This window comes from Hyperolius riggenbachi, chromosome 10, assembly GCF_040937935.1.
Source record: "Hyperolius riggenbachi isolate aHypRig1 chromosome 10, aHypRig1.pri, whole genome shotgun sequence".
NCBI classification, from domain to species: domain Eukaryota; kingdom Metazoa; phylum Chordata; class Amphibia; order Anura; family Hyperoliidae; genus Hyperolius; species Hyperolius riggenbachi.
The window spans coordinates 211,377,913-211,450,001 of NC_090655.1; the positions used below are offsets into that span (position 1 = coordinate 211,377,913).

A 72,089-nucleotide genomic window follows, 5' to 3' on the forward strand; every position below is an offset into this window, starting at 1 on the left:
AGGTATGCCTGCAACTAAACCTCACTCCTCCATTCTTCCCTATGGGAGGTGTAGCCCTGGGAGGATAATATTTAAACAGTTGTGGTCCATTATTAAGGCATAAGGGGTTCTGATCTTTGTTAAGTAATGGAGCAGGGGTAGAGGAATGCAAAATCAAATTCCAGAGTGTAGTACACTGGTTTATAAGATTTATAATACTGGCATAATATTGTGCTGGCCACACTTTTGTTACCAAAACGGCTCTGAGCCATCGAGGCCTGGATCCAGTAATACCTCTGAAGCTTTCCCTGTAGTATCCGGCCCCACATTGTTAGCAGCAGATCCTTTAAGTCCTCTGTCATCAGAGAATTCCATTGCCATGAAGATGTGTACTTGGTCTGCAGCAGTCTTTTGTTAGGTGGTGTGTTAAAGCATAGAAAAGATAGATCACACCATGCACCTACTGCTATTGCTCCATGGCTCAGCTTGGACCTTTAATGTGCCCATCGTAGACACTTTTGGCAGTGGACAGGAGTCAGGGGAACTCTGATCTGTAGCTACTCGGCCCTAAGCACAGGAAGCTATGATGCACTGTGTGGTCGGACCCTTTTCTCTTATTTTGAGAGGGAAGGAGGCTGCCCAACAAAATTATTTTTTACCCCAATGTTTTTTTTTTTTGTTTTGTTTTTTTACCCCAATTATGTCTCATCTTTTGATGTAAGTTCTTCTTAGATTTTAACTTACTAATTGTTGGCACACCAACATTTTGCAAAACAGTTAATAGCCAAGATGAGAATTCAACAATTCAAGACATCCTAGCATCCCCTTTTTCAAGCTCAACAAAGAATGTGCCAATATCAGATTACGGCAAAGTCCAGAACTCAGCACTCACCCATCGCCAAGCACATTGCCTGTTGGTGAGTGCGGAGTTCTGGACCACGTCGTAATATAGGCACATTTTTGTTGTCCTTCAAAAAGGGATGCTACGACTTCCCTACACGTTGGATTCTCCTCTTGAATATTAATAAACCGTTTTGCAAAATGTTGGTGTGCTGACAATTAGTGAATTGATTTGCTTAAGCAAGGTGGAATGGTGAACCATTGTCCGTCTCAACACCCTACCTGATTTATCGGTGCTTACCATACGGTGTGCAGTTTCAACCTGAACATATTTCTTTACCTTTTAAACATTTTTTAAGTGTTTTGATTTTTTTTGCCATGCCTCCTTCCCATCCAATCTACATCACACTATACCGCAAATGCAGTGTATGCATAAATGGCACTGTAAGCGGATGCCCTGGCACTGTTCATACTGGCACATTTGCGTCGCCACTCGTTCACCAGTATTTCCGGCGTTTTTCTTGTCCCCCGCTCACCCAGAAACCAGGAAGCATGTGGCTTTCTGATAGTTTGTAAAAAAAAATGTGAATCCTACTTAGCATCAGGGAGGATTCACATTGGTTTACGTGAACCAATGAGACTTTTCTCTGTTGCAGGAAGATTTCCATTGGTTCTTTTGCAAACCAATGGAAAGCCCTATACTTCCTGGTCAGAGGTGCCAAAATTTCTACGGGAAAGGTAGCATTTTCCATATGGCTGAAAGCCTAGTGAGAATGGACACTGTCCATTCGTTCAATTCATGATTGCGATTGGCGTGGTGCATTTACGCTCTGTTTGACCGTGCAAACACATCCTATTGATAACATGGGATGTATTCACTGCCATTTTTGCGTTTGACTGCGTTCGGTTAAACACATCATTTTTACCTCTAGTGTGAACAGACCCTAAATGGCTGAAAATTTAAATGGAAAGGTAATTTGTAAAACAATTGCAAGTTTATAGAAAATGATTAACATGAATAAAATTTCAACAATAGCTACTGAGGATTTAACATCTGCTGGTATATGTTTGAAGCTAGGTCTGTCTACATTTTGACAAATTTTACACAACTGACCTGTAATATTTCTAAAATATATTAGCACACATGTGATGTAGTAACGCCCCTATATCAACTCAAGCACATGACGTAAGCAGGAGACCAATCATACAGCCAGTTTAACGAAATCGCCGAAGTTTCCCGAAAACTGGCAACATTTCCTTCCCCTTTTCCAACCTACAGTTAAATTCCAGCTGGAATATCGTTGGTGGTTGTGAAGCGCTATAATGCCCCTAATATAATGTGGAATACAGCACTTTGCCCTTTCAGTAATATTAAAACAGCTCTTCCAAAATCGCTGTACATCGGCAAGAAACAACCCCGCCCACCTCTTCTCTATGGTCCCTGCACTTCCTTTCCGTGCGTTCCACAGCTGCCAGGCTACTTCCTGCTTCCTGTAAATGCCAAAATGCGACAAGAACATCTTGCCAAATGACTTGAAACACTAATTTCTTGATTAAAACCAGCGACGGTTTTATTAAAACGTTTCTCAAGCTAATGACCATTTTACGTTTTATATATCCTCTTAATACTAGGTACGAAAGCCATTTTGTTGTAGACAAAGGGAGGCACAAAAGAAGGGGAGGAACCTCAAGGTTGTCGGCTCTAGACTGCAGGTATTAACTATTGCTAATCACTATTTTAGGGTGAGACGGGCTTAATTTATAATGTTGGTTGATATCATGTAAGCGTTGCTGCCATTCTTATGAGAAAACTAACAAAATGGTGCTCCTTGTACAGGGAACAAGTATGAAACTGGGGGTAAGAGACCAATAAACAGGGAGAGGAAGAACACATTTAGCAAGACCAATATAATTGCAACTGCACCAAAAGAGAAGAAATGGTCAGTGTTTTTCAACCGCTGTTCCTAGTGTGCCGCGGAGTGCCGCGAGATGTTGCCTGGTGTGCCGTACGGCAGGGGTTCCCAACCACCCGGCCGTGGCAGGTCTGGCCTCTCGCTCCTCCCCGCGGCCGCCGCTTCTGTTACCTTATCATGAGCGGGCGGCGCATGTCCGATTAGATTCCCCCGTAGCCGCGCTCGGCGGCTGCTGTGATGAGCAGGAAGCGGTACAGCGGTTCCCATGGTAACGGCGATACATATCGCCGCTACAGGAAGCCGCTGTACTGCTTCCTGCTCATCACAGCAGCCGCCGAGAGCGCTGCTGTAATAGGAGATGCCACTGAGGAGAGCGGCTACGGGGGAATCTAATCGGACAAGCGGCCGCCCGCTCATGATAAGGTAACAGGAGCGGCGGAGGGGCACTACCTACCCATACTAGGAAGCTATACTGGGCACTATACTAGCTATACTGGGCACTATACTGGGGCACTACCTACCTAGAGTGACCAGACGTCCCGGATTGCCCGAGACACGTCCCGGATTCGGGGTCCGCTGTCCCAGGCTGCATGAGGTCCCGGGAAACGTCCCGCTTTCAGCAGCGGGACGTCCCGGCCTCGGGACTCTGGCCACTCTATGCTTATGAACAGGCAGCGGCGTCTATAGACGCCGTGCCAGTTCATTGTCCGCAGCCCCGCTCCAGCCTCCTCTTCCGGTGTCTGTTCCGACACCGGCAGGCGAGCAGGGCTACGGCAAGATGGCTGCCGAAGCCCTGTACTGGAGACTATTTGTCTCCAGTACAGGGCTTCGGGCGTCATCTTGCCGTAGCCCTGCTCTGCCAGGCGGTCAGCGCAAGAGACTTCAGGAGGTAGGTGGTCCCGGGAGCAGCGCGCCAGAGGCCGGAGACTTCTGCCAGGTGAGTAAATGCTTTCTTTTTCAGGTGAAATGTTTGCCCGCATTGTTTCTTTTCTGGGGAAATGTTTGCCCGCATTGTTTCTTTTCTGGGGAAATGTTTGCCCGCATTGCGTTTCTTTTCTGGGGAAATGTTTGCCCGCATTGCGTTTCTTTTCTGGTGAAATGTTTGCCCGCATTGTTTCTTTTCTGGTGAAATGTTTGCCCGCATTGTTTCTTTTCTGGGGAAATGTTTGCCCGCATTGCGTTTCTTTTCTGGGGAAATGTTTGCCCGCATTGCGTTTCTTTTCTGGTGAAATGTTTGCCCGCATTGCGTTTCTTTTCTGGGGAAATGTTTGCCCGCATTGTGTTTCTTTTCTGGGGAAATGTTTGCCCGCATTGCGTTTCTTTTCTGGGGAAATGTTTGCCCGCATTGCGTTTCTTTTCTGGGGAAATGTTTGCCCGCATTGCGTTTCTTTTCTGGGGAAATGTTTGCCCGCATTGCGTTTCTTTTCTGGGGAAATGTTTGCCCGCATTGCGTTTCTTTTCTGGGAAAATGTTTGCCCGCATTGGGTTAATTTTCTGGGGAAATGTTTGCCCGCATTGCAGTAATTTTCTGGTGAAATGTTTGCCCGCATTGCAGTAATTTTCTGGTGAAATGTTTGCCCGCATTGCGTTTATTTTGTACTGACATGTTTGCCCGCATTGCGTTTTTATTTTGTACAGACATGTTGCCCGCATTGCGTTTATTTTGTACTGACATGGTTGCCCGCATTGCGTTTATTTTGTACTGACATGTTTGCCCGCATTGCGTTTATTTTGTACTGACATGTTGCCCGCATTGCGTTTATTTTGTACTGACATGTTGCCCGCATTGCGTTTATTTTGTACTGACATGTTGCTCGCATTGCGTTTATTTTGTACTGACATGTTTGCCCGCATTGCGTTTATTTTGTGCTGACATGTTGCCCATTGTATTTAGTTTCTGGTGTCCGGGGTAACTGTTACTGCATTTATTATTTAATGGTCATAGATGGCTATGTTTGCTGCTTTGTGGTTACGGTATACTATTAGCATCACACAGTTTCTGCACACCCATGATGCAAAGTCTCGTTTGTCCACATCATGGCGTAAACACTGCTTTCTTATGCCTCGGTGTTACATCATTACGTTAGCTCCGCCCATACAATGTCATTGCCACGCCCATTTTTGCCGCTGCGCGCGCCGCAGCCCCCCCCGGTCTTCAGCGCTGTGCACTCTTCAGTCCTCCCCACTTTTCGCCGCGGCGCGCTATGTGCGCCGCCCCCCCCCCTTTGCACCCACCCTCCCTGTCCCAGGTTGGACCTACAAAAATCTGGTCACTCTATACCTACCTATACTGGGCACTATACTAGCTATACTGGGCACTATACTGGGGCACTACCTACCTATACTGGGCACTATACTAGCTATACTGGGCACTTTACTGGCTATACTGGGGCACTACCTACCCATACTGGGCACTATACTGGGACACTACCTATCCATACTGGGACTATACTAGCTATACTGGTCATTATACTAGCTATACTGGGGCACTATACTAGCTATACTGGGGTAACTATACCAGCCATACTGGGGCAACTACACTCCCTATACTGGGGCAACTATGCTAGCTATGCAGCCGTACCCCAGCCCCCCTCCCCCCATAACCCGCTGCGCATGACACTGTACACTAGGTCGTGCAAACACCCGCCCCCCCCCCCCCCCCCCGCCGTTCCCCGGAGAAAAATTTGGTCAGAAAGTGGTCCCCGGGCCGGAAAAGTTTGGGGACCACTGGTCTAGATTGCTGCTATCCCCTACACATTTACTCAAGTGCACTGACTGCAGACTGTTAAGTTCTGTGACTTGGCACATATGAAGTCTGCTAGTGAATGTTAGAGTAGATGAGAATTGTAGGGGTCTGGGGGTAAAACAGATGAATAGTGGGGGTCTGGGTGTAGAACACATACGAATTGTAGGAGCTGAGTTGGCAAAGGTAAGTAAAAAAAGGAAAAGCTCAGCTGGGGCATTATGTGTAAGGAGCAGTCTAGGGTTGTGTGTGTGTGTGTGTGTGTGTGTGTGTGTGTGTGTGTGTGTGTGTGTGTGTGTGTGTGTGTGTGTAATAGTAAAGTGGTAGGGCAGCATGGTGAGTAGGATAAGATGGGCAGAACTGGAGGCTCAATAGAGTGGTGGTTGGATAGGATGGGTGGAAGTAAGAGAACTGAACAGGGTGATAGGTTGGATTGTATAAAATAGGATTAATAATAGGACTTTACACATTTGATATAGGTAGGACAGGAGAGGTGGTTGGACAGGATGGGTACAACAGGACAGAAGGTAGGATGTGTAGAAAAAGACAAAACATAATAGCAGGTAAGACTGGAGGGTGTTAGAGGAACCAGAATAGCAGCAAATGATTAGGGCACATGAGCAGGGTATGGTGATCCACACAGGTGTCAAGGGGGACTAGGATAGAAGAGTTGAGTAAAACACAGTGGTTTTTTTTTTTTAGGGACAGGTTGTAGGAACAGAGATAGCTATAACAGATGCAGGCATATCATGAGGGTGGAGAGGGGAGCAGTGTTGTAAGGCAAGAATGGTAACCCAGTGGTAGGGAGGACACACTGTGGATGGTAGCAGAGATGATTGGAGTGAGGAAGAGAACATTGTGGGAATTTTAGTAAACTAGGGTGAGAGGAAACATATGGGATGGAAGGACAAATTAGGGCGCACACAGTAGTAGACAAGATTTATAGTACAAGTGTGGCAAAACATATGATTGGGATGGTAAGACAGGTGAACTGGGTGAAGTGGAAATACAGTAGGGATTGTAATACAGGTGATATGGATGACATAGGAAACAGATGGGATGGTAAGGCAGGTTAGCTGGATGACGTGGAAACACAGTAGTGATAGTAAGATAGGTTAGCAATGTGAAGTGAAAACACAGAGTAAGAATTGTAAGAGAGGTGAGCTGGATGACATGGGAAACCCAGTAGGGATGGTAACACAGGTGAGCTGGATGACGTAGGAAACATAATGGGGATGGTAAGACAGGTGAGCAATGTGAAGTGGAAACACAGTATGGTTGGTAAGGCAGGTGTGTGTGTTGATGTGGAAACACATGGATGTGATGGTAAGACAGGTGGGTTGGGAGAAGTAGAAAGCGCACAGTAGGGATGGTAAGATAGGTGAGGGGGTGAAGTTGAAACACACAGTAGGGATGATAAGATAAGTGAGGGGGGGGGGGGGGAGTGGAAACACCCAGTAGGGATGGTATGGGGGCAAGGGGGTCGTGGGAAGCACAGTAGGGATGGTATGACAGGGGCTGGCTGACGTGAGAAACACAGCAGGGGTGGGGGGGTGGTAAGACAGATTAGCTGGGTGAGTGGAGTAGAGGTTAAAGTGTGAGATCTGTCAGGTGGTGTTTGACAGAAGTCTAGGAGCCAAAAAATAAGTTGTTGTTTTCTATTTGCTGTATCTATTTTTTTTTTCAAAAATGATGCCTTTTAATAAATACTGTTCTTATTATTTTTGTTCCTGTCATGGAAATGGAGATTGGAGGGCGATGTCTCAAATGCTGGGTGGGTTATCATTTTTTATTTATTGTTTCAGCTTCATCCAATCACATTTTCAATGAACAACATATGTTATATTTTATTTATTAATAAGGACTCGTTATAGTGTTTGAGGTGTACCTTATGTCTTCTAGTAGACGTATTGTAATATTGTATTATTTTATTCTGCTCTTTCAGTTTGACCATTACAGTCCCGCCTTTGTTGCATGCACGGACATACAGAGGAGTCAGAGAATTTAAAGGATCCGTACAAAGATATCATGATGGACGATCAGCCGACCCTCTCATCATCAGGTATAGCAAAGCTTTCACTTATAAATGCAAAAAGCGATAACAGACCAGCATGGACCCATCTAGAATTTATTACCATCAATATGTATAGACCATTGTTTTCCAGTAAGTAAAATACAAATATGGCTGCGTAATGCAACTCTGCCTTTATCATCTCTGGATAAAGGGCAGTTGCATATCTGCAGCGGCTCAGCCTCCAAAATCCACATTTGCGAGATGGCCAGTGGCACAGCAATAGGGGGTGCAGAGGTTGTGACTGCACCAGGGCCCTTGATCCAGAGGAGCCCACTGGGGGCGCTCCCTCAACCACAGTATTAGCTCTTCAATAGTGCTATGCTGGCAATGATCACTTCTATATATTCTTTGAATAGTGGTAATCATTAACAAACTGTTCCCCTCCTCTACTTACACCTCTCATACTGTGAATGTTCTTGGCAGGTTTAGTTGTGCCATAAGAATTGTTATGGATAGAATGCTTGGGGTTCCAATGTAAAACCAGGGCTGTGGAGTCGGTACAAAAATCTTCCAACTCCGACTCCTCAGTTTATGAAACCACGACTCCGACTCCGGGTACCCAAAATGGCCCAGACTCCTCGACTCTGACTCCTTACTCTAATACTTAAAGGAAAGGTTCAGGGAGGGTGGGTAAAAAATAAAAATCAATTTCCACTTACCTGGGGCTTCCTCCAGCCCGTGGCAGGCAGGAGGTGCCCTCGCCGCCGCTCCGCAGGCTCCCGGTGGTCTTCGGTGGCCGACCCGACCTGGCCAGGCCGGCTGCCAGGTCGGGCTCTTCTGCGCTCTAAGGCCCGGAACTCCTGCTTCCCACGCCGGCGCGCTGACGTCATCGGACGTCCTCCGGGCTCTACTGCGCATGCGCAGTAGTTCTGCGCCTGCGCAGTAGAGCCCGGAGGACGTCCGATGACGTCAGAGCGCCGGCGTGGGACGCAGAAGTTCCGGGCCTTGGAGCGCAGAAGAGCCCGACCTGGCAGCCGGCCTGGCCAGGTCGGGTCAGCCACCGGAGACCACCGGGAGCCTGCGGGGCGGCGGCGAGGGCACCTCCTGCCTGCCACGGGCTGGAGGAAGCCCCAGGTAAGTGGAAATTGATTTGTATTTTTTACCCACCCTCCCTGAACCTTCCCTTTAACAGGATTGTGGATTTTGTACAAAAATCATTTGACTCCCGACTCCGACTCCTCAGTTTATGAAATAAACGACTTCAACTCTGACTCTGGGTGCCCAAAATTGCCCCGACTCTGACTCCTCGACTCCGACTCCAACTCCGACTCCACAGTCCTGTGTAAAACTTGTGCTGGGTCCCAAAGCATCTTGCTACGCCACTGGAGATGGCTTGTACTGGGCATGCCCCTTGTGAATCTTGAACAAGCCATAAATAAATGTTGTATTTTGGATACGAAAAATTTGAACTAACTGTATGGGATTCAGTCTACTGTATGTCAGTGACCATTGGTAATACAGTAGAATCTTGTTATAGTAAAACTCTGATATAGTAAATCTCTGGATATAGTAAACTCAGTCGCCATGCGTGTGTATAATTGTACAATGTATGACCAGTTCTGATATAGTAAACTACTTTTCCTGGTCACTTGAAGTGTACGATAAAGGGATTCTAATAAAGAAGAAAGTATAAGCAGCACCACTTAGGTGAAAACAGTCAAGTGTGTCCCCTGCATGAATGTTATAAAGAGCACAGTGGCTATTGCAGTTCACACAGATTATAACGGGTGCATTATCCAACTTGCACAGTGTGAATCCGCCCTAATGGTTTGACCTGAAAAAAAAACTGCTTGAGGTTAGATAATCATGTAGAGGGAGGGCTTTGGATACCATAGATCCTACCCGGTCCTCGGTCCGTTTCACTGCTGTACTCCATTGAACAGAGGTTTAGTGAGGCTTTTCAGTGCCCAGGGCCGAAAACAGTTTTTTCGCCCCGCCCCTTGACAAAATGGGCATGGCCATGCAACAGTATATGGTCATGGGTGGAGTCAAGTGTACAAATGCTGTTTAGATAGCCATATGCAAAGCAGGTCAATTCGCACACGCTCTAACCCACGCTGCGCCTAACCTGTGCAATGCCATAGATGTAATGTCATTATGTCTGTGCCCGCGTAGCAGGGTAATTCTAAATTGCCAGACCCTGAATTACTTCTCCCTCCAAGTTGTTACGACACAGAGGGGGAATAGTAATTAACACCTGGAATTGGTGCGGCAGCAGGGTGAGCCATCATTCAACTCTCCCTTCATCAAAATGACGTGCAGCTAATATCTATGTGCGCAGCCATATGTGCCCCCTTCCCCCCTATAGATAACCATATGTTCCCCCCTTCCCACCCCTCCGTTTAGATAGCCAAATATGCCCCTTTCCCCTGTTCACATAACCAAATGTGCCCCAGGTTAGATAGCCACATGTGCCCCCTTCCCTCCCATTTAGATAGCCAGATGTGCCCCCCATAGATAGCCAGATGTGCCCTCCTTTAGATAGCTAGATGTGCCCCAGGGGCACTTCGGGCAGCCAGTGAGCCGCCTCTCATGCACATGGGGGTGCAGCGGCCATGCTGAGCACCCTCACAGTGTTTCTCCTGGGGACGTATGTTCCCCCTTGCCCCCCCATAGCTACACCTCTGCGTTGAAGTTATTAGACCTGCCAAGTCGAATACCTCTTTGAGACTCTTTGTGCAGCGTCTGCAACTACTTGCGTTGCGAAGTACTTTCAAAGATGAATTCATGAGTACTGAACATGCACGAGTCTGGGCTTACACATGCGCAGTACGGATGCACTGGTCTTTGGAACTATTTGGGAATGCAAGCACTTCAGAAGGCTGCCAAGGAGTACTGAAGACGCAACCGGTTGTGTAACATCAACAGGGGACAACGCTGCAATGACGGGACAGATTGAGGACCAGGAAGGCTTTTTGGTATTCAGGGCCTTCACTCTACATAAGTATGTATCTAACCGGAAGTGTCCATTCACGCTGTGTCTTATATGCAGAATAGTTCTGCATATCAACTCGCTGCCCATACAAACATGAACGAAAGTTAATGGCATGCGATTCCTGGACGGAATGGACAGTGTAGAGGTGCTTGAAACAAGCGTGTGCCTGTCCTAGGTTGGATTGACTCTGTGTGCATTTCATAACACACGAGGCTTGATTCACTAAACTTAGCACCGCGTAACAGTGTGAGTTAGCTACTGTTACGCACGCTAGTGAATCAGCATGCTGTAATTTGTCTCTCTGCACGCTACGCACACTAGTGGCAGTGTAGCATGCGTAATCAGGGGAGTGGGCACTCAGCGCACTAAGCTGAATTGCAGCATAGCGAACACTAGTAACTTAATGTCGGCTCCACTCTTCCCACCCTGAGCCCCTTCGGGTCCAGTCACATTAACCACTTCCCGACCGCCCCCAGCCGATGGGCGGCGGCAAAGTCCGGGCCCAAACGACCGCAATACGCCCATCGGCGGGGGCCGCTGCGGGAGTGGCTATGCGACGATCGCGTCATTCGTGACGCGATCAGCCGCCGGGGACTGGCTCCGCCCACCGTTCGCTGTAACCCGCCGGCCGCTCGGAAGCGCCGGCGGGTTACTAGCACCCGGATCGCCGCTGCACGTATGTATAATAGGCTTTGTAATGTATACAAAGCCTATTATACTGGCTGCCTCCTGCCCTGGTGGTCCCAGTGTCCGAGGGACCACCAGGGCAGGCTGCAGCCACCCTAGTCTGCACCCAAACACACTGATCTGCCCCCCCTGCCCCCTGATCGCCCACAGCACCCCTCAGACCCCCCCCTGCCCACCCCCCAGACCACTGTTTGCAACCATTCACCCCCCTAATCACCCATCAATCACTCCCTGTCACTATCTGTCAACGCTATTTTTTTTTTTAGTCCCTAATCTGCCCCCTACTCCCTCCTGATCACCCCCCCACCCCTCAGAATCTCCCCAGACCCCCCCCCTAGGACCCCCCCCCCCCGTGTACTGTATGCATCTATCCCCCCTGATCACCTGTCAATCACCCGTCAATCACCCGTCAATCACCCCCTGTCACTGCTACCCATCAATCAGCCCCTAACCTGCCCCTTGCGGGCAATCTGATCACCCACCCACACCAATAGATCGCCCGCAGATCCGACATCAGATCACCTCCCAAGTGTTTACATCTCTTCTCTCCTCTAAACACCCATTAATTACCCATCAATCACCCCCTATCACCACCTGTCACTGTTACCCATCAGATTAGACCCTAATCTGCCCCTTGCGGGCACCCAATCACCCGCCCACACGCTCAGATTGCCCTCAGACCCCCCCTTATCAATTCGCCAGTGCAATATTTACATCTGTTATTCCCTGTAATAACCCACTGATCACCTGTCAATCACCTATCAATCACCCCCTGTCACTGCCACCCATCAATCACCCCCTGTCACTGCCACCCATCAATCAGCCCCTAACCTGCCCCTTGCGGGCAATCTGATCACCCACCCACACCAATAGATCGCCCGCAGATCCGACATCAGATCACCTCCCAAATGCAGTGTTTACATCTCTTCTCTCCTCTAAACACCCACTAATTACCCATCAATCACCCCCTATCACCACCTGTCACTGTTACCCATCAGATTAGACCCTAATCTGCCCCTTGCGGGCACCCAATCACCCGCCCACACCTCAGAACGCCCTCAGACCCCAGCCCTGATCACCTCGCTAGTGCATTGCTTGCATCTATTTCCCCCCTCTAATCACACCTTGAGACACCCATCAATCACCTCCTGTCACCCCCTAGCACACCTACCCATCAGATCAGGCCCTAATTTGCTCCGTGTGGGCTCCTGATCACTCGGCCAAACCCTCAGATCCCCCTCAGACCCCCTTCCGATCACCTCCCCAGTGCATTGATTGCATCTATTTTCCCCTCTAACCGCCCCCTGAGACACCCATCAATCACCTCCTGTCACCCCCCTAGCACTCCTATCCATCAGATCAGGCCCAAAACATCCTGTCATCTAAGAGGCCACTCTGCTTATGACCGGTTCCACAAAATTTGCCCCCTCATAGACCACCTGTCATCAAAATTTGCAGATGCTTATACCCCTGAACAGTCATTTTGAGAAATTTGGTTTCCAGACTACTCACAGTTTTGGGCCCGTAAAATGCCAGGGCAGTATAGGAACCCCACAAGTGACCCCATTTTAGAAAGAAGACACCCCAAGGTATTCTGTTAGGTGTATGATGAGTTCATAGAAGATTTTATTTTTTGTCAAAAGTTAGCGGAAATTGGATTTTTATTGTTTTTTTCACAAAGTGTCATTTTTCACTAACTTGTGACAAAAAATAAAATCTTCTATGAACTCACCATACCCCTAACGGAATACCTTGGGGTGTCTGCTTTCTAAAATGGGGTCACTTGTGGGGTTCCTATACTGCCCTGGCATTTTAGGGGCCCTAAACCGTGAGGAGTAGTCTAGAAAACAAATGCCTCAAAATGACCTGTGAATAGGACGTTGGGCCCCTTAGCGCACCTAGGCTGCAAAAAAGTGTCACACATGTGGTATCGCCATACTCAGGAGAAGTAGTATAATGTGTTTTGTGGTGTATTTTTACACATACCCATGCTGGGTGGGAGAAATCTCTCTGTAAATGGACAATTGTGTGTAAAAAAAATCAAAAATGTGTCATTTACAGAGATATTTCTCCCACCCAGCATGGTTATATGTAAAAATACACCACAAAACACATTATACTACTTCTTCTGAGTACGGCGATACCACATGTGTGACACTTTTTTGCAGCCTAACTGTGCTAAGGGGCCCAAAGTCCAATGAGTACCTTTAGGATTTCACAGGTCATTTTGAGACATTTGGGTTCAAGACTACTCCTCACGGTTTAGGGCCCCTAAAATGCCAGGGCAGTATAGGAACCCCACAAGTGACCCCATTTTAGAAAGAAGACACCCCAAGGTATTCTGTTAGGAGTATGATGAGTTCATAGAAGATTTTATTTTTTGTCACAAGTTAGCGGAAATTGATATGTATTGGTTTTTTTTTCACAAAGTGTCATTTTCCGCTAACTTGTGACAAAAAAAAATCTTCTATGAACTCACCATACTCCTAACAGAATACCTTGGGGTGTCTTCTTTCTAAAATGGGGTCACTTGTGGGGTTCCTATACTGCCCTGGCATTTTAGGGGCCCTAAACCGTGAGCAGTAGTCTAGAATCCAAATGCCTCAAAATGACCTGTGAATAGGACGTTAGGCCCCTTAGCGCACCTAGGTTGCAAAAAAGTGTCACACATGTGGTATCGCCGTACTCAGAAGAAGTAGTATATTGTGTTTTGGGGTGTATTTTTACACATACCCATGCTGGGTGGGAGAAATCTCTCTGTAAATGGACAATTGTGTGTAAAAAAAAATCAAACAATTGTCATTTACAGAGATATTTCTCCCACCCAGCATGGGTATGTGTAAAAATACACCCCAAAACACATTATACTACTTCTCCTGAGTACGGCGGTACCACATGTGTGGCACTTTTTTGCACCCTAAGTGCGCTAAGGGGCCCAAAGTCCAATGAGTACCTTTTAAGATTTCACAGGTCATTTTGCGACATTTGGTTTCAAGACTACTCCTAACGGTTTAGGGCCCCTAAAATGCCAGGACAGTATAGGAACCCCACAAATGACCCCATTTTAGAAAGAAGACACCCCAAGGTATTCCGTTAGGAGTATGGTGAGTTCATAGAAGATTTTATTTTTTGTCACAAGTTAGCGGAAAATGACACTTTGTGAAAAAAAAAACAATTAAAATCAATTTCCGCTAACTTGTGACAAAAAAAAAAAAATCTTCTATGAACTCACCATCCTCCTAACGGAATACCTTGGGGTGTCTTCTTTCTAAAATGGGGTAATTTGTGGGGTTCCTATACTGTCCTGGCATTTTAGGGGCCCTAAACCGTGAGGAGTAGTCTTGAAACGAAATTTTTCAAAATGACCTGTGAAATCCTAAAGGTACTCATTGAACTTTGGGCCCCTTAGCGCAGTTAGGGTGCAAAAAAGTGCCACACATGTGGTATCGCTGTACTCAGGAGAAGTAGTATAATGTGTTTTGGGGTGTATTTTTCCACATACCCATGCTGAGTGGGAGAAATTTTACAATTGTGTGTAAAAAAAAATAAAACAATTGTCATTTACGGAGATATTTCTCCCACCCAGCATGGGTATGTGTAAAAATACACCCCAAAACACATTATACTACTTCTCCTGAGTACGGCAATACCACATGTTAGGCTGCAAAAAAGTGCCACACTGCGCTAAGGGGCCCAAAGTCCAATGAGCATCTTTAGGCTTTCCCGGGGTGCTTACAATTAGGCACCCCCCAAAATGCCAGGACAGTGAACACACCCCACAAATGACCCCATTTTGGAAAGTAGACACTTCAAGGTATTCAGAGAGGAGCATAGTGAGTCCGTAGCAGATTTAATTTTTTTTTGTCGCAAGTTAGAAGAAATGGAAACTTTTTTTTTTTTGTCACAAAGTGTCATTTTCCGCTAACTTGTGACAAAAAATAAAATCTTCTATGAACTCACCATGCCTCTCACTGAATACTTTGGGATGTCTTCTTTCCAAAATGGGGTCATTTGGGGGGTATTTTTACTATCCTGGAATTTTAGCCCCTCATGAAACCTGACAGGTGCGCAGAAAAGTCAGAGATGCTTGAAAATGGGAAAATTTACTTTTGGCACCATAGTTTGTAAACGCTATAACTTTTACCCAATCCAATAAATATGCACTGAATGTTTTTTTTTTTTATCAAAGACATGTAGCAGAATAACTTTCGCGCTCAAATGTATAGGAAATTTTACTTTATTTGAAAAATGTCAGCACAGCAAGTTAAAAAAGTCATTTTTTTGCCAAAATTCATGTCTTTTTTGATGAATATAATAAAAACTAAAACTTGCAGCAGCAATCAAATAGCAGCAAAAGAAAGCTGTATTAGTGACAAGAAAAGGAGGTAAAATTCCTTTAGGTGGTAGGTTGTATGACCGAGCAATAAACCGTGAAAGCTGCAGTGGTCTGAATGGAGAAAAAGGCTCTGGTCCTTAAGGGGCGAAAAGACTGTGGTCCTCAAGTGGTTAAGGGACCTGATCCCCGCACTCTGATTGGCCCAATAGGCTGTCTGTCAAGTGTTGTTGCTTGTGTTTTGTATATGCAATTTATGCAGCCACATTTTATACTGTATAATTGATATGCGCATTGTATTTTAGTATGCATTCTTGTTGTATGATTGTCTCAGGTGTAAGAGTGGGCAGATGTAACATCTTTATAACCTGTGCAGTACCATTTGTCAGCTATGACTAAGGAGCCACCTCTTTGTCCAATACGCGTCAGCTGTTTCACTGTATTGATGCAAGAGCTCTTCTCTTAGTGAATCAAGACCATGATTCTGTATAAGAGGCCCAATCCAGTTCACTTTTTCTCCTAAGTTTCTCCTAGGAGATAATTTTTCATCATTGTTTAAGGCTGGTTTCACACTAGAAACCAGCGTCAGAGATGTGGTACGTCGCGCCCGACGCACCGCTTTGCACCGTCAAAAGCAGGCCTTTAGGGAACACTGCACAGTTACCTGTCTGGCCACCGCCAAGCAAGAAGTGACATGCACCTGACGCGCGCTTGCCATCACTTTCTGCTTTGGGTATGCGGAAGTGTATTGTTTAAATACACTTCCGCGCATGCGCGCCGCAACGTCGTGTCAGTGTTTTGTTTTTTTTAAGAATCCACGTATCGCCATAGACTAACATGACTTTGGGGGCCGACGCACATCGCCACAACTCAACGCGGCACCGCAGGTAGTTCTTTAACTGCATCGGGGATGCGGCAAAAACGTCAGTTCCGTCGCATCACACTGTAACGTCGCAGTATAAAAGTCTCCATAGACTTTCATTGCATGGCGGTGGGGAGCGGTAAAAATACCACACCGCACCGCCTTGGTGTTAAAGGGCACTAAAACAACTTTTCAGTACTCTGCAATTGAAAAAGTACCAAAAAGTAGGTGAAAAAGGTACTGGCAAAATTATTCGGAGTATTTTCTTGCTTGCTGGTGGCTTAAAAGGCATTGGCCTCGATTCACAAAAGCCTGCTAATTTAGTTAGCATGCCTAAAAGCTTTGGGCGTGCTAACAACAGTGCTAAGTAGTTAGCACACCCACAGCTTTTACTTCTCACGCGCAAAGTTTAGCACCGCGCGGTGCGCTAAAAACGTTGCAGCATGCGACGATTCGGGCTAACTTGGTGCAACACTATAGGCGCACCCATTGCACTGTTTTCGGTTCCGCGCACACCGCGTGGCACTAAACTTTGCACGCGATAACTTGGCTCATGAAGCTTAGCACGACTTAAAGCCCTTTAGGCGTGGTAAGGGCCTTTTTACAGGCGTGCTAACACTTTGCACGCTTTTGTGAATTGAGCCCATTATATTGATAAGATGTGAAAATATCATCTAAGAGAAAAAAATGTATTGGATCTGGTCTAGTTTGCTTGATTCATGAAAGCTTCTGCCCACAAACAACGTGGGTTAATATTAGTGTGCGCACGCTACGGACAGTCCTGTCAACGTACGCTCTTAAATTATGCGCGATCCTTCTAACTGCCCTGCAATGTATCTGTAGCAGGACCACAATATTTCACGTTAATTAACGTAGTAGCAGTCGCGCTAGTGAAGCATTGCTGTCATGCTACAAGCACATCGCGCGGCAGTTAGGATTGCACGTAAATGAAGAGCGCAGGCTACGCTACCAGGACTGTGCGTAGCGTGCGCACGCTCATATTAACCCGCGCTGTTTGTGCATGGTAACTTCAAGCCGAAGGTGTGTGAGCTGCTATGAACACTCTGCGCATTATACCATACACATTAATTCAAAGCCTGCATTCAGCGAGTTAGAATAACGAGATCCGTCACAACGCTGAGATGTGAACAGGCCCATAGAATTGTATAGGCATTCAGTTGACATGCAGAACTATCCTGCAACTCAACTGACGCAGTGTGAATGCCCCTTTAATGCACTTTAATAGTAGAGTGGAATCTTTAAAGCATTGTCTTTGCACATGTTTATGAATTTGAATTTACTCAGATGAAATTGGTTGACTAACAAGGACTCAATTTGATTAGCAGGTATAAAAAGAAAGACTAAGGAACATTCCAAAGAAGTCAGAGATGCAATAGTACAAATGCACGCACAAGGAAAGGGATACAAAAAAATAGCCAAGTATTTGGACCTCCCAGTGGTGACCGTCGGCTCAATAATAAGGAAGTGGAAAGTTCACCATACCACGGAGACACTGCCTAGAAGGGGTCGTCACTCCAAATTCTCTGCACAGAGAAGCAACTTTGTGAGAAAAGAGACTGAAGTAAAGGTACAGAAATCTGCTGTATGGAGGGCTCTGTATAACACCATTCTGTAAGAGACCTGGGGCCGTATGCAATTCACTTTTTCACCTACGTTTTCTCCTAGGAGATAATTTGTCATCTTCTATTTAAAAAAACTTTCCAGTACTTTTAAGCTAAAAAAGTACCAACAAGTAAACAAAAAAGTACTAATGTGAAAATTTTCTTGCTTTCTGGTGGCTTAAAGTGGACCCAAATTAAAAATACAAGATTTCAGAAAAGAAATCTATTTTCTAAATTATAATAATAAATAGCAGCCTTTTTTAAGCTGCATGATGACAAATATAAAATATTTTACATTTATTGGAGGAACCCCTCCCTTCCTTTCAAATTGCCGGGATTTTTCCGGCAAACTGGTGGAGTAGATGGTGTCCGGCAATGGAGGAATTGCTAATGGCTGCCCCCAGTATAACCCTAGCTATGAAAAGAGAAGGGTGAAAAGCATGCACTGAAATGCTCATAGGTTTGAAGGAGTGTTTATTTATCTTTGTATGTGTCAGAGTGGTGCAACTAAATATTTTAATAAAAAAAATGTTTGGTTTGGGTCCGCTTTAAAGGGCATTTTATTGACAAGTTTAAAAATGCTACCTAGGAGAAAACTCAGGAGAAAAATGTAATTGCGTATGGGCCCATTACACAACTGGTGGGGAATAGAGTGGTGACCAACACTCATAAGAGGGACCTTGATCTCGGTGGATTGGCTAATATCCTCCAATTTCATCATCATGGTGCTTTTGATTGCAGTCTGCGTCACAAGCTGCTGCATGTGTGAATTTTGAGTACAAGGAGACTGATTCACAAAGATTTTCAGTTAAATTATCTCACCTTATTTATTAACTCACAATTTATCTCTCCTTAAATGACTTAACTCATGATTTACCTCTCCTTATCCAACTTAAAGAGACACTGAAGCGAAAAAAAAATATGATATAGTGAATTGGTTGTGTACTATGAATAATTACTAGAAGATTAGCAGCAAAGAAAATATTCTCATACTTTTATTTTCAGATATATAGTGTTTTTTCTAACATTACATCATTCTATAATATGTGCACATTACACAACACTCAGCATTCAAAATGAGTCTTTCAGAGCAGTCTGTGAAGTAATGACCTCTCCTCTAGCAGAGGAAAAGTAAATAGTCCAGGAACAGTTGAGATAATAAAAGTCAGATAACAGCCCTCTCCATGACTAACTTAGTCGGAGAGCTTAATGGCTTGTTTGCATAGAGATAACAACTGGAGTTTCTCAACTCTTCCTGTACTGGAAACAATTACACTGATGTATCTGATCTTAATGTTTTATTTCTTAGCTGTGCTACACATACAAATCATAATATCATCATTTTTTTTTCGCTTCAGTGTCTCTTTAACTCATGGTTTAGCGCTCCTTATTTGAAATAACTCATGGTTTAGCTCCACTTATTTGACATAACTCATGGTTAAAGAGAATCTGTACTGAGGAGAGAACATTAGATCATATAACAGAGATAATACAGCCACTGTGCAATTAGGAAAGGCTGCAGTTAGACAGAGCACATTATAACAGGTATAGGAACTTATAGAATAGAAGAAATAAGGATGAAAATTTTGTTACAGAGTCTCTTTAAGCTCTCCTTATTTGCCATAACTCATGGTTTAGCTCTCCTTATTTGACACAACTCATGGTTTAGCTCCCCTTATTTGACATAACTCATGGTTTAGCTCTCCTCATTTGACATAACTCATGGTTTAGCGCTCCTTATCTATTTATCTCATGAATTATCTCTCCTTATTTGTTTATCTCCTGCATTAGCACTCCTTACAGTTAAGGTGAAAAATAAGTAACCTTTGTGAAACAACCCCAGGGTGTTAAATTAATATTAGTTTGCATCTGCCTTCATTTCAAAGAACAACCATAGCTTCCAACTATCCCTTTTTTGGAGGGACAGTCCTTTGGGAGCCATGTCCATCTGTCCCTCTTTTTCCCCTCATTTGTCCCTCTTTCAGGAGTGTTATACAGATTCATGTAAATATATTTATTTTTCTAATGAGAAATATGTTGTAATTGGCTCCAAACATTATTCCCAGTGTTTAAATTGATATATTTCTTAATTACAAATGTTAATATAAAGAAAGACTAGTAAAAAAAATATAAAGAACCAGTGTGGTTGGAATTTTTAAGTTACATCTTTTGCTTATCAATTTTTAGTGGTATGCATGATTAGGGGTGTGGTGGAGGCGTGATTAGGGGTGTGATGGTTGCTGGGATGGGGTGACTTTGCCTGTGGGGCGTGGCCTGGGGAGACGTGCGCTGCTGCCGCTGCACACTTTTTGGATATTTAATTGGGGGAACTTCGAGAGATCAGACAAGATGGCTGCTCTAATGACGCCGTGCATACGGCGAAACTAGTTAGCTACATTGGTCCCCGGTACCACCACTCTGCCTACTCCTACATCAACGACTCCACGCTGCTCATATTGTAAACTTACTACAATGGAGCAAAGCTGACTACTCCATTTTAGACTGATCTATTACACCTGCATACCTTTTTATGGACAGTGCTATGCTGCTTATGCTGTAAGCTTGCCACAGCGAAGGGAAGCCGACAAACTGATCTACTGCCGCTGTGATACCAACCAGCCACACACTAAAGATGGATGGGTGAGACCTTTACTTGCTTCACATTTACAACATGCAAATGCATATTCCATATAACCAAACACCTTGACATATATGTGGCAATGAGCTGCGGCTGCGACTTGGCCGCTTAAGAAATCTATTTTTGAACTGATCTTGGTGTCTGGTGATAAACTCTGCAACAATTTGGCTGTGATTGGGCCATCGATGGAAGTCTGAAAATATTAATGCGTATAGGAAAGTGCTAGGACCTACCTACAGGGTTGGTTTTGCATGGCTGGAACTGGACTTTTTCCCTTTAAAGGATTTCAGCTGGCTTTTGTGAATTTAGACTGTCATGATTACAGTGAACCATAGATGCAGGAACTAACATGCTTCACTGGTTTCATCATTTTCCAAGTTCTGATTTTTTGAGCAGTTTTTGGATTTTTCTGAACTCACTGGGGACGCCCAGTATAGTTTAGACAGAGACAGGGGCCCATATGCAATTCACTTTTTCTCCTGAGTTTTCTCCTAGGTGATATTTTTGAATTTGTCAATGTAATGTCTTTAAAGCCACCAGAAAGCAAAAAAACACTGAAAACGATTTTGCTTGCACTTTTTCGCCTTCTTTTTGGTAGTTTTTCAGTTGAAAAGTGCTGGGAAGTTATTTTAAATAGAAGATGAAAAATTATCTCCTAGGAGAAAACTCATTTGAAAAAGTGAATTGCATATGGCCCAGGGAGTATAGGGTGCAGGCGGCTGTTCCATCTCCGGGGTATCCTATGCCATCTCTTGGGTTTTTTTGTTTTTAAGGGGTGGTTGATGGGTTTTGTGGAGAATGCATGTTTGCTGTTATAAGGATTACTATTTTTACTAATAAATAGATTTTTTTATAACTGGATTATATCTGTGTTGGATAATACATTATTATTATAGCCACCTAGGGGACAAATGCCTAAAGGTACTCTGTTGCATTTCCAGTGATTAGGGGTGTGGCTGGGGTCAGGGCCGGCGCTACCATAGAGGCAAAGGGGGCAATTGCCCCAGGGCCCCAGAGCCAGTTGGGGCCCCCAAGGTGTCTCCCCCATCTTAACTGTTGCTCCCTGAGGACTAAGCAGAGCACAGTAGCATCTCACCTGTGCTGACAGGCAGGTGAGAAGCTATACTGCCAAAGACTCTGCAGGGGCCCCAGGGAGCACAATTAAGTTGGGAGGGTCAACAGCAGGGTCAGGGACCAAGGAGGGAAATGTGGCTACAACAAAGGGCCTCTAATGTCACTTTTTGGTCGGAGGGTGTCTGTTGGGAGGTCCCTGGATTAACTTTGCCCTGGGGCCCCATGGTTCCTAGAACCGGCCCTGGCTGGGGTGTGTCTTAATGTGTCTCACTTTCTCATCTCAAAAAGTTGGGAGGTATGGAACAACAACTATCATTAAACCTCTCTGTCACATGTGGTGTTATGGTAATCGCGGCATCCAGTAGGAAATAGACCGTAGCTGCAGCCTGTCAGTGAGGCAGAGTGTGTTACTTTGTGACAGAGAGAAAATGCAACTCCTAGCTAGCATGTTAATAGCTTTGCTTATATTTACATTAATGAGAATGTGATACACACATATGCTTTAAAGCAAGCCTATAGTCAGTTATACAATCAAAAGCCTATAGGCAGTTATACAATCAAAAGCCTATAGGCAGTTATACAATCAAAAAATGATCATAGAAACATCCGATTCTGGTTATGGGGAGCTTAGCCACACCCCCTGTACTTTTGCTCAGTGCAATGCCTCTTACATAAATGTGCAGGCATTCTGGAGGGTTCCTGGTCGAGCGCTTTAATTACAGCGCAAGTAGATTCGGGCGCAGCCGCCGCCACCATAGGCTGTAATAGGAATTACAGCTTTAGCAGCGCACACAGAGCAACTCCGGCGCCGTCAGAAGACGGAGCTGAAGTTACTTTTAAAACACAATGATTCGTCTTCCAGCAATTGCTGGAAGCAGAATTATTTCATTCCCCACCATCCATGGCGGCCTGGAGGGGGAATAGTATTTAGCGCGGCCGGGAACTTGTGCAGCAGCAGGATCAGCCATATACCGGCTGAATCCTGTGCCCAAGTCTCCCGGCGCCGATTTTATTTGTATCCTTCCTAGTACCTATGCAGATCATGACCAAGAAAAGGACTGCAATTTCTGTATCATCTTTACTACAGTGGATCAGGGCAGGCGCAGAGTAATCAGAAAGGATGGCCATATGGGCGATAGCATATGGGCAAACTGAGCACCCCAGTGCCCCGAGTCAATTGCCAGGCCCCTCAAGTCACCCCCACAACTTCCCGGTGCTTCCCAAGTCCCTGCAGAGTCACTTGTCCCGCCAGGTGTATTCCTCTGCCTGTCCATGGCTCTGTGCTCCCCATCTTTATCCACCGCTGGCTGCATCTACTCTGTGACCTGTGGCTTGTAATTACATAAGAACACGCGCCGAGATACATGCCCCTGGGAGGATGAAGACTGTACTGCACGGAACCATGAAACAATGGAGGAGCACACCAGATGGGACAGGTGAGACACTACTCTGCGAAAAACTCTGCAGGGGTCCAGGGAGCACAATTAAGAGGGCAGGGGGGGGGGGGGGGCATAGTGTGGTGTCATCCACAGCTAGTAAGGACCCCAGGAAAAGGATCACCTGGTTCCGGCAGTACCTGGAGTACCGAGCGGGGACTGTGTTTTGCCTGAATGCGATATATGGAGGTTTCGGGTTCTGCAACCCACCTTTTGTGAGCATAACTACTCTTATAATATTGAGCTAATTTATCCTACGATTCTGCGCCATTTGGCTCCTGGTCTCGTCTTTGCCACACAGGCTACTGTGGTTCCCCCACAGTGACCATCTCTAATTCTAAGTACAGCTTTGGCTGTCATGGATCACTGGCTGCTGATGTGCTCTCCTGCTCACTTCTTGAAATCTGTCCGCTGCAGGTAGACCAGGCTCATGGAAGGCTGGTTGCTACCTCAGAGTTTAACCACTCTGCGAAGGCTTAATGCAGATTGGCAGCTGCAGAGTGGCTCTGTTGTTCCTTGGTCACGCCATATGGCATCACCTAACGAGTAGTGAGATTAGACGGGAGCTTGCGCTTGCACAAGCGCGAGCCCCCGTCCGTAAACAAAATCGGGCCCCAGCGATCAGCCTGCCAGTCCGCGATTGGAGCTGGCAGGCTGATTTTTTGATTTGCAGGTGAGAATATATTTATATAGCGCTGCGATCTCCCACAGCGCTGTACAGAGGACAGCCTTGTCACTTAACTGTCCCACGAAAGGGCTCACAATCTAATCCCTGCCATAGACACGTCTATGGGCAGCACGGTGGCGTAGTGGTTAGCGCTCTTGCCTTGCAATGCTGGGTCCCCGGTTCGAATCCCAGCCAGGTCAACATCTGCAAGGAGTTTGTATGTTCTTCCCGTGTCTGCGTGGGTTTCCTCCGGGTACTCCGGTTTCCTCCCACATCCCAAAAACATACAGATAAGTTAATTGGCTTCCCCCTAAATTGGCCCTAGACTACGATACATACACTACACAATACATACATAGACATAGGACTATGGTAGGGATTAGATTGTGAGCCCCTCAGAGCGACAGTTAAGTGACAAGACAATATATACTCTGTACAGCGCTGCGGAAGATGTCGGCGCTATATAAATACTAAATAATAATAATAATAATAATGTATGTAAAGTGTAGTCTATGTAACGTAGTCTAGGACCAATGGGGGAGGGATGGAAATATATATATATATTTTTTTTTATAAAAATAAGTTTTTTTGTTTTTTTTATTAATAGAAAATAAAAAAAATAAAAATTGCAGCAGCAATCAAATACCACTAAAAGAAAGCCCTATTTGCGAGAAGAGAAGGGGGTAAAATTCATTTGGGTGTTAAGTTGTATTACCGAGCAATAAACCATTAAAGTTGTGAAGTGCCAAATTGTAAAACATCGCCTGGACACTAAGGGGGATAAAACCTCTGGTCCTCGAGCGGTTAAGAATCACACTGTGGGCGTTACCTTGCACATGTTTTAAGCATACATTTTAGTACACCGCTGGTCATTTGGGCGCAGGGTGAGCCATCATTCGGCCAAGTGACACGTGATTTGGGGTCCGGCTATTGCAGTAATGCGCTGTTACCCTTGTGTCGCCTCGGACACTACCTTTGCACCACAAGGAACCGCAATAAGTGTGAAAGTCTCTATTGCTTTATATGAAGGATATAACTATTGCTGACATCTGTCTATTTGTTCATATCATTTTATGTTATGTAGAATGAAAATGTGATTAAAACTGAAGTGGAAGAGGTAGTAGAAGAGACGAGGGATGAGGAGCCGTGTGAGGAAGAAGCGATGGCTGCAGAGATCAGCACAGGTGAAAACTCAACACAAAATACAGACAGTCACACATTCTTCTGAACCCCTTCAGTACTGGACGGTTCTGGCCCCTTAAAGGATACCAGAGCCGAAAGCATTAGGAGAAACAGGGGGAGCAGGCATGTATGGGGACCTGTCCTGATGGCCAGATTGGCCAACATGTATGGCCTAACTTATTTTATTTCAATTTTTTTTTAAAGCAGGCCTGAACTCAGAACTTCCTCTCTGCTCTAAAAGATAAGTAACAGCACAATAACCTTTAAAGAAAAACATTTCTTTGTTACAGCTGATACAAATCCTACAATAAATGTGCATGATTTCTACTTCCTGCTTTCATGAAAGCAGACATATTGTTAACAGCCTGTGCTTTCAAAGGAGCTTATCTGCCATCTCTGCCATGGCAGTCAGGTGCAAGGGTGCCTGGTCCACCAGGCTGCCACGCGAGACAGGGAACCATGACCGTGCCCAGTGCCCACCCCCCGCCAGATTGTTGGACCAACTGGCTTGCCAGTTCATTCCCCACAGTCCACCTCAGCCTGTGGGAGTCTTTCATGTTACGTGGTCCTGGGGGAGCCAGCTTGCGGCCGTCAATCGGCGTTAGGCAGTCGTAAGGTGGTTAAACAGGCTACATACAGGGTGCATTTCTCCGTTTACCTTCTGTCCTGTGCAAGAATTCTGGTCCACTTTTTTTTTGTAATTGTGTTTTTTTTTTTTTTTTTATTACTATTATTTTTTTTATTTTTTTATACTAACTAGAAACTATCTGTTCTCTCTAATGAGAACAGATCGTTTTTCCAGCCTGCAGCTCCACTATGATCACAGTGATCATGTGACCCCGAGAGCAGCCGATTGGCTGCTCTGCTGCTAGATATGGGACCTGACTACAGTACAGAGCTGGGTCCTGTAGTATATCCCTGGGAGGAGAGGCACACAGACGGATTGTTATGACTGCAGTGATCACATGATCACTGCGGTCATGTGACAGGCAGAGGGCATGCAGAGCGGCAATTGGCTGCTCTGCTACTACTCATGGTAGTACAAGTACAGTGTGCTGCCGGGTCCCGTGGGATACTAGTGGGGGGGGGGGGGGAGAAGAGGAGGGGCAGGCAGCTGCATGTATCCAGCACCGCTGGCGGCTAGAAAGGGACAGCCGCATGCCGTTTATAAACCGCTCTCAGTCGTAAAGAGGTTAAGGACCAGAACCGTCCTTTTCCTATTTTCTAATTGGCTCACAGTGATCACTGGGTTGAGAGCTAATGAAATGGGCTCCTGACCAGTGTATGGCGATCAGCTGTCATTCAAAGACTCGAGTGAGCGGGCTGCAGCAGTTCCAGAGCGTCAGGGGCAATGAGACCAGGCGACAGTGAACGGTTGAAATCTACACCCTGGCAATAATAACATGACAAAACAGGGCGTAGATTTCAATCACCTACATCGGGAAGAGGTTAATCAGTCACTTCATGAATCTCTACCCCCCCCCCCCCAATCAGTAGAAAGTTGTGGCCAGGCAATACGGGACCCACAGGTTACTCAGGAGCCCTAATACCTATTTAGCTCTTTGGGCTTGATTCACGATTGTAATTGTGCTTGTCAGCGTGAGTGAATTTTAGCGCACGTAGCACGCTACGCGTGGTCCTGGCAATTAACATAGTAGCTGCCGCGCTAATGAAGTATCGGGGTCATGCTACAAGTATTGCGGGCGGCACTGAAAACGATTGTTCGTAACTTAGGAGCACACTCTACGCTGCCAGGATTTCGCATAGCATGCGCATGATAAAATTAACTTGTGCTGATGAGCTCAATAACGTTTGTGAATCAAGCCGATTGTATGATAGGACTTGATTCATTAAGCAGCGCTACTAAAGCAGTGCAGCTTAATGTGAGGAAGCGGCCACTATGGACGCCTTACATAGCAGCGTGCCTTCCTTAGTTATGAGTATTGCTTACATAGCAATGGGTATAACTTTAAATGTGGGTGGTCCTGTGAAGTATCGCGACCGCGCTACTTGACTAGCGACTGCTACTATGTTAATTAACATAGTTACTGTAACTATGTATAGTAGCGGCCACTAGTGAAGTATTGCGGTCTCGTTACTTCACAGGACCACCTGCATTTAAAGTTATGCACGTTGCTATGTAAGCAACGCGCAAAACTAATGGAAGGCACGCGCCTTACATAGCAGCAAGCACTGAGATGTAAGGCATGCATAGCGGGAGCTCCTTCACATTAAGCTGCACTGCTTTAGCGGTTCAGCTTAATGAATCAAGCCCATAGTGTGTTATCAGCCAAAAGATATGACCATTCTCTTCTCATACATCTCAGTACAGGCGGCATCATTCTCATTTTTATTCACAGACTCGGAAGACATAAGTGGGGCTCCGGAAAATGTCAGACTGGAGGATGAGGATGGAGAAATAATCGGGATTGAACAAGATGAAGTTCCTCTTGTTTTCGGCACAGGTGAGAAGTAAACACTAAAGGCTCATACACACATCAGGCCATAGTATTTGGAAAATGAAAGATCACAGACCAATTTTACCCCCTTCCATGTAGTTTGAGAGCCATACCTACACAGTCTATTCTATGGAGCTGAACTCCCCATCAGATAGAAATCTCTGCAAGATGCTGCACACAAAGATGCTGTAGACATTCAAAAGATCAGTATCTGCAAAAGATCTGTTCCTGCAAAATATCCGTTCCTGCAAAATGCATTCATAGTCTATGATATCTGCAGATCAACATACACACCTTGTTTAACAGACATTCATCTGCAGATCAGATCCACCAGGATGGATATTCAGATCTGCAGATGATTGTCTGATCTGCAGATGAATGTCATTTAAACAAGGTGTGTATGATGATCTGCAGATTTCATAGACTATGAATGCAATTTGCAGGAACGGATCTTTGGCAGGAACAGATCTTTTGCAGATACTGATCTTTTGTGTCTGTACAGCATCTGTGTGTGCAGCATCTTGCAAAGATTTTTTTCTGATGGAGAGTTCAGCTCCATAGAAAAGACTGTGAAGGTATGGCTCTCAGGTACTTATCCGTTAGCCGGGCGCATCCTCTAGGTGGCGACAAAACTCCACCAGAGTTACATCTTTCCCTACTATCCATGTCGGCCTGGAGGGGGAATCATAATTAGCGCCACCTGCCAGATGCGCCCGGCTAACGGATAAGTACCCACTCTCATACTACATGAAGGGTGGTAAGATTGGTCTGTGATCTTTCATTTTCCAAAGACTATTGTCTGATGTGTGTATGAGCCTTTAGAGGTTGGGCAGACTATGCAGCTCAAGTGGCCATATGTTTTACAGAAATTAATGGCACCTGCATTGCTCCGTGTCACAGCGCATGGCACCTGCATTGCTCTGTGTTGCAGCACATGGCACCTGTGTTGCAGCACATGGCACCTACATTGCTCCATGTTGCAGTGCATGGCACCTGCATTGCTCTGTGTTCCAGCGCAAGGCACCTGCATTGCTCTGTGTTGCAGCGCATGTCGCGTACATTGCTCCATGTTGCAGCACATGGCACCTGCATTGCTCTGTGTTGCAGCGCATGCCACTTGCATTGCTCTGTGTTGCAGCACATAGCACCTGCATTGCTCTGTGTTGCAGCGCATGGCACCTGCATTGCTCAGTGTTGCAGCACGCGTGGCACCTGCATTGCTCAGTGTTGCAGCGCATGGCACCTGCATTGCTCAGTGTTGCAGCACATGTAATGCTCTGTGTTGCAGCACATGGCACCTGCATTGCTCCGTGTTGCAGTACGCGTGGCACCTGCATTGCTCAGTGTTGCAGCACATGCAATGCTCTGTGTTGCAGCACATGGCACCTGCATTGCTCAGTGTTGCAGCGCATGGCACCTTCATTGCTCCGTGTTGCAGCACATGGCACCTGCAATGCTCTGTGTTGCAGCGCATGGCACCTGCATTGCTCGGTGTTGCAGTACGCGTGGCACCTGCATTGCTCAGTGTTGCAGCACATGCAATGCTCTGTGTTGCAGCACATGGCACCTGCATTGCTCAGTGTTGCAGCACATGGCACCTGCATTGCTCCGTGTTGCAGCACATGGCACCTGCAATGCTCTGTGTTGCAGCGCACGGCACCTGCATTGCTCCGTGTTGCAGCACATAGCACATGCATTGCTCTTTGTTGCAGCGCATAACACCTGCATTGTTCTGTGGTGCAGCACATGGCACCTTCATTGCTCAGTGTTGCAGCACATGGCACCTGCATTGCTCCGTGTTGCAGCACATGGCACCTGCAATGCTCTGTGTTGCAGCGCACGGCACCTGCATTGCTCCGTGTTGCAGCACATAGCACATGCATTGCTCTTTGTTGCAGCGCATAACACCTGCATTGTTCTGTGGTGCAGCACATGGCACCTTCATTGCTCTGTGTTACAGCGCATGGCACCTGCATTGCTCCATGTTGCAGCGCATGGCACCTGCATTGCTCTGTGTTGCAGCAAATGGCACCTGCATTGCTCTGTGTTGCAGCGCATGGTACCTGCATTGCTCCATGTTGCAGCGCATGGCACCTGCATTGCTCTGTGTTGCAGCAAATGGCACCTGCATTGCTCTTTCTTGCAGCACATAGCACCTGTATTGCTCTGTGGTGCTGCGCATGGCATCTGTATTGCTCTGTGCTTCAGCGCATGGCACCTGCATTGCTCCATGTTGCAGCGCATGGCACCTGCATTGCTCCATGTTGCAGCGCATGGCACCTGCATTGCTCTATGTTGCAGCACATGGCACCTGCATTGCTCAATGAAGTACCTCTTATCCATTCCCGCAAAGTGTTAAAAATTAACGGTACTCATCCGTTAGCCGGGCGCATCCTCTAGGTGGCGACAAAACTCCACCAGAGTTACATCTTTCCCTACTATCCATGTCGGCCTGGAGGGGGAATAGTAATTAGCGCCACCTGCCGGATGCGCCCGGCTAACGGATAAGTACCAAATTAACTTCACAGGACAACCTGCATTTAAAGTTACGTGTGTTGCTATGTAAGCAATTTGCGTAACTAAGGAAGGCACGTTTCTTACATAGTAACGAGCGCTACTATGTAAGATGTGCATAGCGTGCGCTTCTTCACATTAAGCAGCGCTGCTTTAGCAGTGCAACTTAATGAATCAAGCCCCTAGTGTGTTATCAGCCAAAAGATATGACCATTCTCTTCTCATACATCTCAGTACAGGCAGCATCATTCTCATTTTTATTCACAAACTCGTGAGACATAAGTGGGGCTCCTGAAAATGTCAGACTGGAGGATGAAGAAGGAGAAATAATCGGGATTGAACAGGTTGAAGTCAGGAAGTGAACTCTTTGACCCGGAAAATAATAAATACAATGGCCTCGATTCACAAAGCCGTGCTAATGCATATCATGACCGTGCTATGCATTTAGCATGCAATGGGATTTGCGTGAAGGTTTCTGTGCAGAAAGATTTACGTCTGCGCAGTTTACTACCGCGTGACAACCCTCGTGATTACGCAGTCGTAAATCTTCCTAGTGTGTGCACTACAGTGTGACAACCCTCGTGATCACGCGGATGTAAATTTTTCTGCGTGGAAACCTTGAAGCACATCACATTGCATGCTAAATGCATAGCACGGTCGTGCTAAGCATTAGCATGGCTTTGTGAATCGAGGCCAATGTGCTTATTCTTAAAAGCACTGGGGAAATCGCTATACAAAGCGCTTTTTCAAGCGTTTTGCAATTTCCTTTTACCTTCCATTGAGGCAAATCGCCCCAAAATGGTACAGGCAGCGCTTTGGTGAGCGGATCGGAATCGAACTGCTCAGATGTGAACACTCTCATAGGGAATCACTGCACAAGCACTTTTAGGGCGATTTTGAAAATTGCTGTCACTTAAAAAAAAGGCGAAAACGCCCTAGGTATGAACAAGCCCTAAGAGCTGGGGCAGACTAAGCAGCTCAAGTGGCCATGTGTTTTACAGAAATGCATGGCACCTGCATTGCTCTGTGCTGGGCTGATGGGGGTGAGAGAGGAGACGTGTAGGTAGCTGCAGGCGCCATGTGGTCAGTGTAGTATATGCCATAGGGGAACTATTGCCTACAGTAGATATGCCACTGGTTATAATCCAAAAGATATGACCAGTCTCTTCCCATACATCTCAGTACAGGTGGCTAGGCATGAGCCTCCGAGTTGGAAGCCACTCGAAATTGTGATTAAAATGAGGCTTAAAGAGACTCTGAAGCGAGAATAAATCTCGAGCTTATATTCAGCATGGGCATGTGTGCCCCTGCTAAACCGCCGCTATCCCACAGCTTAATGGGGGTCCCTTACCCCCCAAATCCCCTCCGTGCAGCGGGGGATCTCTTCCGCATTGAGGCAGGGCTAACCGCCACAGCCCTGCCTCGCGCGTCTGTCAGCACGTATCTCCGCCTCTCCCCCGCCCCTCTCAGTCTTCCTTCGCTGAGAGGGGAGGGGGAGAGGCGGCGATGCGCTGCTGATAGACAGCGCTGAGAGGCAGGGCTGCAGCCGTTAGCCCTGCCTCACCAGCAGCAAAATCTACGACCAAGTTGGTCGTGGATTTTGCAGGGGAGGATTTGGGAGGTAAAGGACCCCCGTTCAGCCCCGGGATAGCGGCGTTTTAGCAGGGGCACACATGCCCCTGCTGAATATAAGCTCTGAAGCGAGATTTATTCTCGCTTCAGTGTCTCTTTAATTGCCTCAGGTGTGCCTCAGGTGTGTGCATGAGAGACAGGGGACTATTTACCTAGAAGTCTGTCGGGTTGTATGCGTATCACACGCGGCCCATGGGTTGCGTTCCACGACTCACTACCATGCACTTCCGCCTTGAAGAAGCTTAAAGTGTGTAGTAGTGAGTCGTGGAACGCATCCCACGGGCGTGTGATACGCATACAAGCCGACAGACTTCTAGGTAAGTAACCCCCTGTCTCCCATGCACACACCTGAGGCAATTAAACCTTGGAAGCCCATGCCTACAGGTGGCATCACTCTCATTTTTATTGGCAGACTCGGAAGACATAAGTGAAGCTACGGAAAATGTAAGACTGAAGGATGAAGAAGGAGAAATAATTGGGATTGAACAAGATGAAGATGAAGATGAAGTTCTTCATGTACCTAGCACAGGTGAGATGTAAACACTAAGAGCTGGAGCAGACTATGCAGCTCAAGCGGCCATGTGTCTTACAGAAATGCATGGCACCTGCATTGCTCTGTGTTGCAGCGCATGGCACCTGCATTGCTTTGTGTTGCAGTGCATGGCACCTGCATTGCTCTGTGTTGCAGCGCATGGCACCTGCATTGCTCTGTGTTGCAGCGCATAACACCTGCATTGCACATGGCACCTGCATTGCTCTGTGTTGCAGCGCATAACACCTGCATTGCTCTGTGTTGCAGCGCATGGCACCTGCATTGCTCTGTGGTGCAGCGCATAACACCTGCATTGCTCTGCGTTGCAGCACATGGCACCTGCATTGCTCTGTGTTGCAGCGTATGGCACCTGCATTGCTCTGTGTTGCAGCGTATGGCACCTGCATTGCTCTGTGTTGCAGCGCATGGCACCTGCATTGCACATGGCACCTGCATTGCTCTATGTTGCAGCGCATGGCACCTGCATTGCTCTATGTTGCAGCACATGGCACCTGCATTGCTCTGTGTTGCAGCGCATGGCACCTGTATTGCTCTGTGTTGCAGCGCATGGCACCTCCATTGCTCTGTGTTGCAGCGCGTCGCACCTGCATTGCTCTGTGTTGAAGCACATGTCTCCTGAATTGCTCTGTGTTGCAGCGCATGGCACCTGAATTGCTCTGTGTTGCAGCGCATGGCACCTGAATTGCTCTGTGTTGCAGCACATGGCACCTGCATTGCTCTATGTTGCAGCACATGGCACCTGTATTGCTCTGTGCTGCAGCGCATGGCACCTGCATTGCTCTGTGTTGCAGCGCGTGGCACCTGCATTGCTCTGTGTTGAAGCACATGTCTCCTGCATTGCTCTGTGTTGCAGCACATGGCACCTGCATTGCTCTGTGTTGCAGCGCATGGCACCTGAATTGCTCTGTGTTGCAGCACATGGCACCTGCATTGCTCTGTGTTGCAGCGCATGGCACCTGAATTGCTCTGTGTTGCAGCACATGGCGCTTGTATTGCTCTGTGTTGCAGCGCATGGCACCCGCATTGCTGTTTTGCAACACATGGCATCTGCATTGCTCTGTGTTGCAGCGCATGGCACTTGCATTGCTGTGTTGCAGTTCATGGCACCGGCATTACTCTTTGTTGCAGCATATTCCACCTGCATTGCACACGGCACCTATATTGATCTGTGTTGCAGTGCATGCCACCTGCATTGCAGTTTTGCGACACATGGCATCTGCATTGATCTGTGTTGCAGCGCGTGACACTTGCATTGCTCTGGTTTGCAACACATGGCATCTGCATTGATCTGTGTTGCAGCACGTGGCACCTGCATTGCTGTGTTGCAGTTCATGGCACCGGCATTACTCTTTGTTGCAGCATATTCCACCTGCATTGCACACAGCACCTATATTGATCTGTGTTGCAGTGCATGCCACCTGCATTGCAGTTTTGCAACACATGGCATCTGCATTGATCTGTGTTGCAGCGCGTGGCACTTGCATTGCTCTGGTTTGCAACACATGGCATCTGCATTGATTCCAGCAAAATAAGGAGAAAAGATGGGCACAGCTGCATAAAATACCCTTTATAGTGGCCGGGTAGACCAGGTCTCTGATGAAGCAGGGTTAATCCCTGCAAAATAGCTGTCAGACATCTTCTTTCCCCCCACTTCTGTAACCATTGTGTCTACCCAGCCACAATAAAGGGTATTTTATGTAGCTGTGCCCATCTTTTCTTCCTCTTTTGCTGGAATCTGTGGACCTGTATTGGAGCACGCTGCAGGTAAGCCCAATGTGGTGTTAATCCATTCCTGCTGCATTTAGTGCCAGTTTTGTGTTTCTCTTATAATTGGCATCTGCATTGATCTGTGTTGCAGCACATGGCACCTGCATTCCAGCGCATGGCACCTGCATTCCTCTGCATTGCAGCAAATGGCACCTGCATTGCTCTGTGTTTCAAGGAGTGACATCTGCATAGCTCTGTATTACAGCACATGGCACCTGCATTGCTCTGTATTGCAGCACATGGCACCTGCATTGCTCTGTGTTGCAGCACATGGCACCTGCATTGCTCTGTATTGCAGCACATGGCACCTGCATTGCTCTGTGTTGCAGCACATGGCACCTGCATTGCTCTGTGTTGCAGCGCATGGCACCTGCATTGCTCTGTGTTGCAGCACATGGCACCTGCATTGCTCTGTGTTGCAGCACATGGCACCTGCATTGCTCTGTGTTGCAGTACATGACAACTGCATTGCTCTGTGTTTCAAGGCATGACACCTGCATTGCTCCGTGTTACAGCGCATGGCACCTGCATTGCTCCATGTTGCAGCGCATAGCACTTGCATTGCTCCATGTTTCAGCGCATGGCACCTGCATTGCTCTGTGTTGCAGCGCATGGCACCTGCATTGCTCCATGTTGCAGCGCATAGCACTTGCATTGCTCCATGTTTCAGCGCATGGCACCTGCATTGCTCTGTGTTGCAGCGCATGGCACCTGCATTGCTCCATGTTGCAGCGCATGGCACCTGCATTGCTCCATGTTGCAGCGCATAGCACCTGCATTGCTCTGTGTTGCAGCGCATGGCACCTGCATTGCTCTGTGTTGCAGCGCATGGCACCTGCATTGCTCTGTGTTGCAGCACATGACCCCTGCATTGCTCCATGTTGCAGCACATGGCACCTGCATTGCTCCGTGTTGCAGTTTGCTATAGCAAGGGGACCTCCAGATGCCTGCACCCTCCCCAGGGGAAATGAATATAGAAGTAATAAAGTACCTCCTATCCATTTCCAAAATTAGTTAAAAATTAATGAAAAACATAACCATGAAAAAAGTATTTAATTATTCTAAATTAATAGTAAATTCTTACCTTTGGTTACTCGTCCAACAGTATCCTCGGAAACGTCCCATGCCAATATCCTCAAATACCTGATGAACAACAAAGATCGCTGCACACGTCAATCCTTGCTGGCACTTGCTATACTAATTATTGAAAGCCCCAGAGCAACTTTGAAATGTAGTGCCCCCTACTGGTCCTTTAACAGACCAATGAAAATCCTCCCTGAGAAGATTCCCATTAGTCAGTTAGGACCAGTATGGGACACTGGAGGGAATTTAACTTGCTCTGGGGCTTGCTATACTTAGTATAGCAAGCCTCACACTGCGGCACCTGCCACTCTTTTCATGCCCCTCACCCCGCTCCCCCAATCTTTCACACTGCGCCCTCCCCCACTGGCACACAGGGCAGGGCACCCTGGCCACCCCTGCACTGCTGTAGTGTTAATCCCTGCTTAGTGCATTTTTTCCTTGTTCCCACTGGTCTACTTAACATATTCTGCAAATTTGGTGATTCTAGCATGTATTTGGGGGGCTTTGCTATAAACTGTTAATTTTGGTGCTATTATCTTTAATGCAATTCGACTTTGGTAGTTCAGTTGACCCTGAAAATCTTGGCTTGCATGATTGGATGACCATTGAATCAAACAATCAGCTATTCTATTAAAGGAGGATAATAAAGGGTTAGGTGTTAGGAGGAAGATTTATTAAGGAAGGAGGGTAGGGTCTCGTGTCAGGGGGTTGATTGACCTAACAGTGGTAACATTACCGTGCACACACAACGCACAGCAATTTTACTCTTACTAACACCAGTAAGTATTACGAGTTATGTTATTAACACGACTCGTGGTTCTCGAGTAGTGCAACTGTTGCTACAGTAATGCACTTAACTAACGGGAGTTACTGTTAGTTATGTGTGTTACCATAGTAATGGTAACGCTACCTGAGTACCACGAGTAGCACTAATAACATAACTTGATGTACTTACTGGCATTAGTTGCTGGTGGCTGAATTATTCTGTTTTTATCATCATTTGGGCTCTGTCTGTTGATGGCGCCCAAATTGCTCACTAAGCGCCAATATAGTCATCATTTACATTACGGTCTATGGTGGCGTCTGGTGCGCCCTAATTTCCAGGGCCTTTTTTGCCTGAGTCGAGTTAGATTTGGGAATTAGGAAGGAGGTTTGTTAACCTCCTTAGCGGTATGCCCGACACTGTGTCGGGCATACCACTCTTTGACCCCAGGAGTCCCCCTTAATGAAATAAATGTGGCAAATAGCTGTAAATCCTTAAGCTAGCACTAGGCTAGCTAGTAAGAGCCTCCGGCACCCCTGGATCCCCGCCAAACACCCGGTTTATCCGTTACCCCCCCCCCCTGGATCCAGCGATCGCGCAGCCTCCCGGCACAGCTCCGGTCTCTCTACAGTGGGTTGCAAAAGTATTCAGCCCCATTGAAGTTTTCCACATTTTGTCACATTACTGCCACAAACATGCATCAATTTTATTGGATTTCCACGTGACAGACCAATACAAAGTGGTGTACATGTGAGAAGTGGATCGAAAATCATACATCATTCCAAACATTTTTTACAAATAAATAACTGCAAAGTGGGATGTGCGTAATTATTCGGCCTCCTGAGTCAATACTTTGTAGAACCACCTTTTGCTGCAATTACAGCTGCCAGTCTTTTAGGGTATGTCTCTACCAGCTTTGCACATCTAGAGACTGAAATCCTTGCCCATTCTTCTTTGCAAAATAGCTCCAGCTCAGTCAGATTAGATGGACAGAGTTTGTGAACAGCAGTTTTCAGATCTTGCCACAGATTCTCGATTGGATTTAGATCTGGACTTTGACTGGGCCATTCTAACACATAGATATGTTTTGTTTGAAACCATTCCATTGTTGCCCAGGCTTTATGTTTAGGGTCATTGTCCTGCTGGAAGGTGAACCTCCACCCCAGTCTCAAGTCTTTTGCTGTCTCCAAGAGGTTTTCTTCCAAGTTTGCCCTGTATTTGGCTCCATCCATCTTCCCATCAACTCTGACCAGCTTCCCTGTCCCTGCTGAAGAGATGCACCCCTGAGCATGATGCTGTCACCACCATATTTGACAGTGGGGGTGGTGTGTTCAGAGTGATGTGCAGTGTTAGTTTTCCGCCACACATAGCAATTTGCATTTTGGCCAAAAAGTTCCATTTTGGTCTCATCTGACCAGAGCATCAGGGCCCTTGGGCCAGAGGGGCCCCGAGTGGCCCTCCCTCAACTGTAGTATTAGCTCTCTATTGGTCCTGTGCTCATAATAATAACTTCTATAGATACTTTGAATAGTGGTAATCATTAACAAACTGCTCCCCATTCCCTCCTTGCACTTCTGACACTGTAGTTTTCATTGGCAGGTTTTGGTGCACCATATCCATTGTTACGTATAGAGTTTTTGGGGGGGCCCCATGTAAAACTTGCATCGGGGCCCACAGCTCCTTAGCTACGCCACTGACTGGACAGCTTTAAATAATTAAAGGGGACCCTTAGATATCTGCCCCTGAGTCTAAGATAAATAGGTAAACAGTCATTTTGGCTCCCTACCTATTTAGAAGAAAGTTGTTAAATATAAACTTTATGAAAGGGGAATGGGGAACCTTTTTTCACCAGTTTGCTTTCACCTTCTGACATCATCTTCTTCTCTGTACTTCTTTCTTCTGTCATTTTCTTCTGTATATGTCTTTCTGCCTCTTTCATCCTCTTATCATCTGTCTTCTACCTTCTTTATAAGCTTACTGTAGGGCTGCACGCAACCCCCTCCCCCCCCCCCCCCCACACACACACAAGCACCACTACTGCTGCCGCTCTGTGAGACTTGTTGCCACTGCTACATCACTGCCAGATCACCCCCCCATTCCCTCCACCACAACATCACTTTTCTTCTGCTACACTGTTGGGCATCCCGGCACCACTGCTCCCCATCAGCTCCTTCACCACACCACTGCTACCAGAGTCAATAACAATTTAAATAATACTGCTGTCTCATGCACATACAACATTTCTTTAGTATTAGCCTTGGCTGCAGGTATGTGGAGAGAAGCAGGACCTTCACCAATTTTGATGGATCAAAAACTTGAAATCAGAGATAATATAAACTGTAATTCAACACGTGTTGTGTATGCCATAATTAGAGATGGCTCGAATCTCTGATTTTGGGTTCGCGAACCTCGAACGCGAACTTCCGCAAAAGTCTGCGTTCGCGCTAACCATGCAAACCGCAATACACTTCAATGGGCAGCAGGGGCGTAACAATAGACCCTGCAAGGGATGCAGCTGCAGGGGGGCCCAGAAGCTGCAGGGGGCCTTGTGGGGGGAGAAGTTTATTTTCCCTGTCCTCAGACACTGACATCTAAGGACATGGAGATAAAAAAATTCTGCTCTCTACACAATTTTTCCAATGACTGCCTCTGCTCAGCCACTGATAAGGAATCATACAAAGTTTTGCAGACTGTGTTCAGCAGGGTCAAGGGGGCCCCATCCAAAGTTTTGCAGGGGGGCCCAGTGCGTTCTAGTTACGCCACTGATGGGCAGGCGAACTTTAAAAACTACAAACATTGTTTCTGGCCACAAAAGTGATGGAAAAGATGTTTCAAGGAGTTTAACACCTGGAGGGGGGCATGGCGGAGTGGGATATACACCAAAAGTCCCGGGGAAAATTACGGATTTGGCGCACAGCAGGGTTATAATCCTTAAAGGGCAGAAATCACATTGTAAAGCTAAATTGGAGGCATAAAGTGCTTGAAAACATCTTGCGTGTGTAGACATGGATCAGCAGGTAGTGAAAGTAGTGTACTGCTTCACACTGACAGACCAAACTCACTGTGCAATGCAACGCAAACAGCTTTTTGTGTAGTAATGGCCATGCTGGACTCGTGCGCACGATGGCGAGAGTGCAAGCGATGGCGGTTTTCAAGCCCATATGGTCAGGCTGAGGTAGCTCCATGACAAAACAACAGTAACTGTCCAGCTGATCGAATTTGGTCTGTCCACAATAAAGCAACAACCTTATTATCTTGGGTCAGGTGTGCTCCCCAACACACTCATATAGGTCATTGCTTCATTGTGATATGAAAGCCCCTTCACCGCAGCAAGGTAACGATCACGAAGCGGAATTGACACATGTACATACCTTTAGTTTTGTTGTTGCAGCTGCAGTGCAGCCAGAAAAATTAGGCAGGCATGTACACACACCAGAAAAATTATTATTGTTTTTGTTAGCGGCCTTAAAAATTCAGGAATCCACCTGGAATCCTGGACCCTGTTAGTGGTGGCGGAGAAGCCAGTCAAGCGGCCTGCAGGCAGAGATGCTGTGTGTGGGGACTGACTTAGTCTTGGGGCAGGCAGCAGCAGCCGGCAGGCAGGCAGAGATGCTGTGTGGGGACTGACTTAGTCTTCGTGCAGGCAGTAGCCCTCTGGGATCCATGCCTCATTCATTTTGATAAAGGTGAGGTACAGAACACTTTTTGACCTAGCCGACTTCTCTTCTCACTGACAATGCATCCAGCTGCGCTGAAGGTCCTTTCTGACAGGACGCTTAAGGCAGGGCAAGCCTGAAGTTGGATGGCAAATTGTGACAGCTCTGGCCACAGGTCAAGCCTGTGCACCCAGTAGTCGAGGGGTCTGGAGTGGTATGGTAACAGCTAACGAGCTAACAGTAGTTATCAGACGCCGGGCAAGGGGCTGACTGGCAGACATTGGCTTCTTCCACTCAAAAATTTCCTTAATGGACACCTGGCTGCTGTGGGCAGAGGATCAGGAACCGCTGGTATAATACAGTGTGCAGTCACACAGATGCAGTGAAAGGTATGCAGTGACTGGTATAAAACAATGTGCATTTACACAGATGCAGTGAAAGGTATGGGAATCATTCAGGGTTCGATTCCGGTCCGGAGTGGGAGCCTGAGAAACGGCTACCACCACACATCCAAGGAAAGCAGCAGGCACGGCATGCAAGTCCCGACTCAAGGCGGTAGTGACGAAAAATAACAATACAGGAGCACTCTTTCGAGGCTCTGCTGACTGCTGTATAATGATGAGACAAATACACTTGAAATCCTATAACGAGAATCTGTTATGGAGGGCAAGTCTGCCATCCATTCAAGTGAAAGGTATGCACTGACTGGTATAATACAATGTGCAGTCACAGAGATGCAGTGAAAGGTATGCACTGACTGCTGGTATAATACAATGTGCAGTCACACAGATGCAGTGAAAGATATGCAGTGACTGGTATAATACAGTGTGGAGTCACAGAGATGCAGTGAAAGGTATGCAGTGGCTGGTGGTATAATACCATGTGCAGTCACACAGGTGCAGTGAAGGTATGCACTGACTGGTATATAAAACAGCGTGCTGTCACACAAATGCAGTGAAAGGTATGCAGTGACTGGTATTATAATACAATGTGCAGCAGTCACACAGGTACAGTGCAAAGGTATGCACTGAATGTGCTGGGCTTGGCACAGTATAGCAATTAGCAAGGGCCAGCTGCGATAGACAGGGCTGTATATGCAGTGTCAGTGGGCCACACACAAAAAAAAACACATCACAAAAACATTAGCTCTCAAAAGAGCTTTTTTTTGTGGTGCTTTGCAGCAACAAATATCAGCAAGGAGCAAGCTAACAAGACCTCCTTACTAAAGCTTTCCCTATCTCTCCAATGTCTCTCACTAATCAGCAGCAGACAGAGTGAGAAAATGGCCGACGCTGCAGCCTTTTATAAGGGGGGGTCCAGGAGGGAGTGCAGCCTCATTGGCTGCCATGTGCCTGCTGACTGCAATGTAGAGGGTCATAGTTTAGCCCAATGATGTAGTATAGGGGGTGGGTCAAACTCGCTAAAGGTTTGCGTTTCGACGCGAACTCGCGTTGTTCGCACGAACAAGTTCACGTTCAAACCATTCGGGCCATTTCTAGCCTTAAGATGCCCTTGCAACCTGTTATACATAGGCAGTGTTCTCCCCAGAGCCTTTCAGCTGGGCGGAGCGCCCACCTGTCTCTGCCCTCCCGCCCAGCTGCTGTTTGCCCCGGTCTGTGGCAGAATTACTTCCTCTTGAATCATTACAGCAGCAGCGGCTGTGTCTGTGCAGCCAGCTCACTGTCATTCAGGGACATTATCTCCACCCTCTTCCCCAGCTCCCTTCCTAGTGTAGAGGGGCAGGGAAAGCTGTGAAGTTACACAGCGGGGCGGGGAAAGCTGTGAAGTTACACGTAGGACAGATAAACTTGCACAGTAGAGATGCGAAGTTCGGATCTTTTCAATGATCCGGATGATTCGAATCGGATCATTGAAAAGATCCGGATCTTTGATCCGAATCTCGGATCATTTTACAAGGGAAGCATTCGGGGGTGAAATAACTAGCAGGACAGGAGAAGGGGAGGAGGGTGGACACACAGAGAATAGGAGAAGATGGACAGAGGGCAGGGAGTGGACAGAGAAGGGAGGAGGGACGAGCAGAGAGCAGAAATGTTTGCACGTAATACCCACATGCTGCAATCATATGCTTTACATATATTTCACCTATATGTTCATCTGTATACTTTGAACGCAAACCTCGCACAGTGAAAGAAAGCATTCCCCAAAGCATTCCCAGAAGTGAAGTGCAGCTGTTTAGGGCAGTGCAGGAGGATCATATTGCCCTGCAATCACAGTGCCTGCAAAGTTACTGAGCTGTGCTGAGCTGAGCCAAAAACGTCCAATTTCTTCACTGCACAACTATGGAACAGACAGCCTATAACGAGCAGCACGTTCTAGCCAGTATGTGTGCTCTACACATATCTGGCAGTGGCACCCATGTCCCCTCTCTCTCATCTACCTGTCCCTGCAAGGCTGGCTCCCCTCCAACAGAGCGATCCATCTCTGCTCTGCTTCCAGGACCCCCCTGCCCCGCTGAGAGGGGGGGAGTGTCGCTCCTGGCCCTGCCCCTTTTGTGATCCGAATCACTCATTTTGATGATTCGGATGATTCGACTCACAAAATAGATTTGTATCAAAGATCCAAATCGTTCATGATCCGGACAACACTATTGCACAGTGGGACACCTGGCTCTATTCATTCCGACCGGCAAGTCTCCTGTCATAACGTGGGAGGGGGGCTGTCTTGCAGCCGCTGCTGTGGTAAATGCCTTTTATATGCAGAGTTAGCTTCACACACACTTGTACTGTCCTCACTAATGACTAACTAGTGATTAAACAGATGTGGAGAGGAGAGCTGTAATGTTGCAGAAGATTTCTGCTGAGAGATTATAAAAAGGTGGCATTACTGACCTTATTTCTAGAAAATAAAAAAGCAGTTTATCTGTAATTTTATCTAAACTTGGAAAATACTTGTGGTTATTGCAGTCTAAACTTCAGAGCACTTTATTCAGCAGCATCCTGCTGATATTCATAGCAGAGTATCTTCATGACCGATGATTGGTCCTCTTAAAATGTGTGTATGTGCATGGTGTGTGTGTGCATATATTGTGTATGGTGTGTATGGTGTGTCTGTGTGTGTACAGTGTATAGTGTGTGGTGTGTGTATAGTGTGTGTGTGCATATATTTTGTGTGTGTGTGCGTGGGTATATTGTGTGTGTGTGTGTGTGTGTGTGTGTATGGTGTGCGTGTTTGTATGGTGTGTGTGTTTATCCTGGGCTGACCCCACCCATTCAGAAGTACCTAGACCCCCCCCCCCCCCCAGACACCCAGTGTGATTCCACACCCAGTGTGACCCTCCCCACCCAGCTACTTTTTCATGCCACCCGGCTGGAAAAATATTCTGGGAAGAACACTGCATAGGGAAAATGAAGAATCACTTAAGCAATTGAATTGGTGATCACATTGGCAATATTCGGAATGGGGACTTGGATAGCCCTCTAGGGAAACATTTTATGGACTATCATGATGGTAGACCTGAAGGTTTATTATTTAAAGGCATTTTAAAACAATGTGTCCCCTTCTGTGGTGGTGACATAGAAAAAGAGCTTTATAAAATCAAACAAACCTGGATCTATCATTTGGGGACTCTGTCTCCTAGGACTCAATACCGATCTGAATGTAGTGTACTTTCTGTGATTGAGCTGGTCAATCTCCCTGTATCAGCATTAAATGACTGCTGCGATGCAAACTTTTCCTGATAACCTCAATATAAACTGTTTTTGTTCTGTATGATTTGAATTGGCAATGATTCCAAAGGTGATAATATCAGTGTGACCCCTCTAAAGCAATCTGGCCCCCTACTTGCTGACCGTATGGCAATGCACAAAATTGTATGATCAGCTGATTCTATGTGGGTGTGGAGCTGTGATGATGCAAAACAAGAGACGGAACAGTTGGAACAGTCGTGACCCGCTACCTTGAGAAAGCCCCGTGGGCGGGCCAAAACATATTGGTAGGCGTGGCTACCGCAGGAGTGCTCATGCTGGACCACCACGTGTAACGCCAGCACGCTGAGCCGTACTCCGCTACACAGACAGGAATCACATTTGGACTGTCCCTGGCTTGAACAAGTGTCAGCGCAGCAGCAATACCTGACCGATCCAGTACACTGGTGACCGGACGTCAAAGTGAGCTGGAGCCCACCATCTTGAGCGCAAGTATAGATGGATGTTTATATGCCAAACACATCGGTTATGATGAGATGCTGAAACCCTGCCTTGTGGTCCTTCGTCCCATCAGCTGAGTAAACAGACTTGCTTATCTGCAGCCGAATTAAACTTGTTCACTATCCAGGAACTTTATTGATGCAAATAGATTGAAGAATTTGTTATCCGTGTCGATAAGGAGAAAACATCGGCTCGACATCTCACAGAGTGTGTGGTGGTTTGGTGGTGGTAGAGGACCGTATTGATCCATATTTAGCTTGGTGTTTTTTGCATAGGCTTAGGCTGGGCAATCACACCATGCAGGTTATTGGATCAGGTCCCATATACATACAGTAAGCATTCCTGACCAGGTACATACGTTTTTAGCTGTGTGTTAGTTTTAAAAGTGATGTTATGTGACATCCATGCAGCCAAGGCTAATATTAAAGAAATGGTGTATGTGCATGAGACAGCAGTCTTATTTAAATTGTTATTGGCTTGTGTAGAGACTAAGCAGATGGCTCCTTGTAATCAAGTGGCACATTATTTTTAAAGGGGGTGGCTCTCCAGGTCTTTTTGAGAAACAAGCCGACACTCTGCTTTACTACAGTAATGCTGGGAATACACGTTTCGTTTTTGCCTTCGTTTTAGCCTTCGATTCGTTTGGTAAACGAATCGAGTGTTGAAAACGTATGTGAAAATAGTCATAATCTCATTATAGTTTCGATTAATAGACCCCAAAAACGAACGACTAGTGATCGAACATGTTTGATATTATCTCTCTTTATCCATCTGATCGAGCCATTGGTAGGCTTGATGGCTGTTCAGATCGATTATATATTCGTTTATGCCGTCCGTCCCTGTACTACGTTTCGTTTCTTTGCAGCCTTCGATCATTGGAAAAACGAAACCATCAGAATCGGAAAAAAAAACGAAACCGTGGGTGGTGATATTAACCGTACGATCGATTATTTCGGGATCGAAAAGGACAAAAGGCACAATCGAAACGAAGGTTTAAACGAAGGCAAAAATGAAACGTGTATTCCCAGAATTAGAGAACACAGGCAAAACTATCTTTAAATCTCCCAACTGGGCTCTCCATTGCTCTGCTGATTGGACCAATATAAATGCTTTCTGAGAAGGATTCCAAGTGGTCAGTTAAAGCGGACCCAAACCAAACATTTTTTTAATTCAAAATATTTAGTTGCACCACTCTGACACATACAAATATAAATAAACATTCCTTCAAGCCTGTGAGCATTTCAGTGCATGCTTTTCACCAGGGGTCTCAAACTCGCGGCCCACGGGCCATTTGCGGCCCTCGATACAATATTTTGTGGCCCTCGCCGGCAAAAGCTTCCTTATAGTTCGCTTCAGTGCTCCCAAGTAATCCGCCACATCCCCGCCGCTAAACAAGGGCTGCAGAGCCCCCAAATCGCCCGGGGGGCAATCCGCTGGCATTTCCTGGAAGGGGCAGAGCTTTCAGCTTCAGCTCTGCCCCTCCTGACGTCAATCGCCACACAGATCGCCGCCTCTCCCCGCCCCTCTCTGTGAAGGAAGAATGAGAGGGGCGGGCAGAGGCGGCGATGCGCCGCAATTGTGAAATTCCTTATGCGGCCCAGCCTCATCCTGACTTTGCCTCCTGCGGCCCCCAGGTAAATTGAGTTTGAGACCCCTGCTTTTCACCTTCCTCTTTGCATAACTAGGGTTATACAGGTGGCAGCCATTAGCAATTCCTCCTTTGCTGGACACCATCTACTCCGCCAGTTTGCCGGATTATTTGCCGGCAATATGAAAGGAAGGGATGGGTTTCTCCAATAAATGTAAAATATTTTATATTTGTCATCATGCAGGCTGCTATTTATTATTATAATTTGGAAAATAGATTTTATTTCTGAAATCTTGTATTTTTAGTTTGGGTCCACTTTAAGGAAACAATAGGGAGCCTTGGAGGCAGATTAAAAAATATTTCATGCCTGGGCTTTCTATACTGCAGTACTACAGCAGTAGTAGGAAAAGATGTAGGGCATCTTTGAAGTTCCCACTAGTCTTCCTATTAATCTTCCTATTAACTAGTCTTCCTATTAATCAATAAACTAATGTGATTCTACAAAGCAGAGGAAATGCAATGAAGGCAGAATCTAGCACAGTCAGTTTTCTAAAGGTGGCCATACATCAGGCAACTTGGCGGCCAAGCGACCATCTGATTCAATTATTATAATCGGAATCTGATGAAAGTTGGTGCTGCCAAGTGCATGCCCTATCAACGATGTGGCCAATTTTCGAGCCGAAATTGTTGGCATTAATTGGTCAGACATGCTGCAAGATGTTAGGCCGTCGTGGGCGGTCGGGTGCATGGCGGTAACAGCGAGCGATATCGGGACGAGCAACGAACATGACAAAACCCCAGACACTGTCCCCCTCTTATGTTCATCATCCCCCCCCCCCCCCAGTGCCCAGTGTGCTATACATTACCTCTCTGTGTCTGTTGCTGGCTCCGGGCACTGTCCTTTGTCCATACAGGTGCCCCACGTGGTTTCCAGCATATATGAGGGCGCGTGAGTGACATCACCCGTGTTACTCCATCAACCGCGTGGGGAGCGTTTATGGATGGAGGAGCCTGGAGACCGTGGTGGATGTGGACAGGTAATGGATAGTGCACTAGAGGGGGGGACATAAAAACATTAGGGGGGACTGTGTCGGGCCGGCGGGGTGGTGAATGCGGCTTCACAAGGCCAATTCTTGATCAATTTCAGCTTGAAACTGATCTGAAATCAGCCTGTGGAGTATGGGCAGGCAACAGATCTCTCTTCGATCAGATTTGACCAGAGAGAGATCTGACTCTTGGTTGATCTGCCCATACATTGTCTAATAAATGGGCACCTTAAGAGTATTTAACCATTTCAGCCGATTAACTACTTTAACAAAGTGGGCGGGAGTACCTTACAAAATAAAAGATTGAAGTTTTTGATCCTGTGTTTAAGCAGGTAAAACATTTGTCTAACATGAACACCATTGTCTTACAGGTGTGAAAAGGAAAACTAAGGAATATTCCAAAGAAGTCAGAGACTTAATTGTAGAAATGCACAAATGTGGAAAAGGATACAAAAAAATATCCAAGTGTTTGGATATCCCAAGGGTCACCGTCAGCTCCATTATCCGGAAGTGGAAAGTGCATCAGACCACGGATTCGCTGCCTAGGACGGGTCGTCCTTCCAAACTCTCTGCAGAGACTAGAAGCAATATTGTTAGAAAGGCAACAGAGAGGCCTACAATCACCCTGATGGAGCTGCAAAGCTCATTAGCTGAGACTGGAGTAAAGGTGCACAGATCAACCATATCCAGAGTTCTGCACAACACTGGCCTATTTGCCAGGATGGCACAAAAATGAACACTTCTGTGATTCCACCAGATCTGCCTGATAAATTATGATGATTTACTCCAAGACATTAGCCTTCTGGTGTAACACTACAAATCATGGTTTGTAGACAACCTTATCCTTTTTTGTATACAGTTTAAAGCATGAGTGCTTTAAATATTTCACAGCTTATTAAGCAAAGTGCATTTGTTTTACACTTTTGAATAAAACAGTGCTTCTGCAGCAGGTTTTGTGGGCTGAACGTTGCTCTGCATCATCATGGGGTGATGATGGGCCACACAATGGCTTAGCACTGGTTCTCGTACAAGACACCGCAGTGCAATCATCATCTGTCCTTCACACCATCTTCTCAAATGGTTAAGTGAAGAAAATGGCTCTAACCATCTGCAGAGCAAAATAAGCAGTTTCTTGTATTAGCAGATAAAGACCCCAAGATGGCACCTGGTAGCTTTCACCATGCTGCTCCTGATCTTCTGTTTCTTCCAGACAGATGGAAACAATCTTCCTCCACAATGACATCTGTTCCCCAGTGTCATGGAATTGGAACTGTACCCATCAATCAGATTTGCCCCTGAATTGCATGGTTGTAACATTAGAGGAAATGCACAATCTCTGTCTAAATTAAACATTGCAGAAGGTAGACAACTGTATAACCAGGATTGGAAACAGTAATCTAAAATACCTGAAATTGAAAAAAGTAAATAGAAAGCGTGTGTATATACAGTATATATATATATATATATATATATATATATATATATATACAGTGGCTTGCAAAAGTATTCGGCCCTCTTGAAGTTTTCCACATTTTGTCACATTACTGCCACAAACCTGAATCAATTTTATTAGAACTCCACATGAAAGACTAATACAAAGTGGTGTACACGTGAGAAGTGGAACGAAAATCCTACATTATTCCAAACATTTTTTACAAATCAATAACTGCAAAGTGGGGTGTGCGTAATTATTCAGCCCCCTGAGTCAATACTTTGTAGAACCACCTTTTGCTGAAATTACAGCTGCCAGTCTTTTAGGGTATGTCTCTACCAGCTTTGCACATCTAGAGACTGAAATCCTTGCCCATTCTTCTTTGCAAAACAGCTCCAGCTCAGTCAGATTAGATGGACAGCGTTTGTGAACAGCTGTTTTCAGATCTTGCCACAGATTCTCGATTGAATTTAAATCTGGACTTTGACTGGACCATTCTAAAACATGGATATGTTTTTTTTAAACCATTCCATTGTTGCCCTGGCTTTATGTTTAGGGTCGTTGTCCTGCTGGAAGGTGAACCTCCGCCCCAGTCTCAAGTCTTTTGCAGTCTCCAAGAGGTTTTCTTCCAAGATTGCCCTGTATTTGGCTCCATCCATCTTCCCATCAACTTTGACCAGCTTCCCAATCCCTGCTGAAGAGAAGCAACCCCAGAGCATGATGCTGCCACCACCATATTTGACAGTCGGGATGGTGTGTTCTGAGTGATGTGCAGTGTTAGTTTTCTGCCACACATAGTGTTTTGCATTTTGGGCAAAAAGTTCAATTTTGGTCTCATCCGACCAGAGCACCTTATCCACATATTTGCTGTCCCCCATATGGCTTGTGGCAAACTGCAAACGGGACTTCTTATGCTTTTCTGTGAACAATGGCTTTCTTCTTGTCACTCCTCCATAAGAGCCAACTTTGTGCAGTGCATGACTAATAGTTGTCCTATGGACAGATTCCCCCACCTGAGCTGTAGATCTCTGCAGCTTGTCCAGAGTCACCATGGGCCTCTTGACTGCATTTCTGATCAGCGCTCTCCTTGTTTGGCCTGTGAGTTTAGGTGGACGGCCTTGTCTTGGTAGGTTTACAGTTGTGCCATACGCCTTCCATTTCTAAATGATCGCTTGAACAGTGCTCCGTGGAAGGTTCAAGGCTTTGGAAATCTTTTTGTAGCCTAAGCCTGCTTTCTAATTTCTCAGTAACTTTATCCCTGACCTGTCTGGTGTGTTCTTTGGACTTCATGGTGTTGTTGCTCCCAAGATTCTCTTATGGCCCATACTCACGGGCTACAATTGACGCCGCAACACGCGGCGCGCGCGTGTTGCGGCGACAGGTCGCCCGTGAGTATGAGGCGTCGCACGGGCGCACCCCGAACCGTTGCTCATCGCTGCTGTCGCCAGGCGATTGGCGCGGTCAATCGCCTGGTGACAGTTGCCGCTGCAACTGTCGCTAGTCCGCGTGAGTATGCGGACTAGCGACAGCAACCTCAATAAAGAACATTGAGCTTCCGGCGGGGGGAGGAGGAAAGTCGGCGACAGCTTCCGTCGCACCGCTGGTCGCTCTTCTGTGTGTGTACGCGGAGGGACCTGGCGACGAGCTGCCGCCGGACTGTCGCACACATGCTCACGTGTGCTGGTCACAGGCCACTTTTGTAGCCCGTGAGTATGGGCCATTAGACAACCTCTGAGGCCGTCACAGAACAGCTGTATTTGTACTGACATTAGATTACACACAGGTGCACTCTATTTAGTCATTAGCACTCATTAGGCAATGCCTATGGGCAACTGACTGCACTCAGACCAAAGGGGGCTGAATAATTACGCACACCCCACTTTTCAGTTATTGATTTGTAAAAAATGTTTGGAATCATGTATGATTTTTGTTCCACTTCTCACGTGTACACCACTTTGTATTGGTCTTTCATGTGAAATTCCAATAAAATTGATTCATGTTTGTGGCAGTAATATAACAAAATGTGGAAAACGTCAAGGGGGCCGAATACTATTGCAAGCCACTGTATATAGTGGTCACTGGAAGTTCAACATGGCACCCCTTAGCAGAGAAGTGTCTGAGTCTTTAAAAAAATTGCTGATCTACGAAAAGATGGCCTAGGCCATAATAAGATTGCCATCACTAGGGATGATCAATGAGATGCAAATATTTCCGAGTTCATGCAGCATTTTGTACATTTTTATGCAAATATATGCAGCTTGAAAATGGACCAATCAAGTCCCACCCAGGTTTAGATTGCTTGGTCAATTTTCAAGCTGCATATACTGTATTTGCATACAAATTTACATAAATCTGCATGAGCTTGAAATTATTTGCATCTCATTGATCATTCCTAGTCATCACCCTGAAACTGGACTGCAGCAATGTGGCCAAAACCATAAAGCGGTTTAAAAGGACATGTACCATTCAGAACTGATCTAGCCATGGCTGACGTTGAATGCACATGCTCCGAGTCATATCTAAAGGTTGCCTTTTGCAAACAGATGCATGAGTGCTGGCAGCATAGCTGCAGATATGGAAGGGTGGAGGGAAAGCCTGTCAGTGCTCAGACCATACTCTGCACACTGCATCAAATTGTTGTGCATTTTTTTGTCCCAGAAAGAAGATAATGCATTAGTAAGCCTGCAAACAGTTTGCTGAAGACAACCAGATTTAAAGTGTAACTGAGACGGGGGAAGGGGGGGGGAGGGGGGAAGGGGGGGGGAATCAAAATTGTATACATACCTGAGGCTTCCTCCAGCCCCTCTGGCCAGATCGCTCCCATATCGCCGTCCTCAGCCTCCGCAACTGGCCCCAGTAAGTTGTCCAGTCAGCACAGGAAGGGGCCATGAATTCCATTAGAGAAAGGATTTAATAACAAATCTGAAAAAGTGAACTTCCTTTGTGGGCTTTAGAAGTCCTCAGTGAAGAAGAGAGGGGTGGAATTAGCCTTTTGACTAGTGGTGCTCGGATACCTCTTTTTGATATCTGGAATGGATTGTTCTGGATCTAGATAGCAAAAAAATCTAGATAAATCCAGATATCTGGATACCTCTTTTTGATATCTGGATTGTTCCGGATCCGGATAGCAAAAAATCTGGATAAATCTAGATATCTTCGAACCGTTTGGAAATCCGAGTCTATCCAGATATCCAAACCCATTAATGAGAAATGGCTGTAAATTAACATCAGGAGGTTTCAGACAGCGGTCGTGCAGCCCACATTGTGTCCAATGCAGGGATGCTCAACTCCGAATTCGGATATCTGGATTTCACCCAGTTACCTGTGCGGGGTGGGCAGGGGGACAAGCTTACCTATCTGACGTCTTCTTCGGTCCGTCCCTCGGTGCCTCCCACGATGCGTTCCACCCGCGTCACGTGATTATAAACACTTCCAACTTCAACCCAGAAGGAGGAAGTGTTTGTACTCACGTGAACGCCGCATGGAACGCATCGTGGGAGGCACCGAGGGACGGACCGAAGAAGACATCAGATAGGGAAGCTTGTCCTCCTGCCCACCCCGCACAGGTAACTGGGTGAAATCCGGATAGCAACTATCCGGGTTTCACCCGAATTCAGAGTTGAGCATCCCTGGTCCAATGCACATCTGGGACATGACCGTTTTCAGCCCAGACATCTCAAAAAAATTAAACAGCTTTTTTTTTTCCAATAAAATACAGCTATTGTAGTGGCATAATAGCTAGTGGCAGACTGGCAGCAGAAGATTTGTTCTGTGTGGACCTGGCGGTGGGTAGAGATCTCGGTTGTAGAGCTGGTGGTGGCCTGCTCATCCACCATCAGCTCCATCACAGGCTCGGCGTCTTTCTCCTCCATTGTACACCAACGACCCTGCTGGAAAATTGTTGCTACACGCTGCTGCACCTCTGCAGTGTGACTTTCCCTAACAGCTGGGTGCCCAGCGCGTCCACCGCCAGTGGCTAGTGGCGGAATGGACACTGATGCGGCAGAACTGCCGACGGTGGCGGCAATGCTGCTCCCTCTCCTCTTGCCCTTGCTTTTCATGCTGCCCCTCCCCCAGCTGCCAGTGCCAGAAGACATAGTACAACTTTATATGTGTCCAAATGAAGTGGAGTACTTGTACTTTATTGAAGTCAGTAGTACTAGTAGATAGTAGCAGTAGTTGAACTTCAACTAACGGAGTGACAGCAGAGTAGCACACACTGACACACTAACTGTCTGTCTATCTGTCACGCTGTAACAGCACTGCAATTAAAGTAAGCTAACTCAATACATATTAACTACTGTATATATAACCGGTAGTAGTAGACTAGTTGTAGTAGTACTAGTAGAACTTCAACTGATGGAGTGACAGGAGCACACACTAACTGTCTATCTGTCACACACTGACTGACTCTAACAGCAGCACTGCAGTAACTATCTGTAGTAAATGAAGCTAACACAGTAGTAGTACTCTCTCTAACAACTAACTACACAATAAAATACTGGTGTAGTACAAGTGTTTAGGAGCAATAACGCTAGGTTTAGCACAGAATACAGCACTTGCTTAGCCAACAGCACTGGAGATGTCTCGCAGTGAGCAGTCACAAGAAAGGACGAGATTCTCATCATGGCGCCCGCCTTATACTGTATACAGGAGGGGCTGGCCAGGGTTCCCCTCTGTGATTGGTTGCTAGTGCTTCAACTGGGAGCCATCCGATTGGCTCAATGACATCATGGACGTCATCTCTGTGGTTACGCTATCCGGATCCGGGTACACGAACTAGGTATCTGTACTAATTTCCGGATACCTAATACATATCTGGATTCACTCGGATAGTGCATTCCGGATTTATCCAGCTATCTGGAATCCGTATCTGAGTCGGATACCAGAAAAAAGTTTGGATATCTGGATAGTGTGGGTATATGGAATCTGGATGAGCATCTGCTTTTGACAAAAGAGCCCAATGATCTTAAAGCAAAGGTTGATGGAAGGGTGCTTTTGGAATCTGTTAGTTCCAGTATTATTATGGATATTAGTTCTGAGAATGTTGTTAGAAACCCATGTCAGGATACTTTTTTTTAAGGGTAGAGCAGTTGCAGACATCACAACTCCTAAAGCAGGGATTTCAAACAGGTCCTTCGAGGGCCGAGGTCCTCACACATTTTTGACACAGCTCAAATTAATTGATGGGTCTGAATCAGGAAAGGTGTGGTCCATCAGGTAGAACACATTCTTCTCTTTCACAGTCCATCCTAAACACTGGCATGGATCTGGCCCTCCAGGCCTGGAGTTTGACACCTGGGCCCTAAAGAGACATTTAGAAGAATCAGAAGGGGAAGAAGAGGGGGAAGAAAAACCCAGAAAAGGAAAGCCAAAATTGAGTTAGAAGCTGACGGGGATTATTCCACCATTAAAATCTATAATTTGTCTTCCCACAATTTTAGTGATAATGAAGAACACCTCCTTAGGAGAGGGCTTAACTTTCCCGTCACGTCGAAAGCAGATGAATTTCAAATCTTTAAAGATTTACATACTGTAGATTTATACGCACCTTCACCCTGAACAGGTACTTTGCTATAAAAAATGCAAAAGATAAAAAAAGAGATCAGACATCGGGGAACATTTATCGATCCCCTTCTGAGGTTCCCTTGGTACAGGATATTCTGTGTAGCGCTATAGGGGCTACAGATAAACAGGCCTTGACCAATTTGTTAGATCTCTGGAATGAGAATCCTGAGTCTTAAAGGGATGGGGATTGGTTGCAGTTTCATCCTAATACTGAAGTCAAGAGTACAGGTCCTTCTCAAACAATTAGCATATTGTGATAAAGTTCATTATTTTCTGTAATGTACTGATAAACATTAGACGTTCATATATTTTAGATTCATTACACACAACTGAAGTAGTTCAAACCTTTTATTGTTTTAATATTGATGATTTTGGCATACAGCTCATGAAAACCCAAAATTCCTATCTCAAAAAATTAGCATATTTCATTCGATCAATAAAAGAAAAGTGTTTTTAAAACGAAAAAAAGTCAACCTTCAAATAATTATGTTCAGTTTTGCACTCAATACTTGGTCTGGAATTCTTTTGCATAAATGACTGCTTCAATGCGGCGTGACATGGAGGCAATCAGCCTGTGGCACTGCTCAGGTGTTATGGAGGCCCAGGATAGCGGCCTTAAGCTCATCCAGAGTGTTGGGTCTTGCGTCTCTCAACTTTCTCTTCACAATATCCCACATATATTGTCAACTGTTTCTATAAGACTGTGCTCGAACAGTTTAACCACTTAATGACAAGCTGACTTTTAAAAACGTCCTGCTAGAGCCTCTTAATGGCTCCAGAACGTTTTTATAAGTCAGACAGTGCTGCTGCCGCTGTGCACGTGCACGTGAAAATAGTGGGGAAAAAAACACCAAAGAAAAAATACACGTTTATTTCCAAATACTATATTGTCATCATACTTTGTACTAGGGACATAATTAAAATAACATAATTAAAATCTTGTGATAACCAGAACAAATAGGCAGATAAAATGTGTGGGTTTTATACACAGTAGCAGTGTTTATATTAAAACTATAGGGGATAAAATTGGAGAAATAGTGTATTTTTTCCTTGTTTTTCCCTTTAAAATGCATAGAAAATAAAGTAATTACTGAAAACAAATATCAAGCCCAATTGATGGTGAAGAAAACAAGAAATAGATCATTAGATCATTTCATTGTAATTAGTAGTGATTAAGTTATTGGCAAATGAAAGGGATGAGCACTGAAAGGTGAAAATCGCTCTTGTCCGTTAGGGTAAAAACGCCTTTGGGGTGAAGTGGTTAAAGATGTATGCCTCAGTAATTCTAGTTGGAAATATCACAATCGCAATGATAGAAAAGCGCTCAAGAATATCCCCTCCAATAAGAATTTAGTCATAAGACAGGCGGATAAAGGAGGGGGGGGATTGTGCTTATGAATTATGATGGTTACAAAGCCGAAGGCCTGCGATTATTGTCAGATCATTTGACTTATGAAATATTGCCCACTGATCCTACAGATAAGTTTAAAGAGAACCCGAGGTGGGGTTCTAACAACGAAATCCCCATACAGAGGCTGGGTCTGCCTATAGAGCCCAGCCTCTGTTGCTATCCAGATTCCCCCTAAGCCCCCATAAATCACAGCCGCGCTGTGCTTACCTCCTCCTGTCAGTCTCGGCGCTCCCTCGCCTCCTGCATCGCTCCGGTCCCCGCCCGCGTCCCTTCCCTCCAATCAGCGGGGAGGGAAGTGACGTGGGCGCGGCTGTGATTTATGGGGTCTTGCAGAGCGCAGGGGGGTCTCGCAGAGCGCAGGGGGAACTTAGGGGGAATCTGGATAGCAACAGAGGCTGGGCTCTATAGGCAGACCCAGCCTCTGTATGCGGATTTCGTTATTGGAACCGCGCCTCGGGTTCTCTTTAAGGAACAGCTAATTACCATCACAGACGCAGCTTATTCAAAATATATAATCAATCTTGAAGAGAAAAGGTTTTTAGAGTTACCTAATCCCATCGTGCCATATTTCTACCATATACCGAAAATCCACAAGAGTATTGAACACCCACTTGGTAGGCCTATTGTGGCAGGTATGGGTGGTTTTTGGAAAACATCTCCTTTTATGTGGATTTTTTTCTGCAACCATGTGTTCTTAATACAGAGACCTACACTAGCGATTTCCAGCATGTTTTAGATCTTCTCTCTGATTATACTTGGGAGAGCAGTAATATATGGGCATCTCTTGATGTGGCCTTGTTATAAACGTGCATCCCCACGAGAAAGGGTTGGAAGCAGTACAATATTGGGGAAAATCAAGAACTTCCAACTGAGCAGATGCATTTTCTCATTGACCTCCTCAGGTTTGCACTTTCACATAATTATTTTTATTTTATGGACAGTATTTATTTGCAAACCTGTGATACGTCGATGGGGGCAAGCTTTGCACCCAGCCTTGCCAATCTTTACATGGCCTTCTGGGAAAATAACTTTATTTAGTCTAGTAATCCATATAGGAAACATTTGTTTTATACTGAATTCACAGATGATATTTTAATAATTTGGGATGGTAGCCAGGAACAATTTGGTGAATTTGTTAAGTATTGTAACAACAACAGTTTTAGAATTTACCCATGTAATAGATAAAGAAAGTGTTGTTTTTTGGACCTGCTATTGATGATTGATAGTGCCAACAATCAGATTTGCTCGAGAACTCATTTTAAGTCCACTGCAGGCAATTTTTATCTTCATGTAGCTAGTTGTCACCATCCGCGATGGATGCGAAATATACCGAAAAGTCAGTTTTGACGTTTGAGGCGTAATTGTACTTTTGATAAAGATTATGAGGAGCAGGGTTTAGTTTTAAGCAAGAAGTTTATACAAAAGGGGTACCCACAGAGACATATTGAAAGTGTCATGAAAGAATTTAAATAAAGTGAGAAAATGATTAGGCCAGGGAGTGAGAATAAAAGTAGAATACGCAAGAAGGGTCCTGTCTTTGTTACCACGTATAGTAGGTGTGCCAATAGAGTGAAAAATATTATTAATAAGAATTGGCCAATAGTTCTCCAAGACCCTTTTGGGTAAGAGCTGAATTACCTGAAAATCCCAAGGTCATTTTTAAAAGAGTAACCTCACACAGAGTAATGTAGGGGTACATCAGGTTGAAAGACTAACTTTTTTTTCCCCAGTCGGTGGGTAATTTTAAACGTAATGCCAAGAGATGCGGGTGTTGTGAATTCATTACACAATGCACTACTAGCATTAGTGATGGCAATGGCGCACTTGTTAAAATTAAAGAATTTATTAAAGTGGATCTGAGATAAACTTTTACTCATTGCATAATTGTGTTCCTTTTATATAGTTTATAGGGCATTCCTCAAGCCAAATACTTTTTTTTTATTAATACTCTAATTCCCTATAGACTAAACAAGCCTCACTCTGACTCCTGTAGTAGGGGCTTATGGGAGCTCAGTCTGGGCAGGAGGAGGTTAATAGACAGAGATTTCAGAGGCAGAGAAGGAGGGCGAAGGGAAGTTTTCACAGGCTGAGGGCTGGAGATGCAGATCAGCCCTTGATTATTGTGACCAGAGATGGCACTCCAAGCTCATCTATCATTAACTTGTTATATGATTATTTAACACTAGGGGCATTTCGATTATGTTCTTATTAATTATAGCCCACAGTGAATTCATCAATGATGTGGTATAAATCCCCTTATGGATAGCTGATCTTAATTGGATCACTGGTTATTATTTAGTATACAGTGACCGTTTCTCCCATAATCAAGATAGCTCCAATATTATCTGAAAATTATAGTGGCATATTCAAAATTTAAATGGATTTCTCTTTATAAAATTTTAAACAGAGTTTTTAATATGTTTCTAACTATTAATATAATCATGTATAAAAGGGTTTAAGTTTATATACTTTTACATAACATTCTGGATACACTTATTCAAAGAATTTTTTTATTATTATACCTATAAATCTTTATACAAAACTGGCTTATATAGATTCTTATTGAAAGCTGATTGTTTGTAATATATACAAGAGGTCCAAGTCTTTAGGACACATATAACTGGCCTAGTATAACATGTCTAGTTATAAAGGAATAGAGGTAATATATAAAGCCATAACATTTTAGATATCCCTCATTCTTAATTGATATGCAATAATATATATATGTGCTGTCTGAACTATCCTTATTTATTTCAGTTTGAATTCATATTTTACTAGTTCATGCTGATGTTTAGTGACTCACCCTAGCTTGGATTATTCGTTAACTACAATGACTTGGTTTGCTCTTCTGATACTTTTCAAGATGAGGACATTTGGCTTTAATTGGAATAAAGGGGCCCATACACCTAACAATTTTCCCACTGATATACAGCAGATTCGATCACTGTGATCGAATCTGCTGTGAAATCGTTGCGCTGACGCTGACAGAACGATCGATTTCCGTCCGAAAATCAATTGTTCCCGTCGATCTGTCCGTGCGGGAGATTTTGCTCAATCGCCGGCGGGTCGGGAGTGCGTCGATAGCGGCGTTCGAATACCCGACGACCGACGCTAGCTGCAATACATTACCTGCTCCGGCCGGCGCGACTCCCCCGGTCTCCGCTGTCTTCTTCTCCGCGCTGGTCTCCGGGTCCGGCTGTTTAAACTTCCCCCGGACAGGAAGTTCAGTAAAGCAGTCAGTCGGACCAGCGCGGAGAAGAAGACAGCGGAGACCGGGGGAGTCGCGCGGCCCGGATCAGGTAATGTAAGCAGGGGGCGGCAGCAGCGGAAGCTTCACAGATTGTGATCGGTTTCATGCTGAAATCGATTCACAATCTGTTTGCAGTAAAGGCAGCCATACGATCCCTCTCTGATCAGATGGTCGGATCTGATGGCAAATTGACCAGTGTATAGCTACCTTTAGATTAAGCGGTAGTCATTCAATACAGATACTGGTTCATTCTCAAACAACAACTAGTTCAGACTGTCTCCTTTGCTATTCTTTGAAGGTTTATTTAACTTCTGTAAACATTCCAAAGTAGCTGACTGCCTGCTATCTACAGCTAACTTTTCTTGAGGGAGACAGACTATTCAGCATTACATTGCTATATTAAAATAGGCTATTCATTTCTTAATGCTGAAGGAAAATCATATACATTACTAATCAATACAACTACATAAAACCATAATAATCATACATCAAAAGTCTTCATCTTCTGTACCTAAGGGAAGGAAAATACAACACTCTTTGTTTATATATATATATATATATATATATATATATATATATATATATATATATATATATATATTTTTTATAAACATAGAATCGGTCATCCGCCATCTTGAATAATCCAACAATGTGAGAGAGAATCTTTTCAGATTCAATTCCTTGTCACCAGTCACATTCTATCAGTCCCCTGGACCTCACTAAATGTTCTTCCTTTTCTCCTTTCTCATCTCCGTGGTTTTTCAGGTGGTGAGTACTTTTGGCTGGGTTTCTAGCTATTTTTCATCTATTCCAATCTTTGCTCTCCGCTTTATCGTGGTGTCTGGTATTAAACCATCTCCTGACAATTACCGGTACATATTTATTTATTATTCATCAGTCCTAATCGTTTTTTCTATCCATCCTGGGCTATTATGTTTAGTATTATTATCAACATGTAGTTGGAAGGTTGTAATCATGTATGCATCATGTCATTATGGGTGCATGCGCATTTAGGTATCCACAAGCCTTCTGATATATGACTTATGTTTTTTTTGCTATGCATGGGCATTTTATATAGGTATTATTCAACACTGATGGCGTGCACCCTTTGTGGCCCATATTGCTATGTGGGGTTCGTAATGGGTGGACTGCATCATGTATGGCATGTTTTATTATCATTATCTATTTTTATTTTATATTCTATTTTCATATTGTACATTGTTTTTTTTTTATTGTCATTGTGATTTTGAGCTCACTGTAAAAGTGATATATTATTTTTATATATTCATATTTATATTTTCAAATTGCATATGGTATTTATTGTGGTTTTATATTCGTAAGCACTAGAGGCCAGTAGAGTGGGGCTGACCCCTCCGCATGCGTGTAGCATTGAAAAATTAGTTTCTTCTTCTCGGCCTCCGTCCTCGTGCCGATTCCCTTGTGTTTATATTGTTGCCTAGAGACGGTACGCGTATTTATACGCATGAGTTGCGCCATTGCGTCATCTGACGAAGGCTGACGAAACGCATAATGACGCAATAGGCGCATTGTAGCTATCTGGTCCGCCCATCCCCAGACGCTGGCGCTCTGTTGCTATTGCCAATCGGAAGTCCCACACTACTGGCCATAGTGCGGAAGAAGCTAAGGCGGTTTTTGTCAACGGAGGGAGACGGTGAACCCTGCACTTGAGAGTGCGATATGCCTTGTATCTACTTGCATCTTGTAAGTGTAATTATATTCATTTGAGAAGTAAATAAAAACAGTTAATGCACCAGAGAGTGTTCCTATCATTTTGTTTTAGTGCATTAGTAAGCCTGCCAACAGTTTGCTGAAGACAACCAGACTTAGGCCTTGTTCACATCTAAAATAGAAATCACAAACGCAAGTTTTTTTCAAAGCGCTTTTTCGGAGCGATTTTTTAATTCACTCCCTGACGCAAGTCAGGAAGTGAACTCTTTGACCCCGAAAAGAATAAATACAATATATTTATTCTTAAAAACACGAACGCAATCGCCACACAAAGCGATTTTGTGAGCATTTAGCGCTCTTCCTATACCTTCCATTAGACCAAAATCGCCCCAAAAATGGTACAGGCACCGCTTTGTGGAGCGCAAAGAGGACGAAACGCGCTGATATGAACCTTCCCATAGAGATTCATTGCACAAGCATTTTGTGGGCTATTTTGAAAATGCCTGCACTTGAAAAAAGGCCGAAAACGCCCTAGATGTGAACGAGCCCTTAAAGTGTACCTGAGATGGGGGGGATCAAAATTTTATACATACCTGAGGCTTCCTCCAGCCCCCTCTGGCCAGATCGTTCTCACACCGCCATCCTCAGCTGCCTGCAGCCTCTGCAGCTGGCCCCAGTAAGTCTTCCAGCCAGTGCAGACGCAGTTGGGCTGTGCGCGCTCCCTGGTCTCGCTCCTGTGGCTGCACAGTACTATTGCGCAGATGCAGAACACTCCGGTCATGGGAGAGCACACACAGCCAGCTTGCGTCTGCACAGTATGCCCCGGACCGGAGGACTTTCTGGGGCAATTTGCAGAGGTTGCAGGCAGCAGAGGGGCTGGAGGAAGCCCCAGGTATGTATAAAATTTTGATTACCTCCACATCACAGGTTTCCTTTAAAGCGAACCAGAGATGAAAAAAAGAAAAGCTTTCATACATACCTGGGGATTCCTCCAGCCCCATACACACGTATCGCTCCCTCGCTGCCATCCACCGCTGCCCGCAACTACGAGAACCGCCTCCCGTCACTGATGTCATCGGAGCCAGGCTACGCAGGAGAAGTGCGCCCTCTACGTATCTGTCTAGCGGCTGTTGGAGAGATACGCAAAGAGCGCACTTCTCCTACGCTACACTGGCTCCGACTGACGGAAGAGCGGGGAGCCGGTTCTCATAGTTGCAGGCAGCGGTGGACGGCGGCGTGGGAGCGATCCGTGCGTATGGGGCTGGAGAAAGACCCAGGTATGTATAAAAGCTTTTCTTTATTTCATCTCTGGTTCTCTTTAAGGACATGGAATCATGTCCTGTGGTCTGATGAGACCAATAAAAGTGTATTTGGTTCAGATGGTGTCAAATGTGTGTAGTGACAACCAGATGACTTACCTACAATCAAGCATGATGATGGGAGTATTAGGGCCTATTTCAACTACGCACGGATTCCGCATGCGAATTTCCGCATCCAAAATGCAAAATGTTAGTGAATAGCGCCATTTCCATTCAATTCATTGTGAATGCGTTCAATGCATTGTGGATGTGGTGAGTAAAAAATCTGGATGGTATGCTGCATTTTTCAGCATGCGGGTGGGATCTGGATGTGAATCGCGGCTAATGTAAGTCAATGGGGCTGCAATGGGCCTTTTTCCACTACATGCAGATTCTGGATGCAGAAAAACTGACTCCAATGAAGGCCTATGGGCCTGTTTCCACTAACGTGTTCATAGGCATTCATTGGAGTCAGTTTTTCTGCATCCAGAATCTGTGTGTAGTAAATAACCACATCCAGGAATCTGGACGCAGAAAAACTGATGCAGAACTAGTAGAAATAGGCCCTTATGGTTTGGGGCTGCATGTTAATGCTGCTAAACAAACAGTAACCAGCATTCTGCAGTCATGTAACAAGCGGTACAAGGAGAGAACAGTTTAAAACGACAGAAGCAAATTAAATTTCACAGAAAGAATGCCTAATGCGGCAGATAAACGCAAACGCCTGTTGGGATGTGTACACACATCCAATTTTGATTCCATACTGCATGGAAGATGTAAAATTGACTTGTCATTGACCAATCAAATTTGGATGTACGGTCCCTTCTTTCTGGACGACCCTCATATTATGCACTATTGATGATTATACCTATTTTGGTAATGATGAGGCTGATTCATGAAGCTGTGTTGCTATAGCAGCGCGATCTTCATGAGAGCAGTGTGACCTAAATCCAAGGCTGCACGCTACGCTCAGTCTTGCAGCGTAGCGTGCCTTCCTTAGTTATGCACACTGTGTCCATAGCAACACGCATTCCTTTGAAGGAATACTGTAGGGGAGTCGGGGGAAAATGAGTTAAACTTACCTGGGGCTTCTAATGTTCCCCCGCAGACATCCTGCGCCCATGCAGCCAATCACTGATGCTCTGGGCCCCGCCTCCGGTTCACTTCTGTAATTTCCAATTTTAAAGTCGGAAAACCACTGCGCCTGCGCAGCCGTGCCCTCTCTCCCGCTGACGTCACCAGGAGTGTATTGCGCAGGCCCAGTATGGTCTGTACCTGTGCAGTACGCTCCTGGTCACGTCAGTGGGAGCGAGGACACAGCTGTGAAGGCACAGTGGTTTTCTGGCTTTAAAGTTGGACATTTCAGAAGTAAACCAGAGGCGGTGCCCGGAGCATCGGTGATTGGCTGCACGGGCACAGGATGTCTGCGGGGGACCATTAGAAGCCCCAGGTAAGTTCAACTCATTTTCCCCCGACCCTCCTACAGTACTCCTTTAAATGCCACCGGCCTCTGCTGTGAAGTATTGCGACCCCCAATACTTCACTGGAGTGGCTGCTACTATGTTAATTGACATAGTTACTATGTTAATTAACATAGTAGCAGCCGCTCTACTGAAGTATCGGGTCGTGATACTTCAAAGCAATGGCCAGCGTTTAAAGAAACGTGCGTTGCTATGGACGCATCGTGCGTAACTAAGGAAGGCACGCTACGCTGCAAGACTGAGCGTAGAGTGCAGACTTGAACTAGGTTGCGCGCCTGTCATGGAGCTCGCGCTACTATAGCAACGCAGCTTCATGAATCAGCCCTTTTATTCTTGTAAACATTTACATTACATTAGTACCTTGGGGGTCATCCATATATCTGCTGAAATCGGGTGTGTCCCTCACCGCAGCTCTGGTCTTCTCCTGGTCCCGCTTGCAGCCTCTGAAGGATCGTGAACCCCCGATGGGTTCTTCAGATGTTCTTCTGTGCATGCGTGGGCATGCATCCATGTTAAAGGATACCCGAAGTGATGTGTGACATGATGAGATAGACATGTGTGTGTACAGTGCCTAGCACACTAATAACTATGCTGTGTTCCTTTTTTTTCTTTCTCTGCCTGAAAGAGTTCAATATCAGGTATGTAAGTGGCTGACTCAGCCCTGACTCAGACAGGAAGTGACAACAGTGTGACCCTCACTGATAAGAATTCCAACTATTACACTCTCCTAGCAGAAAATGGCTTCTGAGTGCAGGAAAGAGATAAAAAGGGTTAACAGTTCATAGCTTTTAGCTCTGGCATACTTCATTGTATATGCCATTGAGCAAAAACAATAAGGCTCCTTGCACACTGCAAATCCGTTTTCCGATTCCGATTCCGATTCCGTTTCCGATTCCGATTCCGATTCCGTTTCCGATTTTCCTTGAATACATTCAACAGAAAAACGGATCAAAAAACGCAGCATGCAGTTAAGATTAAAAATCTGAATCGGAATCGGATGTAAAAACAGATTAAAAATCTGAATCTGAATCTGATTTGCTTGCAGTGTGCAAGAGGCCTAAAACAGTTAAAACTTATAAAATAGATTTAAACATAAAATAAAGCTGTGGAATATCTTAAAAGGTAGTTTTTAGAAGAAGGAAGATAGATGCAACCGTTTATTTCATTAGTTTATTTTCGCTTCAGGTGTCCTTTAAAGGTGTGTGTGTGTGTGTGTGGGGGGGGGGGGGGGGGTAGTGCGCCTGCACAGTATGCTCCCCATGATGTGGGTACCTTCGCACGCATGCGCAGAAGACGCCGACTCATGGAGGTTCGCAATACTTCAGAGGCTGCCAGCGGGACCAGGAGAAGACCAGAGCTGTGGTGAGGGACACACATAGCTTCTAGGAGCTGAACGAAGCCCCAGGTAAGTAAAGCTAGATTTTTATTTATCTCCTCGGATACATTTTATTTCTCTGCATATATTATGTTGCACTTTTGACATCCCACTAGAGTGTGTAAGGATTTTTTCTTAAATCAGAAACATATTAAAGGGAACCCGATATGAGAGGGTTATGGAGGCATATGTATTTCCTTTTAACCTCTTGCCAACCGCGTCACGCCGTTGGGCGTGGCCGCGGCGACAGCCCTAGGACCGCCTAACGCCAGTTGGCGTAAAGTCCTGGGGCTCTGTTTTGCAGGAGATCTCCTGCTTGGGGGGTGGAGCTCTGCCCCGCCTTCAGTCTCCGAGCGGCTATTGGTGCTCGGGAGACTGTTAGACAGCGTGATCGCTGTCTATTTCCATGTACAACGCTGGGATCGGCAGCAGCGCTGTACTGGGGACAGCCGTGTCACACGGCTGTCCCCCTGGGGGACAAGAGAGCAATCGGCTCTCATAGGCAGAAGCCTGTGACAACCGATCGCCGTAATTGGCTGGCTGTGGGGAGGGAGGGAGGGAGGGAGGGAGGGAAGAAATTTAAAGAAACAGTTTTTTATTATTAAAAAACACTGACAAATATATTTATACAAAAAACAAACAAACGTGGGAACGATCAGACCCCACCAACAGAGAGCTCTGTTGGTGGGGAGAAAAGTGGGGGGGGGGGGATCACTTGTTTGCTGTGTTGTGCGGCCCTGCAGCTTGGCCTTGAAGCTGCAGTGGCCTATTTTACTAAAAATGGCCTGGTCACTAGGGGGGGTTTAGCACTGCAGTCCTCAAGAGGTTAAACCATACCAGTTGCCTGGCAGTCCTGTTAATCGTGAGTCTCTAAAGGTGAGTACACACATGCGACTATAATCGTTTGAAACGATCGTCACCCGATCGTTTCAAACGACGATCGTTTAAAAAAAAGCAGCCAACGACCATTAAGTCTAACGACAGACGAGCTAGATCGTTAAAAACGAACGATCTAGCTTGGCGGATTTTTCCCAACGATGATCTTTTGCAAAAGTAGTACATCGTTGGAAACGGTCGTTCGTACTAGACTTGACATGCGCATTTCACTATTTCTCCATGGAACTTTTCATTTTTATGCGCAGGCGCAATAGGTGCTTTTACGTGATGTTACGTTCGTCGGCGATCAGAGTAAGCAGGAAATCCCATTCAGAACGGGATTTCCTGCTGGGCTTCCCCGATCGCCATGGTGACGGGGCGGGATGACGTCACCGACGTCGGGACGTCAGAGGGAATCCCGATCCACCCCTCAGCGCTGCCTGGCACTGATTGGCAGGCTGCACAAGGGGTCTGGAGGGGGGGCGGCACGACGGGTAGCGGCGAATCGGCGTTGAGCAGCGGCGATCGTAATATGCACGCAGCTAGCAAAGTGCTAGCTCCGTGCAATAAAAAAAGATTATGCAAATCGGCCAAGCGGGGCCTGAGAAATCCTCCTGCGCAGGTTACCCCATGCTGAGCTCGGGATAACTGGCAAGGAGGTTTAAGGACAACTGAACTGAGAGTGTTATGGAGGCTGCCATATTTATTTCCTGGCTGTCCTGCTAATCCTCTGCTTCTAATACTTTTAGCCATGGACCATGAACAAGCATGCAGCAGATCAGGTGTTTCTGACAATATTGTCAGATCTGACAAGATTAGCTGCATGCTTGTTTCTGGGGTGATTCAGACAATACTGTAGCTAAATATATCAGCAGGGCTGCCAGGCAACTGGTATTGTTTAAAAGGAAATAAATATGGCAGCCTCCATATACCTCTCACTTCAGTTGTCCTTTAACTCCGTCCCGACCTAGTGATACAGACACCACTTTGCGGAGCATAAAGCGGACGAAACGCGCTGATATGAACCTTCTCATAGAGATTCATTGCACAAGCTTTTGTGGGCGATTTTAAATATCACATGCACTTGAAAAAAGGCCGAAAATGCCCTACATGTTAAAGAGCCCTGAGCCCTTCACACTATGAGCGTTTTCGGGGCTTTTTTTAAGCGCTGGCGATTTTAGAAATCGCTCGAAGGGTTCGTTTACATCTAGGGCATTTTCTGCATTTTTTCAAGAGCAGGCGATTTTCAAAATCGCCCTAAAACACTTGTGCAGTGATTCCCTATGAGAGAGTTCACTTCTGAGCGGTTCATTTCTAATACACTCAGCAAAGCGGTGCCTGTACCGTTTTTGAGGCGATTTTGCCTCAATGGAAGGTATAGGATAAATGCAAAACGCTCAAGAAATTGCTTTGCGCGGGAAATGTCAGGGACCTTAAAGTCCCTCCATTACGGTCATAATTATCGCGCATCGGAAACTGTCATTTACCTAGCTGCACACACATTGCAAGATCATGGAAATGATGACTCGTTTGAAAAAAAAAAAGTTGGTCGCGGGAAAAATCGTTAGCAAAAACGCAACATGTGTACATAGCTTTACCATTTCCGCCGCCTGGACGTGAAGCTCACGTCCGGGCGGCTTCTCTGCTGCGCTCTCGCGCATGATAGCGGGCGCGCCCCCGTGTCCCGGTGGTGTCCCCTGGTAGCCCTGGGATCAGTGAACGGGAACATGGTTCCCGATCACTGATCCCTGTCCCCCGCACAAAACCCGAAGCGCTCACACATGAGGCTTCAGTTCTTCTGCCCGGAAAAATTTCTGCATCCCCCTTGTACTTCCGCTTAGCGAGAAGTACAGGGAGGGAAAACAAAAATGAAGGTGGCCATCTTGTGGCCAAATAGTAAAACTACATCTACACATTTTTTTACATTACAATTTACACATTTTACTACATTAAAAATGAACTGTTTATGTCTCACACCAAAATATTACCCAAATACATTTTTTAATGGAAAAAAAATTACAATTAAAAAAAAAAAAAGACATAAATAGTTACCTAAGGGTCTGAACTTGCATTTAAAGGGGGTATACTAGAAACATTTTTTAAATTATAAGTTTGTAAATAGTGATGGACGCAAAACGGAAACAATGCACCTTTATTTCCAAATAAAATATTGGTGCCATACATTGTGATAGGGACAACATTTTAATGGTATAATAACCGAGACATACGGGCAAATAAAATACATAGGTTTTAATTATGGTAGCGTGGATTATTTTAAAGCTATAATGGCCAAAAACTGAGAAATAATGAATTGTTTCCATTTTTTTCTTATTAATCCTGTTAAAATGCATTTATACATAAATAATTCTTAGCAAAATGTACCACCCAAACAAAGCCTAATTAGTGGCAGAAAAAACAACATATAGATCAATAAATTGTGATAAGTAGTGATAAAGTTATTAGCGAATGAATGGGAGGTGAGAATTGCTCTGATGCATAAGGTGAAAAATGGTTAAGGGCACTTTTCCACTGCCAATGTTTTGCGATCTGATTGGCAGCACATTGCATAATGCTAAGAACAGCTAAAACAAATTGAAAATAGTGGCAAACATTTTCATTAGTGAGATCCATTTGTGACACAATTTTCTCATGAGTGCAATCAGGGGCATACCTAGAAAGTCCCGGGCCCCCCTGCAAAAAAAAATCCCCCCCCCCCCAGGGCCCGCTCGGGGACTTTTTGGGGGCAGGAGGGGTCACACCATAAGAGGAGAGCTGTGGCCGCAGATCGGTGGGGAGGGGGGAAATTGCCCCCCCTCCCTCACCTCGGGCACTCCTCTCAGCGCTCCCCTCCTGCAAGCAATCATTGGTGGTGCTCGTGGCTGCAGCGCCAGCGGCAGGCAAGCTGAGCATATACCTCCTTCTGGCCGGAGGTCTCCGATCACTAAGTGCTTAATAGAACTTCCTGTTTACACAGGAAGTTCCATAAAGCACTTAGTGCTCGGAGACCGGCCAGAAGGAGGTATGTGCTCAGCTTGACTGCCGCCGCTGCGGCTGCCACGAGCACCACCAATGATTGCGTGCAGTAGGGAAGCACTGAGAGGAGAGCCCGAGGTAAGGGAGGGGGGGGGGGGAAATTTCCCCCCTCCCCACCGATCTGCGGCCACAGTTCTCCTCTTATGCTGCGACCCCTCCTGCCCCCACAAAGTTCCCGAGCGGGCCCTAGGGGGGCCCCGAACCCCCCCCCCGACGGCAGGGGTTGGATCCCCTATTGTTACGCCAGTGAGTGCAATTGTCCTCCTGCCATGTTTTCTGTGCGATTCAGTTCCTATGCTTTGCACAGAAAAATTGCATTGCAATTACACTGCTTTAAGATTTTCCCAGTTATAGGGGTGCAATCCTTTGGGTGTGCGGCACAATTGTGTTGCGTTTGCGACTTTGCTGAATCGCGGGGAGAATAGCATGACAACGCGGCGGTGAATCGACCCTAGAAGCTGCATGAGGCTTCTGGGGTCCCCTGAAACAACGCGGTAAATCAGGATCGGAACGCCTGCACAATCTACAGTAATCGACGGTAACCATGCGATGTTAAACGCTCCCATTCACTTGATGAGCCCTGGGCGCTTGGCAGTAAACGACGCCAAGCATCCGTGTGAACCAACCCCCAGTCTCCTGTCGGCCATCCATCCCGCACTGCCTGTCACTACCTTTCCCTGGTTCCCTGCATGATCTGTCTCCCAGCCTCACTTTCCTGTCCGCTGCACTCCCAGGGTTTCCCGTTGCCTGCTAGTTCCCTCCAGGAACTCCCATTACTTGTAGCAACCTGGGGTTTCCCCTTGCCTGCCAGTTCCATTACGGGTACTCTCCATTCACCTGCAGCTTCCCGGGGATTCCTCCAGGTGCCTGCTTCCCTCCAGGGAGCCCCCACAGTTAGCTCCCTTCATGGGGTTTCCTCCAGCCTGTCTGTTCCACTCCTGGGTTCCTAGCCTTTCAGCTTCCTTCCCTGAGGTTACGCAAGACTGTCAGTATCTCTGGGACTTACCCTGTCAGTCAGTACCCTCCTGGGATCAGTGCTGTCAGCTCCTTAGCTGGGATTCCCCCTGTCTATCCTCTGCCCTCCTGGGAGCCCCTCAGTCAGCTTCCCTCCCTGGATTATCCTGTCAGTCCATTCCCCTCCTGGGAACTCCTCTTGTCTGTATCCTTCGTGGTATCCTTAGCGGCTAGGCCTTTCTGTCCAGCAAGCCTGTCCTGGCCCCATAGCTCAACGGTCTGCACTGCTCGAGACCCCTCCTATCCCGTCAGGTACCCCCTGTTCTTCACTGGTGCGGTAGCCCTGGAGGTCGTGACCTGGATAGCACCAGGCAGCAAAGTAGTCCACCACCCACTAGGGGTAACGGCTCATCATTCCTTGCAGAGTGGGCTGGTGAAGACCCGTGCTAGCTTAGACCCCACGCCCCGGTGCTGCTCGCCCCTTGATACTAGTGACGGGATCAACAGAACTAAGACGGTTCGCAAGAACCCTGACAGGCACCTATGCCTGGCTATCTATACTGGGAGCACCTATTCCTGGCTACCTATACTGAGGCACCTATGCCTGGCTACCTATACTGAGGCACCTATACCTGGCTACCTATGCTGAGGCACCTATGCCTGGCTATCTATACTGGGAGCACCTATTCCTGGCTACCTATACTGAGGCACATATGCCTGGCTACCTATACTGAGGCAACTATACCTGGCTACCTATACTAAGGCACCTATGCCTGGCTATCTATATTGAAGCACCTATGCCTGGCTATCTATGCTGGGAGCACCTATGCCTGCCTACCTATACTGAGGCAACTATTCCTGGCTAACTATACCGAGGCACCTATTCCTGGCTACCTATATTGGGAGCACCTAATCCAGGCTACCTATATTGGAGCACCTATACCTGGCTACCTAAATTTGGGGCACCTATGCCTAGCTACCTATACTGAGGCTCCTATGCCTGGCTACCTATACTGAGTCACCTATGCAGGGATCAAGCGCGCAGATGATAGAGTATTGGCTGAGGCTGACCTCCGAGACTCCTCCCACTTACATGATTTGCCCAATGGGCTTCCTCAGAGTGATGTCACTCTGAGGAAGCACATTGGGCGAAACATGTAAGTGGGAGGAGTCTCGGAGGCCGGCCTCAGCCAACACTCGAATTATCCGCGCGCTTGATCCCCGCCGTCATGCCGCATCACTGAAGTTCAATTGCGGTGAGCGGGTGGATCACGCCTAACCAGCCCGGACCACGGTTGCTGACAGGACGCATCACAGCAGTGGTTGTAAGTAGCAGAGCTGCTAATCCTTTCATGGACAGATCACGCAGACCGCAGTGTGTCAGGGACCTGCAGGTCTAGCAGACGTCTGAGGTAATCACTGCCTGTTTGTTTACACTACAATATCTTGGAAGCCGATATCTCATGCTGGCTATATGACCTGTGAGTGTAATCTGTGCTTCATCTGCCTTTAAGTAATTGCTCCAAGTTCACACTATATGGGAGATGTGATACTTTTGGCCACAGCTACTAACCGGACTATTGGAGGAAATATATATATATATATATATATATATATATATATATATATATATATACACACACACATACATATACAGTGGGTTGCAAAAGTATTCAGCCCCCTTGAAGTTTTCCACATTTTGTCACATTACTGCCACAAACATGAATCAATTTGATTGGAATTCCACGTGAAAGACCAATACAAAGTGGTATAAACGTGAGAAGTTGAACGAACATCATACATGATTCCAATTTTTGTTTACAAATAAATAACTGCAAAGTGATGTGTGCGTAATTATTCAGCCCCCTGAGTCAATACTTTGTAGAACCACCTTTTGCTGCAATTACAGCTGCCAGTCTTTTAGGGTATGTCTCTACCAGCTTTGCACATCTAGAGACTGAAATACTTTCGCACTAAAAAAAAGAAGCAAAACGCGATTGAAATTACATTTCTAAGTGAAAAAGAGCCCTTAGGCAGGGACCACACTTATCCCTCTGTTTTCGCAGGCATTTTCATTGTTTCCAGTGCTCTGAGTTCCCAGTCGTGTTTTCCCTCAGCAATTTACCATTATTATCATTGTCATTAGCAATTTTCCAGAATGTGGCGAAATGCATTGGAATTGGAAATATGTGCTTCGTGCAGGAAAAGGGAGAGAGCAGTCCAATTTAAAATTGTGGAAAAACCGATCATGCGATTCCTAGAGATGGCCCGAACGGTTCGCCCGGCGAAGGCGAACTTTCCCTGAAGTTCGGTTCGCCCCATAATGCTCCATTAGGGTCAACTGTGACCCTCTACATAACAGTCAGCAGGCAAATTGTAGCCAACGAGGCTACACTCACTCCTGGAGCCACTCCCCCCCCCCTTATAAAAGGCAGGCACCGCCGGCCATTTTACTCACTCGTGTGCCTGCAGTGATTAGTGAAGGGACAGCTGCTGGCAGACTCTCATAGGGAAAGATTAGTTAGGCTCTTGTAGGCTTGTTAGCTTGCTCCTGGCTGATTCTTATTTCTATAATAGCACCCCACAACAGCTCTTTTGTGAGCTAATCTTGTTCTTGTGGTCTATTTTTTTTCTATGTGTCCCACTGACACTTGTGTTGCATATACAGCCTTGCTAATTCATACTGTGTGTGCCACTACCAGGCCCAGCACATTCAGTGACTACCTGTGTGTGTGGCAGGTGCACATTGTAATACCCAGTACTGCATATACCTACCTGTTGTGTTCAGTGAACCCACCTCATCACTGCATATACCTACCTGTTGTGTTCAGTGCACCCACCTAATCACTGCATATACCTACCTTTTTGTTCAGTGCACCCGCCTCATCACTGCATATACCTACCTGTTGTGTTCAGTGAACCCGCCTCATCACTGCATACACCTACCTGTTGTGTTCAGTGCACCCACCTCATCGCTGCATATACCTACCTGTTGTGTTCAGTGAACCCACCTTATCACTGCATATACCTACCTGTTGTGTTCAGTGCACTCACCTACTTACGTGAATGCACGCAGCGTGATATACCACTCCGTGCATACCTGTCAACTGCACCTGTGTGACTGCACATTGAATTAGTCAAATCAGTGCATACCTTTCACTTCATCCCCCCCCCCCCCGATATGGACACAACGGACAAAACAGGTAGAGGCAGAGGTAGAGGCAGACCCAGAGGAAGACCACCCTGCAGGTCTGTGCAAGGTGGTGTTGATGTGATTTCGTGCGGCCCTGGCCCAAAGTACAGTGCTCAGAAGAAGGCACGTCCCATCACTTCCCGAGATTGTCAGGACGTGGTTGACTATTTAACACAGAACACCTCATCTTCCACAGCCACCACTGCTACTACTAGCACCACTTCCGCTGCATTTGACACTTCACAGGAGTTATTTCGTGGGGAAATCACTGATGCACAGCCATTGTTGTTACAATCAGATGAAGGCGCTAAGCAAGT

General features: G+C 46.0%; 1 protein-coding gene across 2 annotated transcripts; it reads left to right on the plus strand.

Annotated features, from left to right (window-relative positions):
* Positions 1-2,145: 2,145 nt before the first annotated feature.
* LOC137534374 (uncharacterized) lies at positions 2,146-47,643 on the plus strand. Of its 2 annotated transcripts, none has more exons than XM_068255854.1 (7): positions 2,146-2,532; positions 7,421-7,537; positions 17,713-17,954; positions 24,888-24,987; positions 27,346-27,450; positions 32,003-32,119; positions 46,584-47,643. In XM_068255854.1, exons 2-7 carry the CDS (start codon positions 7,450-7,452, stop codon positions 46,946-46,948), a joined length of 1,017 nt encoding a protein of 338 aa, XP_068111955.1. In that variant the 5' UTR covers positions 2,146-2,532; positions 7,421-7,449; the 3' UTR covers positions 46,949-47,643. The 2 variants fall into 2 exon arrangements, with proteins under 2 accessions (XP_068111955.1, XP_068111954.1); XM_068255853.1 differs by having other exon boundaries at positions 2,147-2,532; positions 17,710-17,954.
* The last annotated feature ends 24,446 nt before the right edge of the window (positions 47,644-72,089 follow it).

Coding starts and splice junctions, on each gene's coding strand:
- LOC137534374 (XM_068255853.1), top strand. CDS start 7,450: ATGCACGGACATACAGAGGAGTCAGAGAATTTAAAGGATCCGTACAAA. Junction 24,988..27,345: donor GGCTGCAGAGATCAGCACAG/GTGAAAACTCAA, acceptor TTTTATTCACAG/ACTCGGAAGACATAAGTGGG. Junction 32,120..46,583: donor TCTTCATGTACCTAGCACAG/GTGAGATGTAAA, acceptor ATTGTCTTACAG/GTGTGAAAAGGAAAACTAAG.